At 37.9% G+C, this 72,089-nt stretch overlaps 1 long non-coding RNA gene across 2 annotated transcripts; it reads left to right on the top strand.

Moving 5' to 3' along the window:
* The first annotated feature begins 43,541 nt into the window (after nt 1-43,541).
* Nucleotides 43,542-56,373, top strand: LOC136173279 (uncharacterized). Of its 2 annotated transcripts, XR_010664200.1 has the most exons (7): nt 43,542-43,742; nt 44,260-44,488; nt 44,632-44,774; nt 48,411-48,594; nt 50,802-51,002; nt 53,413-53,607; nt 56,070-56,373. It is a non-coding gene; the product is annotated as an uncharacterized lncRNA (long non-coding RNA). The 2 variants fall into 2 exon arrangements; XR_010664199.1 differs by lacking the exon at nt 44,632-44,774 and having other exon boundaries at nt 43,550-43,742.
* Nucleotides 56,374-72,089: the final 15,716 nt, after the last annotated feature.

Below are 72,089 nucleotides of genomic sequence, written 5' to 3'. Positions count from 1 at the left end.
ACAGGGAAGCCTGGCATGCTGCAGTCCATGGGGCGGTGAAGATTTGGACATGATTGAACAACTGAGCTACTACTACTAGGTTCCAAAACTGTTGCTCTTTAGGTCTAATATATAGATTTATATCACATGAACCTCCTATCATCTATCAGGCACATTGACTTCAGTTGATTTATGTACCCTATTAAACTAGTTATTCTATTATCACTGCCCCCATTTTACAGAGAAGCAAATTAAGGTCAAGAGAGGTTTACTAATTTACTTGTGCCACATCACACGTGCTTACCCCACAAAGTGTATCAGGTACTATTACATTGGAATACAACTTCCTTTCAAAAGTTTCACCTACAGACTTACAATCCAGATCTTTAAAACTCAGTCTTACTTTCTTTCAAATGAAATAGAACTGTCTGTGATATATTTTATCCTATAGATGAGGAAATTATCTGCAGTCTTAATGACTCGCTTTGTCTTTCAAAGAGATGGTGTCAATGTTTTGTAATCTTGTCTCACAATGTCTCTTGTCTTGTCAGTGTGTTGTAATCTTCTATATTGTGGCGATATATTTTAGCAGTGTAAGTTTGTTCCTTATTGCCTTTTTGAAGGTTCAAGTTATGTCACTTCACTTTTACAAAAGACCAACATTAGCATTGCAATAGATACCTATAATGGAAAAAATCCAAAAAATTTTATATATATAAAATATATATATTTATGTATATACATATATATATATATATATATAAAATATATATATGTATATATATATATTATATATATATATATATATATATATATATATATATATACACACAGTTTGTTGTTTTTTAGTCACTCAGTCATGTCAGACCCCTTTGGGACCCCACAGACCATAGCCTGTGAGGTTCTTCTGTCCATGGGATTTCCCAGGCAAGATTACAGGAGAAGGTTGGCATTTTCTTCTTCAGAGGATCTTCCCAACTGAAGAACCCCTTTCTCCTGATACAGGCAGATTCTTTGCTACTGAGCCACCAGGGGTGCATACATATATATCTGAATCACTTTGTTTTACACTTAAATGAACACAAATTGTAAATTGATGTAATTCAATACAAAATGGAAAAACAATGCAAAAATCCATTAGCATTTATATGATAATGGATGCATGAATTTTGGGGGGGAAAGAGGGTAAAAGCAACTATACTTGAGATTTCTTTCCATTAGTGAAGTTAAGTGAAATCAATTTAGCTAAGATAAACTTTCAGAAAGTGGGAAATACCTTCAATATTTCTCCATGAATGTGGAGAATACCAGGTCAACCTACATTGTTACTAACACTGCTGAGAGCCGTTATGGGGGGGTCCCGCCCATAACGAGGTCATGAAGAAAATACCGGGCAGGCAAGGCCGTCTGGGACCCCATCCATGACGAGGTCATGAGGAAAAAACCCGACAGGCAAGGCCATCTAGGATAAGGGACCCTCTAGGTTGGCCTCAGCCTCTACCCCATCCTGTATCCTTCCCCCTTTTCTGCTGCTGGTCTTGTTTACCCTGCTTCAGATTCTTGTGTTGCCTGCCAAAAGCTCTCCTGCTCCTCTTTCACCGAATAAAGACCAACTTAAAACCCTAATTAATAAATCTCCTGGACGCTGGTACCCTATGAAGGGGCCAGGGATGAAGGAAATGCTTCAATTCAAACCCTTTTGCTGGCATTCTGGCTTATATGATAAATATGTGCTCTCACTGCAAAAAATGCTCTTGATTGTTCTAAACATCCTAAGCACAGTACGCTGACAAAAGAAACTATTAAGCATAGGCCCCTTCACGGGGTGAGAAAAAGCCCACAAATATGATAGCCACAAATGTGCCTAATAGAAAATACTTTAGATAGAGATTAGCTGGCGACTTCTTGCAGGTAGTTAACTTTTATACTAAGAGCCTGTTTTGTGTCATATCTGCTGTTTTTGCAGTCCTTTGCATTTCTGTTCCTTAAAAAATGTAATCCTATCTAGTTCCCATAGAGATGACGCTTATTAGAAAGAAAATAGATTAATTATAAGAAAAACAGGGTCGGCTACTAAAGTTGCATAAGTCACACCAGGTGCAAGCCATAAAATGTTAGCAAGCCTGAAGGCCAAATGATAAGAAAGACTCTTGTGAATGAAAAAGTATGTGGGTGACATCCTGTTTCTGTCAAAGGTCAAGTTGCTGTAATGTTTTGAGATGCCCTGTGTGTAAGCAATATGCACTCCCCCCAGAAGATGTTGTTAAGGGTATAAAGGGGCTGTGCAAAAATAAACTTCAGACTTAGCCCCGAGCTTTGTCTCACTCTCTCTCATTCGCTGTCACCGTTCATCCTGAGGGTTCCCCTGGATCCTGCTGGGGCTGGACCCCGGCATAACACATACATCAAAACTTTTCTGACTACAACACTCCAACTCATTGTACTTCTCACAAAAGTCACTTTCTAAAACCCAGTGATCAACTGGAGCTATTTCTTCTATAATTTGAACATACATTCTGAACACTGTATGGGGGTGACAGTGTTTTTAATAACTTTTACATGACTGTCTCAAATTCAAAAGAAACAGAACCTCTTCACACATGGTCTGGGCCTAAAAGATTATATTATCAGCACTTAATTCATTAGAATGGTCAAGTTTGCAATTGTTGGTGAGAACAAAACATTTCAACAATATCTGGTCGAAATTATATATGTTTCCTTTCTTTGTGACTGTTAGAGAGGATATGAAAGTAATCCAAGGGTAAGGATGGGGGAAGTCTTCAGTAAGTGTTGCTTCTATTCTAAGACCAAAGGGAAGATTTGAAGAGGGAAACTGAGGTCAATGGTTGTGTCTTTGGGGCTATACTAGAGGCTTAGTGGTGGCATGAGAAGATTAATGCAGTACACATTATAAACTGTCAGCAGAAAACTCAGAAGGTATCAGAACCAAAGAAGGAAGTGTAGGCTGTGTGACATTATCTTGCTGGTTTGTGAGTTTAAACCTTCTTCAGTTGTTCCTTCACACTCATCATCATAAATCTCTCCTGAGGACCAACTGTCTTCTGATTATATATGATTCTTATTAAAAATATAGGGAAATAGATATGCTTCTCCTAAAAGTCAATGAGATAAATAGTGTTTGAATCTGCTATGTAAAAATAATTTGATTTAAACTGTTGAAGGTAAACTGTGAGGAATACATTTTGACATTTTTTTCTTTGTAAAAGCAAAAATCCTCTTCATGTTTCCTGTGAGTGAAATTAAGTACTAATGTAGGTCATCATAAAAGTGAAGTGACTACGATAAACTTTCAGAAAGGTGGGGATACCTGCAACATACCTCAATGCAGGTAGAGAACATCATGCCATCCTACATTATTATATAACTCTTTATAAACGAAATCTTCTCTGGTTCCAAAACTGCAAATCTTGTTACTTCTCACAAATATCTTTTTGCCAAACACAGTGGCCAACTGGAGCTATTTTTTCCATAATTTGACCACACAGTGATGCATGGTACTAGGGTGATTCTGTTTACTAAGTTGTGCAAGGCTACCTCTAGGAGGCAAGAATATACGGTGGAGAAAAGAATTTCTCTTCAATAACTGGTTATGGGAAAAATGGACAGCTACATGCAAAGAATGAGATTAGAACTCTTTTAACACCATACACATAAACCAACTTAAAATGAATTAAAGACCTGAATATTATACGACACTATACAACTCCTAGAGCAAAACATAGGCAGGATATTCTTTGATAAAAATTGCAGCATTTTCTGGGATTCATCTTCTAGAGAAAGTTCAGTTCAGTTGCTCAGTCATGTCTGACTCTTTGTGACCCCATGAATCACAGCACGCCAGGCCTCTCTGTCCATCACCAACTCCTGGAGTCTACCCAAACCCATGTCCATTGAGTCAGTGATGCCATCCAGTCATCTCCTCCTCTGTTGTCCCCTCCTCCTCCCGTGCCAGTCCTTCCCAGCATTAGGGTCTTTTCCAATGAGTCAGATCTTCACATGGGGTGGCCAAAGTATTGGAGTTTCAGCTTCAACATCAGTCCTTCCAATGAACACCCAGGACTAATCTCCTTTAGGATGGACTGGTTGGATCTCCTTGCAGTCCAAGAGATTAAGAGTCTTCTCCACAGTTCAAAAGCATCAATTCTTCAGCACTCAGCTTTTTTCACAGTCCAACTCTCACATCTATACATGACCACTGGAAAAACCATAGCCTTGGCTAGGTGGACCTTTGTTGGCAAAGTAATGTCTCTGCTTTTAAACATGCTATCTAGGTTGGTCATAACTTTTCTTCTAGAAAAAGAGAAATTAACAAATGGGACCTAATTAAACTTAAAAAAAGATTTGGCACAACAAAATAAACCATAAACAAAACAAAAAGACAATCTACAGAATGGGAGAAAATATTTGCAATTGAAGTGAATGACAAGGGATTTATCTCCAAAATATACAAATAGTTTATGCAGGGCTCACATGGGGTTACAAAGAATTGGACACGACTGAGCGATTTTCACTTCACTGCACTTCACCAATGGCTCCCTGGTAAATAACAGGAAACACAGGAATTGCGGTTCCATCCCTGGATTGAGACATTACCCTGGAGAAGGGAATGACAACCCACTCCAGTATTCTTGCCTGGAGAATTCCATGTACAGAGGAGCCTGGTGAGCTATAGCCCATGGAGTAACAAAGAGTTAGATACGACTGAGCAGTTAACTAACACACACAAACACAGCACTTTGAAGATCTAAATAGGTGTTATTTCCACAGGGCTTTCTCCATTGTTATCCTATAGAGTTAACATTTACTATTGGAAAAAAAAAAATGGCTCTGTGGTTAATTCACCTTAGGAAATTTAGACTTATATAATTGATCTGGAAAGTTCGGTTTAGTGTCTACAGTGAATTAGAGAGTTATGGAAACTGAGTATATAAGGTTTAATAATACTAAGGTGGATTGTATCTATGTGGGACTAAAATTCCATGGTGCAGGAGTAGGTGGGTAACAATAAAGTAAATAAATAAATGAAAAGCATGATCTTGTTAGCAATGGGTAAGATGAAGAAAGCCCTGTCTACCTGTAGCTTCCATATCACAGTTGTTATCTTGTTCTCTGTGCCCTGTACTGTTATGCATCTGTAACTTGGAGCTACTTTTCCCACAGACAAAACCACAGCAGTATTCTATATTCTTGTTCAGTTCAGTTCAGTCACTCAGTCGTGTCTGACTCTCTGCAACCACAAGGACTGCAGATGGATTAATGTGATCTTAGTTTTTTGAATGTTGAGTTTTAAGCCAGCTTTTTTCACTCTCCTCTTTCACTTTCTTCAAGAAGCTCTTTAGTTTTTCTTCACTTTCTGCCATAAGGGTGGTGTCACCTTGCATATCTGAGGTTATTGATATTTCTCCCAGAAATCTTGATTCCAGCTTGTGCTTCATCCAGCCAAGCATTTGGCATGATATACTCTGCATATAAGTTAAATAAGCAGGGTGACAATATATAGCCTTGACCTACTCCTTTCTTAATTTGGAACCTGTCCATTGTTCCATGTCCAATTCTAACTGTTGCTTCTTACCTGCATAAGATTTCTCAGGATGCAGGTAAGGTGGTTTGGTATTTCCATTTCTTTAAGAATTTTCCAGTTAGTTGTGATCCACACAGTCAAAGGCTTTAGCATAGTCAATGAAGCAAGAGTAGATGTTTTTCTGGAATTCTTTGGAATGTAACCATATGCTTTTTTTTGTTGCAATTTATAAGAGGTGTTTACTCTTCTTGTTGCAAATGGTTCCTCAAATCTTGTTATGGAGATGAAAATATTTCTGTTATATTCAAGAAAAATGTGAACCAAGAGAATATTTAAGAAAATAAGAGACAATTAAGGTTAATTTAAAACTTCCTATATAATGTTTGTGCCAAAAAATAGTTGTAGATTGTGAATTATTCATTCCTCCTACTGTGAGTGTCTCTCTTTTGATTCTGATGATTTCATAGTGTAGAAAAAAAATCAGCTGTGATTTCCTCATTCAACTGCCCCTTACCTTGGTATCTATCAAACAATTTTTATCTCTTTGCTTTACCACAAGCTAAGCAAAAATAGAAAAAGTTCAGAGATCAATGGTCTATAGAAAAGTCAATTTTATCAAAGTAGGATATATGGAAAATTTAGTAAAGTAGCAGTGACAGTTGAGAATAATAAACTCTACAATCATCAAACTAATGGCTTACATTTTCTTTATTATTTATCTTGTGGCTATGAACATTAATATTGAAGTCTCTGTGTGTGTGTGTTAGTCTCTAGAAAGTTTATTACAACATAAAAATGCCTAAGATATTTCTAGCCTTTACTAAATTATCAACAAATATTAGTTTCAGAGCCTTTTTTTCTGTCAATGTTCTGCAAAGTGTTTTATTTTCTATCACAATTTATAATAGGTTCAAGGTTATCAATGCATATAAATCATCCTCTAATTGGCATCATGAACAGCAACACTACTCTCCTCTTCAACAAACTCCTCACAGCATTTTTCACCTCTGTGTTTCTCACTGTGTAAATGATAGGATTTAACATGGGAATGAGAATTGCAAAGAACACACTCACCAACTTGTCTTCAGGGTAACTGATCACTGGACAGGTATAGATGAAAATACAAGGGATAAAATAGAGCACTACCACTGTAAAGTGGGAGCCACATATAGAGAGGGCTTTGCGCCATCCTTCAGAATCTTGGGATTTCAGTGAGCTCAGGATGACTATGTAGGAGATGAGCAGCTTTAAAAAAAATAAGTAAACACATACCCCCACTGTTAGTGGCCACTACCATTTCCAGCCTGTAAGTATTGCTGCATGCAATTTCCAACAGTGAAAAGAAATCACTCATGAAGTGGTTACTAATATTGGGGCCACAGAAGGTCAAGTCCACAGTGAATAACATCTGCATGGTGGCATGTAAGATCCCTCCGATCCAGGCCACCACCACCAGGAGCTTGCTGAGCCCCTGTCTCACAATGGTGGTGTAGTGCAGAGGCTTGCAGATGGCCACGTAGCGGTCATAGGCCATGGATATGAGAACAATGACTTCTGATGCTGCCAGGAAGTGCTCCAGAAAGAGTTGAGTCAGGCAGCCACCCCAGGAGATGGTTCTCCTCTTGTACAGCAGGTCAGTGATCATTTTCGGGGTGGTGACAGAGCTGAAGATGCCATCTACGAAGGGCAGATGAGTGAGAAAGAAGTACACGGGGGCAGAAAGTGTGAGGCTGAGGGAGATGGTAATGATAATAAATAGATTGGCCAGCACAGTGAACAGGAAAATGAACAAAAAGACAATGAAGAGTGTTTTCTTCAAGTGTGGATTCTGTGTGAGTCCCAAAAGAACAAAATTCAGTCACATTGTTGGGAGCCATGAGATTCATTTATGAACTCCCACCTTCCTGGGGCCGGAATTGCCTACAAAGATAAAGAATGATACTTGTTAATCAGAAAAGAGTTATTGTCTGAATGCCTTAGAACAAAAACAGAGCAGTTATGGTGACTATGGAGCATGTCCTTGGTAGTTTTGCCCCGTAGTTGCTTTAATGTTATTCTTTTTTAATTCTTCCTCCATGATGCTTTCTACCTCTTCAGACATCTAGTCTCTCTCACCTGTAAACATCTATTGGTCAACTTTTAATTTACCAAGAAAACATTGGGCTATCTACATGGGATCTGGATTCTTCTCCTGGCTCCAATTCCATGTGAGTCTGATAAGGCATCTTAGTGCTCCATACTTCCGAGTCTTCCTTCTAGTCAATTTACAATTTTCAATTCTCAGATTAATCCTGTAAGCCTAGAGTTACCCCTCAGATGTAAGAGTTATTCCCTCTTCCATTAGAATTTGCGTTTGAACCTTCAGCTTAATGTGGAAAGACATCATCAATAAATATCTATCATAAGCAGGCATGTTAAGGATTATATATATACATACATATATAAAAGTCTTTGACAACACATCATTTCTGCTACCTATCAGAACACATATAGCATTCAACTGTGTTTCCTCACTTATCATAGTACCTGGCATAATATCTGTAGTGCTTGAAACCTATTAGATGATGACTAAATGCTTGGTGAATTGCCATTTTCCATGGATAAATATACAACTGTTTGTCCTAACTGTAAACTTAGGAGAAATTTAAGTGTTCTCATTCTCCAGCTCTGTTTATTATTACTTGATGAGAAACAAGCTTTTGAAAGGAAGCTGCATTCCAATTTAATAATTTCTGATACTCTTTCTGGGATAAATGTGAAAATGATTATAGCATTTATTAATTGATTTTTTATTCTTTAAAACTTTGATCCACATATAATTTAACATTGTTATATTGTAAAAATATAAAGTATATTACAGATTCAGTAGACATAGATAAAAAAACTCTTGCATAGGTGTTCAATACATAAGGATCTGTTAGGGAAAAGAAATCCTTATTTTCAAAGTTTTAAAATGAAAATTTCAATGTGGAGAAATAACTGAAATAGCTTACTGGGTAAGATAAAGAGACAGATAATGCACTATATGTATATACACAGACTAACATAAGTATATCAAATTTGTTGCATACTAATAAATACTTACTGTAAGTTAACTAGGTCAACAAATAGCATCTCAGCCACTAGAAAAGCCCTCAGCAGATATTTATGGGATACTTAATCTGCATTTTAGTGTATGTATGTTCACACAGAGTCATAAAAAGAATCCTTGTTAATTGCCTATAATGCCTGATATTTTATTACCAAACAACAGCAGCTCATCCTACCTTGATAGGAATGACCTTCCCACTCCTTTATGTTTTTGCCAAATGCATTCTTATGCCTTCTTCTCCAGTCTATCCATACTAGCTATCATTCCTGGTTCAAGGATACTGCATTACTAACAATGAAAAATTGGGGATATACATTTCCCAAAGAAAAGAGAAGAGAAACCATAAATATAATACAATGTATTCTGAAAAAAAATTCTTTTCCTTTCAAGGATAAAGAATTTTATTTTTAAATTATCCAAAATGAAAAATTTATGCTTAAGTGGAAACAAAGTGCTGAAACTTCATTATATTCCCTTATTTTGAATTGGGATCCCAGAAATGATCAAAAAAGAAAAGAGTATATCAATACATAAAGCAGAATTAGACATAGTTATGTCTAATTGTTTTAGAAATAACTCTGAAGAAATAGAAATTACTTTTCCATTTTTCTTTGGCACCACAATATTCTTCCTAAAAATAAATTCTAATGGAAAATATTTGTGAAAGGGAAAATCCATTATTTACATTTATTAAGAGCTGTGAAAAATTTAGCTGTGTTAATGGAATGATTATCATTGGAGAAATGGTGTTTTAAAAAGTTGTGCAATATATTTGGAAAATTCTGATGTATCATTAAGTGGGGAAATTTTGGATGCAAAGTTGAAATATAAAATTATTCTAACTAATTATTCTTTTAAGTAATATAAATATGCATCACTGAGACTAAATACACATTTTTACTTCTAAGTTGGTAGCATTGTAGTTGAGCCTAATGTTCTGGATGTTTACTGAAGGAAAGATTTAAATCTCACATCAGTGAGGATGAGGGATGATTATATAATGTGTAAGATCATTTTTAAACCTGAGGGTCTATGATTATACGATTTCATGTAAAAAAAAAAATCTCAGCTATGAACGTGTCAGACATACGTCCATGACCAGGGCTTCAGGCAACTGTTAGTTTACCAAAAATGAGGTAAGTTGTAAAGTTAAAATATCAACTAGCTCAGCTACAGAAAGTGTCTTTGTTGATTTATAAACGGTATCTTTGCATAAGATCTTCCTTTTGAGTCTTAAAGGTGCCATAGGTATCCTGTTTGTAGGCAAAATCTGTAAAGTTTCTTAACTGTGGCTAATTGGACCCCAAGGGTATTTCACCATCATTAACAAATTTTGCCAGCAACCCAAATATTTCATTTAAATGAACTTTAGAAGATAACTTTTATAGCACTCATCTTTAATTTTAATCTCCTCCTTAGGTTTACATAAAGACAAAGTGCTATGACAAAAAGTCAAGTAGAGCACTTCAGAATGCAGGCATTTAATTTAAAAATCAGTGAAATGTGGAGTCTACATATTGACTATTATTTATCTTAAACGTTTAGGTGGGTAACTATCTGATTATTTTTTATTGCATTTTATTTTGAATTTATCTATCATTTGTTCTAATCATATTTCTTAAAATTATTTTCAGATGTACTTTAAGTGATATTATGAACCCTGTATATTACTAATATTGGCACTTTATACTTGATAAAGTTTACAGTAGTTTTTCAAAGTAGTTATAACTTGTGTCAATTCTGGATTTAACATAAAAAACCATGAAAATAATTCCACTCCAGTTATATTCAAAGATGGAAAAATGAATTTATTTATCATTTTAAATTAATCTCTATTTAATAAAAAAGTAGGCAATAATATTCACAGTTAACAACAAGAGACTGTGACAGGAAATGAAAATGTCATTTGCCAAGGGAAAATATGAAGCTCAGTCACTAAATCCTGGACCAAGACTCTGATCTCCAAATTATTATTTATAACTAATATGTAATGATACTCTTATGCTGTCACCAGCTATAAAACCTATTGCAGTTAACTACTAAAAGAAATAAATAACATTATTTGAAATTATACTGTAAATCAATTTCATTCAATTCAACTCAGGAATGTAGAACCACACTCACTCAACATATACAAATATTAATAAGAAAAAATTTGCACATAACTCTGGATTAGCTCCAGAGAATATGTCACTGTGAGCATGATGTGTCATGAAAGAAAAGATTTAAGAAAACTGAAACCACATGACTGAACCTAGTTTGACTGGATGCATAGTGCAGTGATTGTGATGACAGATGCCAAAGACAGTCTGAATGAGGATTAGAACTGTGTAAAGAACTATAAAGGATACTGTTGAAGTGTCATCATGAAAATGTCTTTAACATTTTTTCAACTCTGGAATGAAAGAGTGTCAGCAGTCATCAAGACAGTATGGTACTGGCACAAAGACAGAAATACAGATCAATGGAACAGAATAGAAAGCCCAGAGATAAAACCACGAACCTATGGACACCTTATCTTTGACAAAGAAGGCAAGGATATACAATGGTAAAAGGACAACCTCTTTAACAAGTGGTGCTGGGAAAACTGGTCAACCACTTGTAAAAGAATGAAACTAGAACACTTTGTAACACCATACACAAAAATAAACTCAAAATGGATTAAAGATCTAAGTGTAAGACCAGAAACTATAAACTCCTAGAGGAGAACATAGGAAAAACACTCTCTGACATAAATCTCAGCAGGATCCTCTATGACCCACCTCCCAGAATACTGGAAATAAAAGCAAAAATAAACAAATGTGACCTAATGAAACTTAAAAGCTTTTGCACAACAAAGGAAACTATAAGCAAGGTGAAAAGACAGCCCTCAGATTGAGAGAAAATAATAGCAAAAGAAGCAATGGACAAAGGATTAATCTCAAAAATATACAAGCAACTCCTGAAGCTCAATTCCAGAAAGATAAATGACCCAATCAAAAAATGGGCCAAAGAACTAAACAGACATTTCTCCAAAGAAGACATACAGATGGCTAACAAACACATGAAAAGATGCTCCACATCACTCATTATCAGAGAAATGCAAATCAAAACCACAATGAGGTACCATTACACGCCAGTCAGGATGGCTGCTATCCAAAAGTCTACAAGCAATAAATGCTGGAGAGGGTGTGGAGAAAAGGGAACCCTCTTACACTGTTGGTGGGAAGGCAAACTAGTACAGCCACTATGGAGAACAGTGTGGAGATTTCTTAAAAAACTGGAACTAGAACTGCTATATGACCCAGCAATCCCACTTCTGGGCATACACACCGAGGAAACCAGATCTGAAAGAGACATGTGCACCCCAATGTTCTTTGCAGCACTGTTTATAATAGCCAGAACTTGGAAGTAACCTAAATGCCCATCAGCAGAAAAATTGATAAGGAAGCTGTGGTACAGATACACCATGGAATATTACTCAACCATTAAAAAGAATTCATCTGAATCAGTTCTAATGAGATGAATGAAACTGGAGCCCATTATACAGAGTGAAGTAAGCCAGAAAGATAAACAACATTACAGCATACTAACACCTATATATGGAATCTAGAAAGATGGTAATGATAATCCTATATGCAAAACAGAAAAAGAGACACAGATGTACAGAACAGACTTTTGGACTCTGTGGGAGAAGGCAAGGGTGGGATGTTTTGAGAGAACAGCATCGAAACATGTATATTATCTATGGTGAAACAGATCAGCAACCCAGGTTGGATGCATGAGACAAGTGTTCGGGGCTGGTGGGAAGACCTAGAGGGATTGGGTAGAGGGGGAGGTGGGAGGGGGGATCGGGATGGGGAATACATGTAAATCCATGGCTGATTCATGTCAATGTATGACAAAAACCACTACAATATTGTAAAGTAATTAGCCTCAAACTACTAAAAATAAATGAAAAAAAAATTCAAGACAAAAAAAAAAAAAAAAAAGAGTGTCAGATCAGAGAATCATCCTTCGTGTATTGACAAAGTCATCATTCCAAACCTCATGAAAGATTGAAATCCATTCAAAATGGCTCATAAAGCTTCTAGTTAAGATTCTACCATGCTGGATAGAGATTACTTTAGAATCCATACACCGGTCTAGTACATCACCCAAATCCCTAGAGTAGCACCGAATGGGAAGAAAATAAACTTAGATCTAAATAAGTGAAGGTTACCATGAACATAACTTTTCAAAAGAGGAGTTCCTGAAGTTATAGGAAATTCCAGTTCCAGGAAAGCCTGTATCCAGGATACCGATCCAAAGACAGAGTGGTTTAAAACCCGGAAGGACAGCAACATAGAATCTCAAGCTTGAACAGTAAATCTGAATGAAAACAGGAGAAATTATATATGGATCTCTTCATAGTCCATCAGGAACTAATCAATAGTTGAGGTGTGGTCTGACCTACGATAGTTTCAGGAACCGATTTCACAAAACCTGGTACTGCCAAAGTGTTCTGATGGTAGCTTCGTGAGCTTCAATAGGTAGAGGGACATGGTCTCAAGATAACAAAGCACACACGCACCCATATTGTCTTAGTCCAGTCCAAGTAAATTTCGTCCCAGGAACACATCTTCTAAGTTGTTTACCAGATACGGAAAAATTCTGATAAGTGGGTTGTGTTTTCATAGCTCTTCCAGTTTTACTTTTAATAGAAGTAGAAGCAAATCTAATAATATTTATGGCAATAAACATTTTATCTTGAGCCAGAATCTCAGAACTTGTAAACATCTTCTAATTTGCCTAAGCAAGCTACTTGTGGAACTAGGGTAAAATGCTTAAGGTTATAAAAGAAGATGATGGCATGGTGTGGAATAAAAATCACATCTCCTCAAAGACATAGAGAAGAGACTTGTGGACACTCTGGGGGAAGGAGAAGGTGGAATGAATTGAAAGAATAGTATTGAAATATATACATTACCATGTGTAGAATAGATAGCTAGTAGGAAGTTGCTGTATATAACACAGGGAGTTCAGCCTGGTACTCTATGATGACTTATAGGGGTAAGATGGGAGTAAAGCAGGAGAGAGGCTCAAGAGGGAGAGAATATATGTTTATTTATGATTGATTCACATTATTGTACAACAGAAACCAATGTAACATTGCAAAACAATTATCTTCCAAGTTAAAAAAAAAAATAACAAAACCTGAAGGACCTTCTCTATATAACACAGAGATCTATACTCAATATATTATAATAACTTATAAGGGAAAAAATCTGGAAAAGGATGTATATGTGTGTGTGTGTGTGTGTGTGTACTTTGCTGTACATCTGAAACTGATGTGACATTGTAAATCAACTATATTACAATAACATAAACAAATAAATAATATCTGAAGAATCAAACTTAAAAGCCAAAAAAAATATTAAAAAATCATATCTCCTGATCCTGAAGCTTTCCATCATGTTTTCCTTACCATAATATGCTTTCTAAATATTTTTACATCACAAAATCCATTGTTTTATTCAACAGGCCAACATATGGTACCCCTGAAGAGGGAAGTTGGCTCCTTCAAAAGAGGGAAGTACAAACCCATCTATGACATATAGACACATTTGTATTTTGATAGAAGACTTCATTTTTTAAAATATCCAAATTTAATTGATAGCAATCTTACAAGTGAGGTAAGTTTCTTTGGTGAGAAATACTTTGATCAACTATGAACTAATGACTTTGGCTTTGTTTCTATATACACCTTATGAATGATCTACTAAACCAGTTTTCAAAGAGAATTCCAGATTCAAGGAACTTAAGTATAAAGCCAACTTTATGGTAGGGAAATTGTTCTACAAATATGTTTTACGGTGTGCTTTTGAGAAAAAAAAAAACTGCATTTATGTTAACATAATAATGTTTCATTTCATATGGCATACAATCACAACAGTTTTTATATATCATGCAGTAATCAAATATTCAGTTCAGTTCAGTTCAGTCACTTTGCAACCCCATGAATCGCAACATGCCAGGCCTCCCTGTCCATCACCAACTCCCGGAGTTTACTCAAACTCATTCCCATCGAGTCAGTGATGCCATCCAGCCATCTCATCCTCTGTCGTCCCCTTCTCCTCCTGCCCCCAATCCCTCCCAGCATCAGGGTCTTTTCCAGTGAGTCAACTCTTCACATGAGGTGGCCAAAGCATTGGAGTTTCAGATTCAGCATCAGTCCTTTCAATGAACACCCAGGACTGATCTTTTGGATGGACTGGTTGGATCTCCTTGCAGCCCAAGGGACTCTCAAGAGTCTTCTCCAACACTATAGTTCAAAAACATCAATTTTTTTGGTGCTCAGCTTTCCTCAGAGCCCAAATCTCACATCCACACATGACCACGGGAAAAACCATAGCCTTGACCAGACGCAACTTTGTTGGCAAATATTAGCCCTACGGAATTCTTTGTAATGTAAAGATCACAGGATGTGAAATAAAAGTATTTGGATTAAAAGCTGATTTATGTATTCTATGATCTAATGATTTAAGCTTTCAGATCCTCAATTTTTTTTCTTCAAGTGAGAGCACTAAATTTCAATTTTATATTTCTGCCAAGACTATTTGAGAACAGTTTAAAATTTTCACATCACATTAGTTTAAATAAATACTAAATTAAATTTTTATAATCACTGAAAACTTTTATTAGAAAGAACAAGAAATCAAATATAATTTTAAATATTAGATATATTAAGTGTATGCCAAAGGAGCATTGGAAAGTATCTTCTTTCTATTTTATATTCTAGATACCCGTAGGCCAAACAAGAAAACTTGGCCAAACCAAGTTTTCTGAGTACCAATCACTTATACATGCAGGAAGATTATATAAGAGTGTAATTAGAAAGGAAAATTTTCAATCACTACAAATCAAGACACTTGGTTCTGATGAAATTCTATCTTTTCTCTGATACCTTTTTAAAATAGTTGAAATACTATCAAATTTGAATATAAAAGTATTCAGGTCTGAATACTAGTTCTATCTCTGATATTGGATGGTTTATTTAACTTTCTTGAAGTTCATTGTTCTTCATCTATGAAATGGGAATAATTGTAATAATACCTTGCACAGGTGTATAAGTGTCAAGTTAAAGGTATGGGAATAGCTTTATAGTAATAATATATGAAAATGTAAAAGTCAAGATAGAAATAAAATATTCATGTTGAGTCATTTATTTTCTGAAATTGTATTCCTTAATAGCATTCTAATGGCATTTCTGACCTCTGTATTCCTTGCTGTGTAGATAAAAGGGCTTAACATGGGAGTAATAAGAGTATAGAATACTGCTATGGCTTTATCCATGGGAAAAATAGCTACTGATCACAGATACATAAATATACAAGGCACAAAGAAGAAGACAACTGTGATGTGGGAGCTACAGGTAGACAGGGCTCTTTTCCTCCCTGCAGAGCTGTGAGTCCTCATGGAGCAAAGAATGAACACACAGGATACCAACAATATTACAAAAGTGATCACAGGGATTACCCCACCACTGACAGCAACCAAGAGACCAGCAAGGAAAGTGTCAGTGCAGGCAAGTTGTATCAAGTTGAATATATCACACATGAAGTGACCCATTATGTTGGGAGCACAGAATGGGAGCCTGAAAACGACTAGGATCTGTCCAAATGAGTGGAGAAAACCCACTGCCCAACACACCCCCACCAGGAGGCAGCATGTGCGGTGGCCCATGACAGTCACATAGTGCAGAGGCCTGCAGATGGCCACGTAGCCGCCAAAGGCCATGACCACAAGGAGGACAATCTCTGAAGCTCCCAAGGAATGTTCAATGAAGAGCTGTATCACGCAGGCACTGAAGGAGACAGACTTTGAATCAGAGAGCAAATGGCTAGCATTTTAGGGATTATGGAAGAGAATAGCAGGCATCTATGAAGGAGAAGAAGGCCAGGAAGAAATATGTCAGGGAGTCCAAAGTCTGGCTGCAGATTATAGTAACCACAATAAACAGGTAACAGTGACAATGTAAGTGATAAGTAACACCAAAAATAGGATTCTCTGCCTCTGAGGATTCTGTGTAAGTCCCATTAGAATGAATTCAGTCACATTCATCTTGTTTTCTTTTGTTGTAATTCTGAAGATAAATTTAGAAGTGGAGAATTAACCTGCAAAAACAACATTATCAATAGCAATGTGATGAGAAGTTAACATTTGGGCTTTCAGGTAAGCCCAAAGTGTTTTAATAGTAGAAGCTATTTTTTTTCCCATAGTGCAAGACAAGAAACATGCTATATTTGCTATTTTATAAAGAAAGTGAAATTTTGAAGCTGTTTAATTCAGTTTATTACAAGGATGCTCAAAACCTTGCACATCTTCTGACAAGTGGTCCTTGAGTCTTTGTTGGAGGACATCCAGGCACAGGGAGCTCACCAGGCATTAAATCTTATTGCTTCTCAGCCAGTAAGAAAAGTTAAAAATATTGCTAAATATTAAAAAGATACTCATACAATTATTGGTTCTGGTTCTGCACATTGATGATACATAGATTAAATCTAATCTACCCCCCTCTTTCACTTAAAAACCACTTCAATTAATCTAAGATAAAATGTCTGTATTTGTCTTCTTCACTTCTTTATCACCATTATTTGGTTCAGTGTCTGACATACTGGTGTTCAATAAAATCAAGTGAATAAATGCATTGGAAGACTCTCATCTGGCTTTTGTTTTGTGTTTTCTTTTGTTCAAGCCAACTGCAAAAATAGTACTTACTGTCTTAACAAAAACAACAACAAAAACCTGAAAAACAGTTGGAATGATAAACTCCTTTCACCCAGTGAGATCTCTCACTCTTTCCACCCTGGGCGGTTTTCTTCCCTTGTCTGCACCAACCATCTCCCTTACCTTCTGGCCAAGGAGCACAGGGGAGAATAAAAGAAGAAATGTCATGGTGCTCACTGACTGGGTTTGTTATTATGGTCTGTCAATGGTTGGATGACTTTAACTGAGGCTGCATCCATTTGGATGGATCTTCTGGGTTTCTGAGTGCTCTGTCTTCCATGCTCTCCAGGTCCTATTATGGTGATGCTTCCTGCTCTTATTAGTCCAGGTGGTGCTATATCATCTCATTAATTTTCCTCAACTCCCTCCATACCTTGAAAAGTCAATATTTTCAACTTGCTTTAATCTCCCACTTTGTATATGCTGTTTCTTGTTAAACTCCAAAGGATGTGGAAATTTTATGTTTTTTTAAGTGCAAAAATATAAGTGTGAAAACACTTTTCTCTGTATAAATCTGTTTTATTCATAAGGCATCAGTCCCTGTTTTATATAAAGCTGATAAATAAATTTAACTTTTTCAGAAAAATATATTGTGAAAGACTAAAATGCAGCAAAAATAAAGATGTATGTGTTATCAGTAGCATTTCCTTTGGAATCATAGTTATATGGGATTTATATCTTTTACTGACAGTAAGCTATTTTGCAGCTATTGAGGTAACAGAGAACTGACAAGAATGGATGTAATTATTTTCCATAGATATACTAATATTGTCAGATGCAAGTTTGATTGATTTCCCTGATCATTAGAGATAAAACAAACCTTACATTTATTTATAAAATCATTACATACCTCTGATTGAACAATGTTAAAAATGGTACACTGAATTTGCCTTTTGACTGTGATTATATCCTACTAATTCTCTCATTAATCAATCAGCTAAGTAAAATTTCTGTTATGTGTTTGGTGTTCTTTTCATGTTTTATGAAAATCCAATTTCACTTTTCAGAAAAGTCTTTTTCCTTTGGATATTATAATGAGAAATGGAAAATTTTCTGCCATAACAGGAAACAAAGGTGTCACAGCCCTCAGCAATTGCAGCCCTCCAATGTGAGATGGAAAAGGTCAGTTTTCAACCCAATCCCAAAGAAAGGCAATGGCAAATAGTGTTCAAGGTACCATACAGTTGTCCTCATTTCACATGCTAGCAAGGTAATGCTCAAAATCCTTCAAGCTGGCTTCAGAAGTACGTGAGCTGAGAACTTCCAGGTATACAAGCTGGATTTAGAAAAGACAGAGGAACCAGAGATCAAATTGCCAACATCAGTTGGATCATACAGAAAGCACGGGAATGTCAGAAAAGCATCTACTTCTGTTTCATGGATTACATGAAAGCCTTTGACTGGATCACAACAAACTGTGGAAAATTCTTAAAGAGATGGGAATACCAGACCATGTGACCTGCCTCTTTAGAAACTTGCATGCAGGTCAAGAAGCAACAGTTAGAACCAGATATGGAAAGATAGACTGGTTCAAAATTGGGAAAGGAATATGAAAAGGCTGTATATTGTTACCCTGCTTATTTAAATTCTATGCAAAGTACATCATATGAAATGCCAGATTGGATGAATCATAAGCTGAAATAAAGATTGGCCAGGAGAAACATCAACAACCTCAGATATGCAGATGATAACACTCTAATGGGAGAAAGCAAAGCAAAGAGGAACTAAAGAGCCTCTTGATGAAGGTGAAAGAGGAGAGTGATAAAGTTGGCTTAAAACTCAGTCTTCCAAAAACTAAGATCACGTCATCCAGTCCCATCACTTCATGGCGAATAGATGGGGAGAACTGTAAACAGTTGCAGTCTTTATTTTCTTTGGCTCCAAAATCACTGCAGTCATTGACTACAGTCACAAAATTAGAAGATGGTTGCTCCTTAAAGAAAAGCTGAGACCAACCTAGACAGTGTATTCAAAAGCAGATATATCACTTTGCTGACAATGATCCATATAGTCAAAGCCATGTTTTTTCCAGTAGTCATGTACAGATGTGAGAGTTGGGCCATTAAGGAGGCTAAGCAGTGAAGAATTAATGTTTTTGCACAGTGGTATTGGAGAAGACTCTTGGGAATCTCTTGGGCTGCAAGGAGATCAACCTATCAACCCTAAAGGAAGTCAACCCTGAATATTCATCGTAAAGTCTAATGCTTAAGCTGAAGCTCTAATACTTTGACCACCTGGTGTGAAGAGCTGACTCACTGGAAAAGAACCTGATGCTGGGAAAGATTGAGGGCAGAAGGAGAAGGGGATGACAGAGAATGAGATGGTTGGATGGCATCACCAACTCAGTGGATATGAGTCTGATCAAACACCAGAAGATAGTGAAGGACAGGGAGGCTAGGCATGCTGCAGTCCATGGGGTCACAAAGAATCAGACAGGACTGAGAGGCTGAACAATGAGAATGTGAGCTCATGAGCCCTGAAGAAATTCTGGAAGAAAAGAGTACATACCGTTTTGGGATCCTCAGAGGACAGCCATTTCCTAAGGTAAAGGAAGTTTATGATGTGAAAACACAGGTAACTGGACCCAGATAGCTGAGGTGCATATCAAATGAGAGATTTCAGTGAATCAAGCCTCTTGCATCTTCCCATACATAGGACAGTGGTAAATTCCTTAATGCATCTGGTTTCTTTAAGTAACAGTAATCTTTTGATGATCCCAACTACCTGCCCTTTGTTGCAAAGCTCCTATAGAGCCTAGCTCCTCCCTTGCTTCCTCAGAGCAGTATCTCAGGGCTCTCTGAAACAATGTCTCCTGGGCTACAGTCCTCATTTAGGCCCAAGTAAAACCTTACTAGCAACACTTATTTGCAAATTTTTTTTGGCAATAATAATGACATTTTAGAGAAATAAGCTAAAATACTCAAAAAGTCTATGTGTTTTTGCCTTGTGGATTATTTCATCATATATTTTCTGGTTTATTTTCTTTTTGATTCATTTCTACCTAGTCAATTTGTAGAAATCTTCAAAGTTTGCTGTGAAGTAAAATGGTCCAACAACTCTTTCTCATCTCTGTATATTTCTGTGGTATCCAAAATATTACAAGTTCTGAGATGATAAAGGACTAAGGAAATGAAGCCTATTTTCCTCTTGAGAGATGTTATTACTGGGCAAATTACAAAGTTCTTCCTGAAGGTTAGCAATTATTAATATAGGTAATGATCAAAACCTAATATTGCTTCATATATGCTAGGCATTGTGTGAAGAATTTTATAAATTATGTCATTTAAGAATTGTTTTGAAAACATTATATGTGGTTGGAAGATAGAGAAACTGAAAAATGGAGAAGTTCAGCATTGTACTCTAGGACATGTAATTACTGAGGAGCAACCCTGAAAATACATTTCAAAACTCTCTGATCTCAAGTCTTGATCTTGATCCTGAGCCCACATTATCTCCCATGTAAGAACTCACCAAATATTTAGCAGGAGACTTCTTTAACATCCATCTTTCAACAAAGGCTTTCAGAAGACTATTTCTTACTCTAATTTGTGGAAACATTAAAAAATAAATTTAAAAAATCCTTAGGAATTTCAAAGATGTCAACTTCTTTCCACTGAGAATTGTCCATCTCCTCTCTCAGGAAACTTTCTAATTATACAGGCATTTTATTTATTTATTTAGTCAGTTAAATAACATATAATCAACCCTGCCCATATATCATCTGCCCTAAATTTCTTATTTAGAAAACTATCCTACATTGAGCATTTATTTTTTGTAATCATAATTCATACTTAATTTGAAAGTAACTCAAAGATAAATATATAATTCCTAACTCATAGATAGAAAAGCTGAGAATTAGAGCATTTATTTCACTTGTCCAGGATGAGGTAATCAGTATGTAATAGAATTAAAAGCCTGCTTCTGCTGTTTCAGTTACAAGCTGAATTTAAGAGCTTTCCAAAATCAGAAGCTTCTGGAAAAGGTTGGACATGTTTCACCATAAACTGAATAATTATCTTGGATTTCATATTATATTATAAATGAGGTTTTTGAGAAGTCAAGTGTATAGAGGCCAGCATTAGGTCCACAAATAAATAAACAATTAATAAAATATTAGTCATTGAGAATTAGGGGTTTATTAGAAAGTATATAATTCACTCTTTTCATTGTGCTTACAAAGAATCTGAAACCGATGGTAGGAAAGGGGCATTTCTAAAAGTGCATATTTGGATACTGTCAGATTCAAGACAAGAATTCAGATTTTCTAAATGCAAACTTGTTTTATCTTTTCCCTGTGGGATTAGACACTATTCTCACTTGAAATAAGGTAATTTCAACAAAAGACATTGTTTTCTTTGTGTAATTGTTCATGTAAATATTTCAATGAGCTTCATTGTTTCCCAAGTGAGAACTGCCTAAGGAAATAAGAATGTTGAGAGCTCATAACCAAATACATCCTTTGACTCAGTTCTATAGGATTTTCTCATGTAAATAGAAAATACACAAAGTAAAGACTTATTATACAGGGTTTCTTTAAGCTTCCATTTTCCATACCGGTTTAGCCTGTGTCTCCACTTTATTCTTAACCCACAAAAGTAAATTAAGTTGTAATAGTAAGGCTAGAGAACTTCCTGCATCTGTCAAATCTCCTTGGTAGCACAAAAATGTGGTGCTTTTTGCTCATTACTTTGGAAAGATAGATTCGTTTCAAATATGTCTGTTCAGTTCTCTAAACCATCAGGGAACAGATATGGAAATGCTTGCCCTCTGTAGAATACACATAGTTCACTAGATATGTAGAACTGGCCACTAGGAGAGCACTGAGTAACTATTCTCTCACTTTGCAGAAATTAATAAACAGAAACCCAGTGAAATAGAGTTGGGAGACCAGAAGACATAGCAGCATAGCAGAGCCCAACAGGAAGAAGAAAGACTCTTTTTCTTCCTGGAAACATCTCAGCCAACGAAAAGTCATGTGTTCTTTATTTACTAGTGCCCCCTCAACTTTCTTTTCCCTTCTACAAAAACATTTACCTTTCCTTGCCTGTGGGGGTAATTGCACATGGTTCATCATGGTTACAGGCTCTAAATTGCAATTCTTGCTGATCCTGAATTAATTCATGCTTGCTGGAGAAATATTTGGCATCCTATATGTTTCAGGTCAACAACTATCAATCAGCTTTCTGACCAGTGAAGGATGTGGCAATATGCCACCTAGGACTGAGGGTTGGAATCCATCTCAGGTAATCTCCAGAAAGATTTGAGCATTTCTCTTTACTTGAGTATAGTTACCTTAGTAAATAGCCACAGATCTCTCAGAGAAAGGTTAGGTTGAAGATTTGCACCACCTATATGTGCTGACAGCTGTAACTCAAAAATATCTGATATCTTCTTTAGTCAAATAATCTCTGGATTTGGAAATTATCTAATTCTGACAATTGGATGAAGAAATATGCTTTTTCTTTTATGACTTGAAACTTGGTCTTTCAATTCAGACCTCTATTGAGCATAGTCAATCTGTATTTTATCATCATCACCATCCATTATCAATACCACCATATATTAATTGCTTGGGTTTCCATGACAAAATACTGCAGACTGCATAGCTTAAATACAAGTCATTCATTTTTTTCACAGTTCTGGAGACTGGATGTCCAAGATTAAAGTAACAGCAGGATGGGTTTCTGGTGAGGCCTCTCTTCCTGCTTACAGATGGCCTCCTTCTCACTCCATTCTCTCAGGGCCTTTCCTCTGAGCAAACATGTGAATTCTGGTTTACATTCCATTTCTCACTAGGACACCAGTTCTATTGGATGAGGCTTCACCCTATGATCTCACGGAGTACTGCCTGTTTCAATTGCCACTGCTCAAGGCTTCCCAGCCTATATGGGCATATGAGTGAGGAAACTGATTACATGGCTTCAGCCTCAGCCGGTTTCTGACTGCAAGCTAATGAGAGATGTTGAACTTAAAGTACCCAACTGAACTAATCAAATTCTTGATTATAATTACCTGAAACAGTAAAGTGAGAGTTTTTTAAACTGCTAAATTTGGGAGTGATTTTTTTTTTTTTTTTTTTTTTGTGGCAATGGTATCTGAAACACTGCAGTAATTTTAACACTATACTATTGGTTCATGGATAAATATGTTAATTGAACAAAATAAAGACTTAAGAAATAAAATAGTAGATAAATAGATTTTATATATTAACATTATAATAGTGATATAGAAGGGTAGTCAGTAACAGAATATCATTCCCAAATCAGATCAAACTGTTTGTCACTTGAAAATAAAATCAATACCCATAAAACTTGGTAAATAGGAGAGCTGCCTTAAACCACAAGGCCAGCAATCTACAGAAATGATGGATTTAGTGTTGGCAAAAACAACCTAAAAAGATTCTGCTGAGTCATGAACAGTTTGAATGGAAGAAGGGAAGAAATCTCAGTTAGTCATTGAGGTAGAGAGCCAGATTCTTCAACACCCCCCACTGCATGCAGGCTTGTTGACTTCTTTTAGATGTTACCTTGTTCACACAGTTTGGTCATACAGTTTGACTGTGAAATGATTGAAAGGGAACCTAGGACAGAAATCTGATAATCTGTTACTTATTTTTCATTTCTAACTTTTTTAATCTAGAGAAAGAACCAACCAGTTAGGCAAGCTGCTGTTATAAGCTGAAATATTTGAAAGATGTGCATGGGCTGAAAATGAGTAGAACATGGGGTGTCTGGTTAAAGGATACTATGCTGTAACTTTGATAAAGTGACAAGGAAAAGGCTTCCTGCTGAGAAGAGTTTCCTGTAAAGAGATGCTTAAAATTGCATATATGTATAATCAAATATCTGCACTCACAATAAGGAAGACACATGTGCATTTGTAATGAAAAATAAATAATCACAGTTCATAGTTGTTGTCTGAACATTCAAGAGATAACTTCCAATAGAAAGATTTTAACCTTTGGATCTGTTGACCACTTACAACACTTAGGTATTTATAGCTGGTTTTACACTATTTTCATTGCTATTTTTTGGGTCTGTCAGAACAGTAGACCTATTTAATAATAATTATTATAACTTTTGAAATTCCCTTTGTAAAAAGGAGATTAGTTAAATATAAGTATTAGTTAAATATAAGTATGCTCTTGGTATTTTATACACAAAAGAATAGAAGCAGATCTCTAACAGATATTTATGTACCAATGTTAATAGCAGCATTACTCACAACAGCCAACAGGTGAAAATCTCCCAAATTTCTTTCACATGTTTGGAAAGATCGTTGTTACTATCTCTCCAAACATTTTCTCAGGTCGTTTCTCTCTTTCTCTTCTTCTGAGACTCTTATAATGCAAATGTTGGTGCACTTAATGTTGTCCCAGATGTTTCTTAGACTGTCTTCAACTCCTTTTCAGTCTTTTTTCTTTATTTCATGGCACTGATTTCCACTATTCTGTCTTCCAGGTCATTTATCTATTCTTCTGCCCCAATTATTCTGCTATTGATCCCTTCTAAGATATTTGTCATTTCCGTTATTGTATCACTTGTCTCTGTTTGTTCTTTAGTTCTTGTATGTCTTTATTAAATATTTCTTGCACTTCTCAATTTTTGCCTCCATTCTTTTTCTGAGATCTTGGATCAGTTTCATTACCATTACTATGATTTACTTTTTCAGTAAGTTGCCTATTTCCACTGCATTTTGTGGCAAAATGGCTGTCTGAGGAGGCCTTACAAATAGCTGTGAAAAGAAGAGAAGTGAAAAGCAAAGGAAAAAAGGAAAGATATACCCATTTGAATGCAGAGTTCCAAAAAATAGCAAGGAGATATAAGAAAGCCTTTCTCAGTGATCAGTGCAAAGAAGTAGAAGAAAACAATAGAATGGGAAAGACTAGAGATCTCTTCAAGAAAATTAGAGATACCAAGGGAACATTTCATGCAAGGATGGGCTCAATAAAGGACAGAAATGGTATGGACCTAATAGAAGCAGACAATATTAAGAAGAGGTGGCAAGAATACACAGAAGAACTGTACAAAAAAATCTTCACGGCCCAGATAATCACAATGGTGTGATCACTCACATTCACCTAGAGCCAGATATCCTGGAATGCGAAGTCAAGTGGGCCTTAGGAAGGATCACTATGAACAAAGCTAGCAGAGGTGATGGAATTCCAGTTGAGCTATTTCAAATCCGGAAAGATGATGCTGTGAAAGTGTTTCACTCAATATATCAGCAAATTTGGAAAACTCAGCAGTGCCCACCAGACTGGAAAACGTCCGTTTTTATTCCAAACCCAAAGAAAGGCAATGCCAAAGAATGCTCAAACTACCACACAATTGCACTCATCTCACACGCTAGTAAAGTAATGCTCAAAATTATCCAAGGCAGGCTTCAATGATACATAAACTGTGAACTTCCACATTTTCAAGATGGTTTTAGAAAAGGCAGAGGAACCAGAGATCAAATATCCAACATCTGCTGGATCATGGAAAAAGCAAGAGAGTTCCAGAAATACATCTATTTCTGCTTTATTGACTATGCAAAAGCTTTTGACTATGTAGATCACAATAAACTGTGGGAAATTCTGAAAGAGATGGGAATACCAGACCATCTGTCCTGCCTCTTGAGAAACCTGTATGCAGGTCAGGAAGCAATAGTTAAAACTGAACATGGAACAACAGACTGGTTCCAAATAGGAAAAGTAGTATGTCAAGGCTGTGTATTGTCACCCTGCTTATTTAACTTATATGCAGAGTACATCATGAGAAACTCTGGGCTGGATGAAGCACACGCTGGAATCAAAATTGCCAGGAGAAATATCAATAACCCCAGATATGCAGATGACACCATCATTATGGCAGAAAGTGAAGACGAACTAAAAAGCCTCTTGATGAAATTGAAAGAAGAGAGTGAAAAAGTTGGCTTAAAGCTCAACATTCAGAAAAGTAAGATCATGGCATCCAGTCCCATCACTTCATGGCAAATAGATGGAGAAACAGTGGAAACAGTGGCTATCTTTATTTTGGGGGGTTCCAAAATCACTGCAGATGTTGACTACAGCCATGAAATTAAAGACACTTACTGTCTAGGTATGATCCACCTAGACAGCATATTAAAAAACACAGACATTGCTTTGTCAACAAAGGTCTGTCTAGTCAAGGCTATGGTTTTTCCAGTGGTCATGTATGGATGTGAGACTTGGACTATAAAGAAAGCTGAGTGCCAAAGAATTGGTGCTTTTGAACTGTGGTGTTGGAGAAGACTCTTGAGAATCCCTTGGACTGCAAGGAGATCCAACCAGTCTATCCTAAAAGAGGTCAGTCCTGGGTGTTCATTGGAAGGACTGATGTTGAAGCTGAAACTGCAATACTTTGGCCACCTGATGCGAAGAGCTGACTCATTTGAAAAGACTCTGATGCTGGGAAAGATTGAGGGCAGGAGGAGAAGGGGACGACAGCTGATGAGATGGTTGGATGGCATCACTGACTCAATGGACATGGATTTGGTTGGACACCGGGAGTTGATGATGGACAGGGAGGCCTGGCATGCTGTGGTTCATGGGATTGGACACAAATGAGTGACTGAACTGAACTGAACTAGTTGTTATTCTGGAGTTTTATCTTGTCTTTTCATCTGGGCCATATGCCCTCATGCTCTCTAACTTTCTGTGAATTTGGTTTCAGTCCCACAGGCTGCAGATTGTAGTTCTTTTTTTTTTTTTTTTTTTCTTTTTACCCAGATTGTAGTTCTTATTTCTGCTGTCTGCCTTATCTTCTGCTGTCTGCTGAGACAGCCTTGAGTCTGTCTCAAGTGGCTTATGTAGGCTTCCTGATGGGAGGGACTGGTTCTTGTATACTGATGGGTGAGCTGGGTCTGATCACTCTAGTGGGCAGGGTTGTGCTGTGGACTTCTATGAGAAGCTTGTCTGATGTTGGGTGGATCTGTATTCCCATCCTGTTGGTTGCTTTCTTGAGGTATCCAGCAAAGGAGCCTATAGGTGGAGAGTGGGTCTAATGGTGGCTTCCAGAAAGGCTCATACCAATGAGTGGTCTCCAGACTTGCCACTGCCATTGTCTTTGTCCCTACCATGAGCCGAAGACATGCCCCACTTCTGCAGTCTCCAATACTAGAAAGTAGGTCTGGCCCTGTCTCTTGGAATGTCATTGATTCTTTTTCTCCCCAAATCCTAATATGTACACAACTGTGTGTATACCCTCCAAGAGTGTAGTTTCTGTTACCTTCGTCACTGTGAAATTTCTGTGATTAAACACTGCTTGCCTTCAAAGCCAGATCCTCAGGGGCTCCTACTCCTGTGCTGGATATCCAGCCTAGTGAGCCTGACAGGGCTTAAGACTTTCACTCCTGTGGCAGAAATTATGTAGTAAAATTGCTTTCCAATATGTGGGTTGCCCACCAGGTGGGTATAGGATTTGATTTATCCATAACTGTGCCTCTCCTACAATATTATTGTGGCTTCTTCTTTGTCTTTGGATGTAGGGTATCTATTTTGGTAGGTTCCAACTTTTTTTTTTTTTTTTTTGGTATATGGCTGTTCAGCTGCTGGTTGTGATTTTAGTGTTTATATGAGAAGGGGTGAACTCACATTCACTGTTCCACAATCTTGAGCTAATCCCTGTTCTGTGCACTAAATTACAACTCATTGATAGACAACTAACGTGCTTATAGGTAAAAGTCTCTATAACCCTTCCAGCTAAATGCAAGGAACAACTAATTTTTTCTGCTTATCTGACTGAAGTAAAATAAGTTGCTAGATTTGTAGTATCTTCAAAAGCCCAGGAACAAAATTTATATGTTCCAATAAGAATAAGACATTGAAAACATAGCTGACATAGGGCCTAAAAATATGTAATAATTCATAGTAATTCCATATAAGCCACAACTATTCTCAAACTTGAAGTGATAGTATTTGTGACCTAGAGAAGAAAAAATGGTGGTTTTGCAATATATATTTCAAAGTGATCCACCAGAAGAGCAAAGAAGATATAAAATGTATGTGTTTTAAAGCATTAGAGAAATATCAAATGCTCAGTGTTTTCTGGAACCAATATTTTGAAAAGCCAGGCACTAAACCCTGAATTTTAGGTGCTCTTTTCACTAACGATATGGGTCAATTCTGAAAACCACACAGGAAAGACTGAAAAGACTTAGTGGAAGTTCCTACAAATGCTTTTCTCTTGGAAAAATAAATGGGATTAAAATCCTACCAAAAAGAAGAGAACCTGGAAACAACCAGGCTTGCATTTGAGATTACAAAAAGCTTTCTATTCTTTATAGCCATAAAACAAAGTCAGATTTAAGAGATGGTTCCAAAAATGTGTTGCTGCTGTTTGTGTCAGAGTATTCAACCTGAGCTTTCCTCCAGGAGTTTTGCAGTATCCATTCTTTCATTTAGGTCTTTAATCCATTTAGAGTTTATTTTTGTACATGGTGTAAGAGATGCTCTTTAAGAGACAATCTTTCTTCATGGTATATTCTCTTGGAGACAGCCTTGCACAATTTACTAAACATGGTCACACTAGTACCATGCTTGGACATTGCTGTGTGGTCAAATTATGAAAGAAATAGCTCCGGTTGACCACTGAGTCTGAGAATAACCACAGCATTGTAAGTCAACTATACTCCAATAAAAATTGATTTCGAAACTGGAAATTATAGTTATGAGGAAACAAAGTGCAACAGCTTCATTGCATTTTCTTATTCTGAGATATGATATACCAACAGATCAGAAAAGGGTATGGTGTACATAAGGTAAGAGTTAGGCATAAGTAATATAATAGCATTATTTTATAAATACCTGTGAAGAAATAGAAATTCCTAGCTAAGTTACAGTGAATGTCTTCGTTGACTTTTAAGTGGTACTTTTGGAGGAACCTTAAAATAATCACATGTCCTTTTTGTGGGCACATTCTCTAAAGCTTCTCAGTTGTGGCTAATAGAACCTCAGGGGTATTTTACCACGTTAACAGACTTTGCCAGCAAATCAGTTGTTTCCTGAAATTACTTGAACAGCAGAGAACTTTCCTTATCATGCATCTTTAATTTTGACCTCCTTCTTGAAGACAAAACACTATGAAAAGAGGGGGGAAAAAAAGAAACATTGATTTCTTATGAATTCAGGTTTTTGAAAACATATGAATTTATTATGATGTCTGAGTATTTAGTATTGTGTAAACTAAATATTTAGGTGGATAGCTAATTGATATTTAAACTTGATTATAGTTATTTGTGGTTTAACTTACATATGCAAATCATGATTTTAACACATTGCTTTCATATACATTAAGTGGTAACTATGAGTCTTATTATAATAATGTCACTTCAAACAAGATGATATTCACAGTACTTCTTAAAGTAGTTGCTTATTATGCCAGTTCTAGAATTAGATAAACATGATAATTATGAAAGCAATTACATTATTTACCTGTACATAGAGATGGCAAAATGCACTTATTTCAGCCACTTTCATTGAATAATATTCATATGGCATTAAAAAAAAGACAATATTATTCACAATTTATAACAAGAAAATTTAAAAAATGGAATAAGAATGTCATTTGCTAAGGAGAAGAAGCCAGGCCACTAAATCCTAGGCTAGGAACTGATCTTTAAGTTATTGTTTTGCAACTAAAGAAGAATGACACATATATTGTCACCAACTGTAAAGCCCATTACAATTATCTACTAAAATAAATAAATATCAATATTGAAGTTGCTTGATTAATAAATGTAATTCAATTCAACTCAGAAATATTCCTATACAGAAGCACACTCACACATCATGTTCAGATAGTGTGAATGAAAAATTGAAACTATCTAAGGCTTCCCAGGTGGCTTAGTCATAAAGAATCTGCCTGCAATGCAGGATGCAGAGCTTTTCTATCCCTGGGTCAGGAAGATGCCCTGGAGGAGGAAATGCCTACCCATGCCAGTATTCCTGCTGGGATAATCCCATGGACAGAGAAGCCTGACAGGCTATAGTCTATGGAGTCTCAAAACTGCAGACACGACTGAGCAACTGAACACACACACAAAGAATTATAAGAGATACAAATTTCGTTGAAGTATCATTGTAGAAATGTCTTGAACTTTTCTTTCAACTCTGGAATGAAATCTAGTGTCAGATCAGAGAATTAGCGTGGACTGACAAAGTCATAATTCTCAACTTCTTAAAAGATGGAAATCCATTTACAATGACTCATTGAGTGGTCATCCAATATCTATCTAATTAACTACTGTGCTCAGTGGAGAGGTTGCTTTAGAACCCTTCAGTTCAGTTCAGTAGCTCAGTCGTGTTTAACTCTTTGTGACCCCATGGACTACAGCACACCAGGCCTCCCTGTCCATCACTAACTCCCGGAGATTACTCAAACTCATGTCCATTGAGTCAGTGATGCCATCCAACCATCTCATCCTTTGTCGTCCCCTTCTCCTCCTGCCCTCAATCTTTCCCAGTACCTTTCCCCTATACCTATCCCCTACACCTTTCCCCTACACCATTCCCTATCCTAAACACCTTTCCCCTACACCTATCTAGTCCAACTCCCCAAGCACTAGAGAAGCATACAATGGAAAGAGAATGGAGTTAGGCCTAACTCAATGAAAGCTGTCCATAAAAATAATTTTTCAATCAAGGAGTTCCTGGAACTATACTGGTAAAATGTGTTTCCAGAATAGAACTCCAAGGACAGAGTGGTTTAAAACATTGGAGAGATAGTAACACAGATTCTCAAACTTGAAGGGTAAATCAGAGCTGATTTACATATTATATGATCTTTCTGTTCCATCTTTTCAGTATGCTAAGAAAGCTAAAATTTAATTTTATGTCATTGTGACCATTTGATATCACTTCAAATTGTTCATAACAGCTTAAATACTGTACAATTAATTTTCATAATCGCTGATAATTTTTTTCCCATGAGAACAAGAAATTTAATATAATTTTAAATATTAGTTTCTTCTTCCTAATTTATATTCCACTAGTAAGGCATATCGGAGAAGGCAATGGCACCCCACTCCTGTACTCTTGCCTGGAAAATCGTATGGACGGAGGAGCCTGGTAGGCTCCAGTCCATGAGGTCGCTAAGAGTTGGACATGACTGAGCGACTTCACCTTCACTTTTCACTTTCATGCACTGGAGAAAGAAATGGCAACCCACTCCAGTGTTCTTGTCTGGAGAATCCCAGGGACGGAGGAGCCTGGTGGGGGCCCGTCTATGGGGTCGCACAGAGTCAGACTCGACTGAAGTGACTTAGCAGCAGCAGCAGCAGCAGTAAGGCATATAGCTTTCTGAGAACCAACTGCTTCTATATGTAGGCACACTATATGAAAGTGAAGTCACTCAGTCATGTCCAACTCTTTGCGACCCCATGGACTGTAGCCCGCCAGGCTCGTCTGTCCATGGGTTTCTCCAGGCAAGAATACTGGAGTGGGTTGCCATTTCCTTCTCCAGGGGGTCTTCCCAATCCAGGGATCGAACCCAGGTCTCCCACAGTGCAGGCAGACGCTTTATCCTCTGAGCCACCAGGGAAGCCCTTCTAAATACTATGGAATGTTTTCCAATTACTAGAAAACAAGAGAGATTCCAATGACATACTCTCTTTTCTCTGAGATTATTTGAAATGATTGAGGAAGAAAAAAATTTGAATTTAGAAGAATGATGATCTGAATACAAGCTCTGTCTCTGATAATATGTAGATTATTTAGCTCTTTTGAACTTTATTCCACCTCATCAATGAAATGGAATGATCATAATTATACCTACCTTGGAGAATTGCTGTTAGTGTCAGTAAGAAGTACAGGAAGGGCTTTATAGTAATAAAATATGGAAAAGTAAAGATATGATGTGAAGAATGTGAAGAACTGGCTCACTGGAAAAGACTCTGATGCTGGGCAAGATTGAAGGCAGGAGGAGAAGGGGATAACAGAGGATGAGATGGTTGGATGGCATCACTGATTTGATGGACATGAGTTTGAATACGCTCCAGGAGCTGGTGATGGACAGGGGTGCCTGCCAGGCTGCAGTTCATGGGGTCACAAAAAATCAGACATGACTGAACAGCTGGACAATAACAACAAATAAATTCATTACACATTCCTAATTAGGCAATGTTAAAAATGGTACATCAGAGTTTCCTTTTGACTGATTACTAATATCTTATTAGTTCTCCCATTAATCAGTAAATTAAACAAAATCTTTTTCTTATATTTAATTTATATTTTGTGAAGCTCCTGATTTAAATTTATTTTTTTCCCCTGGATAATACAATCCTGCTGTTTTTAGAGAGAAAAACTAAGACTCAAAAAAGTATAGATATTCTTACCCTGTGTGGCTTATTTATTTATGTATTTTCAACTGCCCTGGGTTTTTCTTGCTGCACTCAGGCTTTCTGTAGCCATGGCAAGCAGGGGCTACTCTTCTTTGTGGTGTGACGGGGTCTCCTTTTTTTGGCTTCTCCTGTTGTGGAGCACGGACTTAAGTGCTTGTGGCTTCAGTGGTTGAGAAACTGGGCTCAGTGGTTGTGGTCTGCAGGCTTAGTTGCTTCAGGACATGTGGAATCCTCCCCGACCTGGGATTGAACCTGTGTCCCCTACTTTGTTAGTCAAACTCTTAACCATTAAATGTCCGGGGAAGTCCCCCTGTGTATTATTTAACTAAAAATTTTCTGTTTTATTTTGCCTGGTATTTATCTGTATATAACCTGTTTGTAGGAATCCCCTTTACAACCTGTTTAGAAGTGAAATAAAATGGTCCAATAGCTCTTTCTCATCTGTGCCCATTTTCACATTGTCAAAACTGTTATAAGTTCTGAGATGACAAAATACTAAAGAAATTAAGCCCAAGAAGATAAGGACTTTGAAAAGAGAGAAGCTTACATTTGAGACGACAAAGAGCTTTTTAGTCTTTTATTTCCATAATACAAAACAGAGACATATCTAGCAGACAATTCCAAAACAATATCGCTGCAATTTATATCAAAGAGTGTTTTTCCTAGGTTTTTCTCTAGGAGTATTATAGTGGCTGGTCTTAATTTAGGTCTTTAATCTACTTTAGGTGTGTTTTATATATGATGTAAGGGAATGCAGCTGAAGAGGGAATCTTTTTTCCACTGTATATTCCTGTCTCCTGGAGACAGCCTTGAACAGTTTAGTAAATACAGTCACCCAGTACCATGCTCTGGCATTGCTGTGTGGTCAAATCATGAAAGAAATAATTCCAGTTGACCACTGAGTTTGACCAAGCAACAAGCAACATTTGTGAAAAGAAACATGGCATGTTGTAGTCAGAGAAGTCGACTCAGCATGTAAAGAATCCTCCTGCAATTCAGGAGACATGATAGAGTCAAGTTTGATCCCTGGGTCAAGAAGATTCCCTGAAGAAGGAAATGGCAACCCACTCCAGCATTCTTGCCTGGAAAAGTACATGGGCAGAGGAGTCTGGCACGCTACCATCCATAGGGTCGCAGAATCAGACACGACTGAGCACATGGCACTTCGGTCTGCTTAGACAGTCAGAGAAGCCCTGATTAATAAAGGGCGATGTAATAATGTAAGATGACCTGATGTCCTCTAGGTGCAGCGAAGAGCATTGCAAATATCCCCAACTATCCAGAAAGTTCACATTAACCACTTCACTTTTATGAATAAGAAAAAAGAAGGAGATTTTTACTTAAAAAACAAAAAAACAAAAACAAAAAAACTCTGTTACCGTACTATTGTGCTTTTGTAAAAGTGAAGTGACATAACTGAAAATTTAAAAAAGCTGGTAATGCTGAAATATAGTGCTACAAGTGAGACAAGACTACAACACATTTGATACCATCTTTTCAAGGGACAGATTGAATCATTAAGACTGCAGATAATTTTCTTATCTATAGACCTACACATGCCACAGACAACTAAGGCTATTTAAGAACATAAAAGGCCATCATAAAAAAGTCTGCAAGCAATAAATGCTGGAGAATGTGTAGAGAAAAGGGAACCCTCTTACACACTTTTGTTGGGAATGCAAATTGATACAGCCACTATGGAGAAGAGTATGAAGATTCCTTTAAAAACTAGGAACAAAACTACCAAATGACACAACAATCCCACTACCGGGCATATACCCTAAGAAAACCATAACTGCAAAAGACACATGTACTCCAGTGTTCACTGAAGCACTATGTACATAGTGCTAGCACATAGAAGCAACCTAGATGTCCATTGATAGATGAATGGATAAGGAAGTTGTTGTACATACACACAGTGGAACTTTACTTAGCTTTAAAAAGAAATGCATTTGAGTCAGTTTCAACGAGGTGGATAAACATAGAGCCTATTGCACAAAGTTAAGTTAGTCAGAAAAAGAAACTCAAATATACTATAATAACAGATATATATGGAATCTAGAAAGATAACATTGATGATCCTATTTGCAAGGCAGCAAAGGAGACACAGACATAAACAACAGACTTGTGGATACAGTGGGGGAAGGGGAGGGTGGGACGATTTGAGAGAGTAGCATGGAAAGGTGCACATTACCATATGTAAAATGGATAGACAGTGGGAGTTTGCTATATGACCCAGGGAACCCAAAGCCAGTGCTCTGTGCCAACCTAGAGGGGTGGGATGGGGACTGAGGTGGGAGGGGGGTTCAGGAGGGAGGATTTCGTGTCGTTGTATGGCAAAAACCATCACAATATTATAGATTAATTATTCTTTAATTAAAAATAAAATTCTGAAAAGATAGAGCAAATGAATAACTCTAAAATTTCTGGCTTATTTTTAGTGGCAAGGAAACAATTGGATTTTGAATTTTTCCTTCCTCATTTTGTTGGTGACTTGCTTTTGACTTCTGATTAAAAAAAAAAAAAAATCAGCTGCAATTCCTTCACTCAACTGCCCCATCCCAATGGATCTATTGAAAAAATTTCTATCCCTTATTTGCTTTACCACAGGCTATGGAAAAATAGAAGATTTGAGTCAATGTCCTATGAAAAAACTGATTTCTCCCAAGTAACATGTATGCAGAGTTTAGTAAAGTAAATGCAAGACGCTGGAGTAAAACATACTCTAAAATCATGAAACTAGGAGATTTTAGTTCTTTCCTTTGCCTAATCTGAAGCTATGAACATGAACATTGAAGACTCTAGAAAGTATATTAAAACTTATCAAAATGCCTAAAATGTGCCAACGTTAAATAATCAGCAAGTAGTTTCTGGGCTTTTTTTTTTTTTTTTCTTTCCTGTCAATGATGCTCAAAACTTTTACTCTCACAATTTAAAACAGGTACAATTCTACATATGTATATAAATCGTCACTTTCTTGGCATTGTGACAAGCCTAAATTACTCCCCTCTTCAACAAACTCCTTATGACAGTTTTCACCTCTATGTTTCTCACTGTATAAATGATAGGATTAAACATAGGAGTGAGGATTGCAAAGAACACAGTCACCCACTTGTCTGCAGGGCAAACAGCCACAGGACGCATGTAAGTGCATGTACAAGGGACAAAAGACATTACCACTACTGTGAAGTGGGCACCACACTTAGAGAGGGCTTTGTGTCGTCCTTCAGAGCCATGGGATTTCAGGGAGCTCAGGATGACTATGTAGTAGATGAGCAGCATGGAAAAAATAAGCAAGAACATCCCCCTTGTGTTAGCTGCCACCACCATACCAAGCCTGTAGGTATCATTGCAGGCAAGCTCCAACAGTGAGAAGAAATCACACATGAAGTGATCAATGACACTGGGACCAGAGAAGATCAAGTCCATGGGAAAAAGAATCTGCACAGTGGCATGCAGGATCCCCCCAGTCCAGACCACCACCAGGAGCTGGCAGAGCCCCTGTCGCATGATGGTCATGTAGTGCAGAGGCTTGCAGATGGCCACACAGTGATCATAGGCCATGACCCACGGGGATGGTGACCTCTGATCCCACCAGGAAATGTTGCATAAAGAGCTGAGTCAGGCGGGCAGCACAGGAGATGGTTGTCCTCTGGTACAGCAAATCAGCTATCGATGTGGGAGTGGTGACAGAGGTCAAGGAGTCATCTAGGAAGGACACGTGAGTGAGTAAGACGCACATAGGGGCAGAAAATGTGGGGCTGAGGGAGATGGTGATGACCATGAGCAGGTTGGCCAGCACTGTGAATAGCAAAATGATCTCTGATGCTCCAAAGAATTGTTTGAGGTAAGACCTGTTTGCGGCAGCTGTATAGCACAGGAGTTCACTGGTGCTCTGTGATGACCTAGAGCAGTGGGATGAGGCAGGGGGTGAGAGGGAGGCTCAAGGGTGAGGGGATATATCTATACGTATAGCTGATTCACTTTGTTGTGCTGCAGAAACCAGCACATGGTAAGGCAATTATACACAAAAACAACAACCAAAGAAGAAGCCACTGAATTATACAGCTTTTTTTTTTTTTTTTCTGTTTTTGGCCATGGCACATGACCTGTGGGATCTTAGATCCCAGAACCCTTGCAGTGGAAGTGAATAATCTTAAGACCTGGACCTCAAGTGAATTCCCTGAATTAGATGGCTTTTTTAATCATAGAGCAAATCAGTTAGCATTTTAAGGTTGTGTTTTTTTTCTAAGTTTTTCTCTAGGAGTATTATAGTGACCAATCCTACATATAGGTCTTTAATCTACTTTAAGTTTATTTTGTATATAGGGTAAGGGAATGTGTTGAAGAGGCACTCTTTTTTTACATTGGATATTCATCCATCTTGGAGACAGTCTTGTATATCTTAGTAAACACAGTCACCCCAGTACAAAGCTCTATCATTTTTGTGCACTCAAATTATGGAAGAAACAGCTCCAGTTGAACACTGAGTTTGACACAGCAACATTTGTGAGAAAAAACATGAGTTGGTGTGCTGTAGTAAGAGAAGCTCTGATTTATAAAGAACGATGTGAAAATGTAAGATGGCCTGATGTCTTCTAGATGCAGAGAGGAGCATTGCAGGCATCCCCACCTTTCCTGAAAGTTCACCTTAGCCACTTTGCTTCTGTGAAGATCAACACTAATTCTCTTTTTCAATAACAGCAAGGAAAACTTAAAGAGATTTTGCTTTAAAAAATTCTGTTACCATGCTAATGCCGTTCTTTTGTAAAAGCAAAGTGGCATAATTTGAACTTTCAAAAAGGAAAAGTTGCGATGCTGAAATATACTGCTATTATTACATATTAGACAAGGCTGCAACCTATTGATACCATCTACTTGAAGGACAGTGACTCATTAAGATTGCAGATAATTTTCTTATCTATACACCTAAACGTAGCACAGACACCTAAGGATATTCAAGAATAGAGAGCAAATGAAGACTAATCTCAAAACTTCTGGCTTATTTTTTTGTTTCTGCCAATAAAACAGATGGTGAATTATTCTTTCATCCTTTTGTGATGGGGCTCTCTTTTTTCCTTTTGGTAAAATCATAGTAAAAAAGAAAATTTCAATTGTGAGTCATTCGCTAATTGTCACTTCTCCGTGTATCTACCTAGGAATTTCTATCCCTTATTTGCCTTACTACAGCCTAGGCAAAAATAGAAATTCTGAGATCAATGTCCTGTGGAAAAGCCAATTTTGTCCAAGTAATAAATATGAATTTAGTACAGTAGGTGTCAGGCTCTTGAGAAAAACATTCTACAGTTCTCAAACCAGGGATTTATTGTTGCTCATTTCATTTCCTAACGTGAATCTTTGGACAAGAACATTGAAACATCCTAGAAAGTATATTGGGGTTCCCCAGTGACTCAGTTGTAAACAATCTGCCTGTAAGGCGGGAGACTTAAGAGACCTGGGTTCTATCACTGGATCAAGAAGATCCTCTGGAGGAAGGCATGGCAACCCACTCCAGTATTCTTGCCTGGAGAGTCCCACGGACAGAGAAGTCTAGTGGACTATAGTCTCCAGAGGATCCCAAAGAGTCAAACATGAGTGAAGCAACTGAGAACTCAGAAAGTATATTAAAACTTATAAAAATGCCTAAAATATATCCAGACAATATTAAATAATCAAGAAATATTAGTTTCTGGCCCTTTCTTTCTGTCAATGATCTACAATTTTATTTTTACTTTCTATCACAATTCATAACAGGTATAATCTTACCTATGTATATAAATCATTCTCTTCTTGTCATTGTGAACAGCTTAAGTCGTTATCATTTTTAACAAACTCCTCATGGCATTTTTCACCTCTGTGTTTCTCACTGTGTAAATGATAGGATTTAACATGAAGTGAAGACTGCAAAAAATATAGTCAGCCACTTGTCCTCTGGGTAAGTGGTCACAGGACACATGTAGGTGAATATACAAGGGACAAAATAGAGCACCACTACTGTAAAGTGGGAGCTACATGTAGAGAGGGTTTTGTGCCTTCCTTCAGAGCCATAAAGGAAGCTCCAAGGATTTCAGGGAGCTCAGGATGACTATGTAGGAGATGAGGAGCATGAAAAAATGAGCAAGCACATGACCCTGATGTTAGGTGCTGCCACCATTCCAAGCCTGTAGGTACTGCGGCAAGCAAGATGCAGCAGTGAGAAGAAACCACACATGAAATGGTCAATGGTGTTGAGACCACAGAAGGTCAAGTCTACTGTGAAAAGAATCTGCACAGTGGCATGTAAGATCCCCCCGATTCAGACCACCACCACCAGGAGTAGGCAGAGTCCCCATCACATGATGGTCCTGTGGTGCAGAGGTTTGCAGATGGCCACATAGCAGTCACAGGCCATGACGATGAGGATGATAACCTCTGATCCTCCCAGGAATTGTTCCAAAAAGAGTTGAGTCAGGCAGCCACCCCAGGAGATGGTTCTCCTCTGGTAGAGTGGGTCAGTGATCAATTTAGGGGTGGTGACGGATGTGTAGGAGGCATCTATGAAGGCCAAGTGAGTGAGAAAGAAGTACATGGGAGTAGAAAGTGTGGGACTGAGGGAGATGATGATGACCATGAGTAGACTGGCCAACACAGTAAATAGGAAAATGAACAAAAAGACAACAAAAAGTATTTTCTTTAAGTGTGGATTCTGTGTGAGTCCCAAGAGAGCAAATTTAGTCACGTTGCTTAGAGATGTCAAGAGATCCATTTAGCAGCATAGCTACCTACAAAGGAACAAAGAATGATACCTATTAATCATGAAAGTGTTAAAGTCTGAATTCTTTAGAACCTAAACACAGCAGTCCTTGGAACTGTGGAATGTGTCCTTGCCACTGAGCCTGGCACGTGCTTCAGTTCTTGCTTACTTCCTCTGTGATGTGTTTCCCCTCTTCTAACATCTAGAGCTTGTCACCTATAAAATATCTCTTGGGCAACATTTGATGTGTCATTAAGTGAAAAAACACTAGGATTTTCCCCTGCTTTCCAACTCCATATGACTCTGCTAAGTCATCTCAGTGTCTCATGTTTCCAAGCCTTTCTCTCTGTGTGTGAGGTTACAGATTTTAATTCTCAGATGCACCTTGTAAGCTGGGATGTGCCACACACAAGCAAGAGTTATTCCCTTTTCCATGATAATTTATATTTGAACACTCTGCTCTAACTTTGGAAATAAAGACACGGTCAAAAGATATTCATCATAAACAGTGGGTTTAGGGAAATACATATAAATCACTGCTCACACACTGTAACTAGCACCAACCAGAATACAAGCTATTCAGCTGTGTTTCCTCACTCACTATAGTGCTTGGCATGATCTGTAGTGTGTGAAACCTATTAGGTGATAAGTAGATGCTTGATGAATTGTTGTACACCATGGGTAAGTATATGCCTGATTCCCCAGAATAGGTAAGTATATGCCTATTTCCTCCATAAACCTAGGAGGAATTCAAGTCTTCTTTTTTCTCCTATTCTGCTTATCATTACTCTCTACTTTAAGAGAAACAAAAATAAACATTTGAAAAGAAGCTGCCCTCCAGCTCAATAGTTTTGGCACATCTTATGGGGTAAATATTAAAATATTTAATTGCCTCTAGGAATAAGTATGCTATGGGGCCTTTTTACTTTCAAGATAGTTATAGTGTTTGTTAGTCAATTTTTTTTAATTCTTTAAAATTCTGTTTCATATTGAATTTAATGTAATCGTGCTCAGTAAATGTAAAGCTTCTATAACCTTGGGTAAAAAAAGAAATAAAAACTCTCGCAAAGTTTTTCAGTATATAAGGATTTTTCAAGTAGTGGAAAGTATATCTTCAAAGTTCTTAAAGTAAAAATTTAATGTGAAGAGCAGAAAAGTCTGAAAGATGCAGAGATAGACAATGTACTATATATTCATGCATATCAATATATACTCAGACTAACACAAGCACAGATAAAATCTTCTACTCAAGTATCTATTACAAGTTCCCACACTCAAGAAATATTTGTTGGACGCTTATTGTCTATGAATGTGCCTCTGTTAACACAAAGTCATGAACAGTGTTCCTGCTCAGTGCCCTTAAAACTTAAATTTCATTCCCAAACAGCAGCAAGGTGTCCACCCACAATAGAAGCGGTCTTTCCACCTCTTCCTATTTCTACTACATACATTCTCATGTCTTCTTCTCCCACATTATCAAAAGACATCTGCGCAAATTAACTCAAGAAACCCATAGCTTTAATGAGGGCTCGAACTGCCCCCAAAAAGGAGGGACTGTCCCCCTTTGAATGTATTTATTGAAGGCCTTTCTTACGCACAGACATTGTTATAGATCCTGAAGCCTTAGAGCTAACTAATTATGTGACTCAGCTCTCACCTTTTCAACAGGCATTAACAGAACTCCGGGAGACGACTCCTGACCCAGCCTCTGAATCCAACAAGCCAGGAACCGAGGTCCTCACAAAAACATTGGGATCTGGGGGCTCATCCCTCGAGCCCCTCCGGGAAGGCCCTTACCAGGTTATTCTTTCTTCTCCCACAGCTGTCAAAGTGCCAGGAATTGATTCTTGGGTACATCACACTCGAGTCAAGAGGTGGCACCCTGACCAGAACTAAGTGATGTCATTTTATGTTTTTACTTTCTTTGCTCTGAATTTGTATGTTTCAGATGGACCTGATAATCTATGTGAGCCTACTTCTGCTGACTCCAGAAATCCTGAGTCTGCCCTTTGATCCTCAAGACAGTGCCTTCCTGTCCTGGGCTCGCTCCTATGCTGCATTCCACAATCGGTCTAACTGTTGGGTCTGCGGAGCACTCCCCTCTTCATCAGTGGAAGGCTTCCCATGGTGGACATCTCCACTTCAAGGAAAAGACTTTCTCCAAGTCTGCGAATACCTTCGACAACAATCACATGTGATGCCTCTTCTTCGTCTGATGACATCTAACAACCCTAGAATGGACTGGTGTAATACTCTGTACCTTAACTATGGACATAATGTGACTTTTAATTTTGATTATACACTGTCTCAGTTTAATCACTATTTTGCTGCACAAGGAGGAACTTGTGCCATCATTCATACTCAATGCTGTACATATATACCTGATATGAGCACTAATGTTACTCATTTTACTAAACACATGAACAAGATGATTGGGGCCATGGATACTCCTGAAGCCTCAATCGCCTCACTTTGGGAGACATTAACTAGTTCCCCATGGTGGAAAACTATCTTAATTACAATAATTCTGATTGTTTTGTTTTTGCTCTTTGCTCCCTGCATCTGTAACTGTGTAACTGGATTTGTTTCTAGTCGCATGAAAGCTTTTAAGTTACAAATGGTTGCTCAAACTCCTGCTATCACTGCAGCTTCTTCCGATTACTATTTGGGGCCCCTGGATCAGACATCCTCACTATGAGGATTAGGAGAATATGTTGCCTCACCAATTTAGGGACAACGCCCCTTGTCAGCTCGGAAGCAGCTATGGAATGAAAACGATGCCCCTTTTCCCTAGGCAACATAATTCTCCTAAAAGAAAAGGGGGGAATGAGAGAGTAACAGGCAGGAAGGGTCTCCAAATGGAGGAATGAGACTGTAAGTGCCAGACATTTTTATCTCTCTTAACCGGCAGAAAAGAACAAACCAGCGATCTGTTTTTCCTTCTCTATACAAAATTAAAAGGAGGTTTCTCCTAACATTCTGTGTGGCCATGACACCTGGTCTCACCTAAAGCTAACTACTCCCAAACCTTGAGTTAACCAATACATTTCTTTTTCGTATGGAAATGTTGTCTTAAGCTATGTTAATGAACCCCAGACTCCATCTTCAAGTTGGTTCCGCCAAAGGGCCTAACTTACTTGTTCAGGTATTGTTCCCCTAATCTATGTAAACGAAACTATTTGTTGGTACAAGATGCAAATCAATAGTTTTATGGCCTGGGATGAATTATCTGGTGCCATTCTAGATTTTATGACATTCCTTTCTTTTCATTAACAGACTGTGAGTGACTATATACCATACAGCTAAAGACTAGGAGGGGGGTACTCTTTTGCCCCCTTCTGATGCCTATGTCAGAAGCTTTCTCTATCTCCTTTATACTTTAATAAAACTTTATTACACAAAAGCTCTGAGCGATCCAGCCTCGTCTCTGGCCCCGGATTGAATTCGTCTCCTCCGGAGGCCAAGAATCCCGCGTCTTATCGTTCAGCAACAACCTTTCAAGACCATAAACTAATTATTTAATCCCTACTTTTCCTCATCTATGTAATGGGTATAATAATGCCTATTGAACATGGCTCTCTGGTGGCATAAATGTAAGAAAATAAAATGAGCCATTTGCTAGAGTATTTTAAACAACTTAAAAACACAATGCAAATCGAGTGATTTTTTTAAAATTAAGATGATCTTTAAAAGAACTAACATATAAAAACAGTGCTCAAAATTAAGTCTTTCAGATGGTTAGGGGGTTTGTTCTTGTAGATGGTAATTGCTAGTAAATTTGTTAGTTTCTGTAAGAACTTCTGACAGCATTTTTTATGCTCAAGTTTTATTAGAATGATTAATTTTATTAGAATGATTTTAATTTTCAAAATTCTCCCTTGAACATGTCCCTAGATATTTTCAGCTTTTTATTAAATTGTCCCCTCGTTCCTGCACTCCCTCTGAGTCTCCTCTACCTTTCTCTCCCGCCCCCCCCCCCCCAAATGTGCTCACAAGCAAACACAGCTTCTCATTCTCAGATAAAATCTGAAAACAAAGCTTCTCCTGAACATTCTGAAGCAACATGTTAAATTATATAATTTCATTGATAATACTACCTTTAGAAATCATTATTTCTCATCATACATTCTCTCCTAAGAATTTGAAGACTGAGCAGGCTATTGCTATATAAACTAAACTCTTCAATTTGTTAGCCTTTTATTATGTAAAGTATCTGAATAATTTTTGCAGACTGAAGCAGAGGACACAGATGGAGGAACTTTGTCACGGCAACATAATGCTGGCACACCGCTGCCTGTTTCATCTGAGTATGTGTTTGTTACTATCTGTTGTTTATTGTGAAAAAAAAGTAAACTTTCAATTGAGCAGGAAGGAATGCTGCCCAGTGAGGAGTCCAGATTACTGTCCATAGCTGACAACACTCAGAGCACCGATCTGTGTGCCCAGTGTGTTACAGAGCTTCTCAATGAAGTAAACTTGGTCCCCTTTATGGCTCTTTGGCTTTTCTTTGCTCTTGTAATCACACAAATGCAGTCAATTTTGATGTTTGCTGGTAGGAAGTTGCATTTGAATTGTAGTGTATTTCTCAGAAATCACAAAGCACATTTCAGGACCCAGTTCTACAAAGGACGTTATTTTGAGTGACAAAAATGCAACCTCAAAAAAATATGTTTATGTTGGAAACCACTCTAGAATAATTAACTATTTGGACAGTGTTAGTTGATATATCAAATTTTAGTCATTTGTGTATACCGAGTGGATTAAAGTTAAAGGTAAATACACCTGAAGCTTGTACTAACTATTCTGTTTTGTATTTCTGAACAGGAAAGATATGATCCGCCAGATGATGATTAAAATATTTCGCTGCATTGAGCCGGAACTGAACAACTTGATTGCATTAGGAGACAAAATCGATAGTTTTAACTCCCTTGACATGCTAGTCAAAATGAGTCGCCATGTGTGGACTGCACAGAACGTGGACCCCGCTTCTTTTCTGAGCACTACACTGGGAAATGTTTTGGTGACTGTCAAAAGGAACTTTGACAAATGTATTGTAAGTTGGGTATTTTTTTTTTCTGTAACTTAGAACTCTTAACCATTGCAGAGTATCTGTGTGTGTGTGTGTGTGTGTGTGTGTTTCAAAGACTTCTGGCTTCCCACCAGGGGACCTACTGTTCCTATCCCCACGCCTTGCAGCAGGGTATTGGCTGCAGTGTCCAGGAGCAGGCTAGTGCCAAGTTGTGTCCCGTCTACACTGTGAACCATGGCCAGTCCTGGAGTGGCTGACACAGAGGCAGCAGCGATTACACCCGAGATCCACTAAGTAACTGAAATCCCAGGTGACCAATTAGTGACCATAGATTTAATGAAGCAACTGAAACTTGAATTTATTGTTTTTCTTCTTTTAATATATCACAATAGGATAATTAATATTTGGGTTATTTTAATTGATTAAAGTATTTTTTTCAGGTTAATAGCTTTAATCATATTGCTTTAAGAATAAATTGTTCTTATGGCAACTTTTGGTGAAAGAATCTGAAAAACACCATGAAATTCCCTGGCCTGTGTAAATTTTCCACTTGCGCAGAATTTTCCGTTTGCAAAATAAGGATAGAGAAATGTAAACGGAACGTCTATAGGTTTCCCAATAACTGCACAAACAAGCCTGCTGTTTTCCGGAACCAACTGACGTCAAGCACCTGTACTCACAGATAAGATGACCCCATATGATACACATTATGTTACTTTTATGTTACTCATTCACTGTACTGGATGTGCTAACGGTATACATTATGTTATTCATTCACTGTACTGGATGTGCTGACAATGTGACTTCTTCCTATAAAAGTCAGCTTACACTGCTATACGGTGCGACTCTGCCTCCGAGGAGACTAGAGTCGCCCGGCTTGCGCAAACCGACAATAAAGCCTCTTGCATATTGCATCTGCTGGACTGTTTATTGAGTCGCGGGAGCTCCTCTCTGGAACAGAGACCTGACGTTTGGGTCTTACATTGGTAGTTATCATTTTTCTCCTAATAGGGAAAAAAATCAATAACTTTATTTTTTCTGTTAGGTTTTGGTAAGCTCATAGATATGAACAGGATTGGGCCAGGTTCTAAAAAGAGTTTCATTTTATGAATATATTTAGTATTAATATGTAAAAATAGGTATTTATCATCTGAATTATTCTACTATGTAACCTCTAAGTTAAATCCAGTGCTTGAATAGCCATAGAATAATGAGTGAGTGAAAGTCACTCAGTCATGTTTGAGTCTTTGTGACCCCATGGTCTGTAGTTTGCCAGACTCCTCTCGCTTTGCAGGCAGATTCTTTACCGGCTGAGCCACCAGGGAAGCCCATAGAATAATGAGAGAATAATAAAAATATTAAGGGTGATTAAAATCCACTTCATCTTTTATACTTTTTAAAAATAATGCTTACTGATTTCTGAAAGTTTAAAAGCCATCCGTAGAAACGTAAATGTCACCTCAACAGACTTGTTAACCCTCCTTCCCCACCAAATGATTGCACTGGCATTTGAAATATTATGAAATTTGGCCACTTATCCTCTTCCCTGCCCAGCTTTCTTCAGAAGTGATGATAAACCTGTAAGGTCTGATTGTAAGCTGATTGCCAAAAAGAAAATAAAGAATTACTAAAGTCTAAGATAATGAGTCCCATGTGACATAGAATAAGAAGAGCTAGAACATAAACCATGAGAACACTGTACATTTTTAGAATATGAAGATTTTCTTGCTCTTATCAGTGAATAAAACTAGTATATAAAACTTTAATATAATACCTCTCAATCCAGTTGAATGTAATTGTTAGAAGTGTAAGATATAATAGTGTCAGGGAGATGTAGACATGGGTTCAAATGAAGTGCTTAGCACATTGCCTGGTACAGAATAAGAGCTTGTAACTAATTGCTTGTAATGGTGATGATGATGATGATGATGATGACAGTAATGAAAGTGAAAGTAAAGTCGCTTAGTCGTGACCGACTCTCTGCGACCCCATGGACTGTAGCCTACCATGCTCCTCCGTCCATGGGATTTTCCAGGCAAGAGTACTGGACTGGGTTGCCATTTCCTTCTCCAGGGGATCATCCCGACCCAGGGATCGAACCCAGGTTTCCCACATTGTAGGCATATGCTTTACCATCTGAGTCACCAGGGAACAATAGTGGTAATTAGTAATAGTTTGCTGAAGAATGCTCGTGTTCCTCTCAAAACTGGGAAGTGAAGAAATTTAGTAAAATTAACCTAGAAAAAGGTATAAAGTCGTGTTTTTTCCCTAAATTGCATGTATTTCTAAAAGATGGACCTTGTCACTAAAGGGAAGAGGATGGTTCCTTCTGTTGGTTATCATCAATCTGTTTCTTAATTTAAATCAAGTCTTTTCACAGTGTCGTCAGTTGTGTGTGCTCAGTAAGTGTTACATGTTTTTGGTACTTGGGACAAGATCTGGACCTAAAGCATACCTTGAAAAAGTAGTGAATGGTTCTCTGTGTATTGAGCCAAAGAATGAATGTCAGACAACTGCAGAAAGTGGAATAGATGGTATCTGAGTTTAGTACTTTCATCTGGTGGCCAAGCCCAAAGTGTTCTTCAAGGAACAGGGCTAAAAAGGTTAGCCTGCCAAGAACTAGGGATAAAATTAGAAACATATCAAGTACTACCAAGCTGGACACTGCACTCCAGTACATTTCTTACCTGCATTTACTTTGCTTTTCAGGATTCCTCACACTACAGTGATGTGGTTTTATACCCTTTAACCTTTGAAAATGGTATGATCTGGGTGTCTCTGCCTCATTGTATATTCTTGCCTTCTTTGTCATAGATTAATTAACCGTATAAGGATGGGTTTATTCCTGGGCGCTCTGTTCTGTTAATGTACATGTCTGTTTTTGTACCAGTACCATATTGTTTGATGACTGTAACTTTGTAGTATAGTTTGAAATCAGGGAGCATAATACCTCTGATTTTGTTCTTCTTTCTTGAGCTTGCTTTGGCATTACGATCTTTTGTGTTTCCATACAGGTTTTAGAATGATTTGTCCAATTTGGATTCCTTTTATTTATTTTTCCTGTCTGATTGCTATGTCTAGGACTTCCAATACCATATTGAACAAAAGAACTGTTACTTTTCTAATCTCTACATGTCATATGGTTTTCAGGTTATACCCCCAGAATCTCAGCACAATGAAATTTTAGGTAGGAGTTGAAAATGATTCAACACTTTGGCAGTGTACTTCTTACTGGGAATAGAACTAGACCCCCTGGAAGTACACAGAATCATAATCGATTATTTTGAACCAAAGTGTCTATATTCTGTCTATATGTCTATTTGTTACTTTGTATCCATCTTACACTAGTACTTTGCTATACTGATTTAGAGTGAATGACTAATAGGTACATGGAAAACTATATAATGCAAATCCACATTAGAAGTACCTGTTCTCCTCTGTGCTCATACCCCGAAAACATAGAACTTCTCTATCCAAACAAATTTTAGGCTGATGAGATTTGGAAATGGTTGTGGTTCTCAACTTGACTATATAGACACCAACCAGAAATAATCTTGAGAGATCCTGTGTGTGCTCTGGTATCTGCTCTGCCCCAAAGTGGGCAGTCATTATATACTTACCTTTTATAAATGATAGACGTGTTCATTGGTTGTTTTTACTTGAAACAAAGACCTGAGGTTCACAAGCTTTGAGTGCATTTTGTTTTGAATAATTTGGATTTTTTCTCTTGATTTTAGTTTCTTCAATGATATCTATGTACTTTTTAATCTCTAGAAATAGTTTTTCATAGTTATCCATATTGTGTTAATCTTTGATTAGTAAATGTCCGAAATGTTCTAGGTATTAAATTACATCATGCCTTTGTGGTATATATATTTACTTTTAATTGTACGTTGTTTCTAAGTTGCTTAGCTATTTTTCTCCCTTGCTTTCTGCCTAACTTTAGAGTAACCAAATAAGGCAAATGGAAGAAGTAAAGATCTCAAAGAAGAGTAAAGTAGGAATTCTCCCATTTGTTGCTGAATTTGAAGAATTTGCTGGACTCGCAGAATCAATCTTTAAAAATGCTGAGTGTCGTGGAGATCTAGATAAAGCATATACTAAACTTATCAGAGGAGTATTTGTTAATGGTAAACTTTTGTTACATTATGAAGAAGTTTTTGGTGGTGGTTTTCCTTATTTCTGGTGTTTTTGGTCAGTTGTTTTCATTATTTCTGATTAAGTTAGAAGTTGGGAGACAGATGTGTTCATTATTTTCCATAGTCTATAGTCTTTTTTAAATTTTCTGAAATTAAAGATTTCTTAAATTTGGGACTTCTCTGGTGGTCCAGTGGCTAAGACTCCACACTCCCAATGTGGAGAACTTGGGTTCAATCCCTGGTCAGGGAACTAGATCCCACATGCAGCAATGAAGACCTGGCACAAGTAAATAAAAAAATATATATATATATTAAAAATAATAATAATAATAAAGATTTCTTAAATTTGAAAAACAGTGTGTAAAACCCTTTTGTATTTACCAGGAACTACTTATATTTTAGGGTTCATATGGGCTCTCAGTATGCAAAGTTGAAATTCATTTTTTAAACACAAAAATGACCTTGTGGATTACATTCACATTTTAGCAAGAGTCTTCTTGAGCTGATCAACAGTGATGTCTGTATGTGTGTGTGCTTAGTCAGTCAGTCATGTCCGACTCTTTGCAACACCATGGACTGTAGCCCACCAGGCTCCTCTGTCCATGGGATTCTCCAGGCAAGAATACTGGCACGGGTTGCCATGCAATCAGCCAGGGGATCTTCCCAACCCCGGGATCAAACCCAGGCCTCCCACATTGCAGGTGGTTTCTTTACCATCTGAGCCACCAGGGAAGGTCAAGAATACTGCAGCGGGTAGCCTATCCCTTCTCCAGGGGATCTTCCCGAGCCAGTTACTGAATCTGGGTCTCCTGCATTGCAGTCCGATTCTTTACCAGCTGAGCTACCAGGGAAGCCCAAATTAGTGCTAAAATAGTGTAATTCATCATCTAGCTATGTCAGATCACACAGTTAAGTTACAGAAACAGTGTGGATGTGTTTAATTTGAAATAAATGATCTGACTGCATCAATTCAGGAATTTTTAAAACTAAAAAAAATGACCAAAGTAGAATTATCTCAACAGTTACAGATAATACATTTTTGGTGGAAACAGGTTTAGGGGAAAGATGATAAATTACATGATTGAATGTTTATATGGTTGATATTTCTTTTAAAATTCAAAGTAGCTTTGCTTTGTCTGATTTTAAAGTAGTATATGCTCATTACATACCCCCCAAAATCAGCAAACTGACTTTAAAAATCAAGAAGAAATTAAAGGTAATTTGTAATCTCATCATACAAAGGTTAACATTTAATTTTTACCTGTGTGAACTTTTCAGTATATCTCTCTCCCTGACATACCTGCACATATTGTGTGTTCTGTAATTTGAAATGTTTCTCACACCTTACACCCTGTTTGGAACCTGCTAGACTCTGTGATTCTAGTGTCTGTCCTTGTCTCCTGATACAGATAACTGTAGTCACTTCTGATGATTACATAGAGTTCCATCTGTCATTGTTTACTTAGCAGATCTTCTGTTAACAGGCATTTGGTTTGTTTCCAGTTTTCTGTATATTTCTGTATATTGTCCAATAATTTCCCTAGGATCAGTTATTAGAAATAATTCCTGGGTCAGAAGTTTTGTGTCTGTTGAGTTTCTGCCAAATAACCACACAGAAAGATTATACCTGTTTGGTCCTTTGAGTGTTTGGTGAAAGTTTCTGTCACATCTGCCTCGAGACCCAGTATTTCTCAGTATTATCAGTCTTGTTATCCTTTGTTAACCTAGAAGGATATAAATCAGTTTTGCTTATGGTATGTTTTACTGTGTAAGAGCTTCCAAATTATATGTTAAGTTTATTCATCTTTCTCTTTATGAATTCTCAGTTTTGGGCCATTCTTAGAAAGTTCGTACTACCACAGAATTATTTCTTTAATTAGGTTTATTTTTCTTAGTACTTACAATTGCATTCATTTATTTGCCTTTGACATTTTAAGCACTTGAACAATTTAGAATTTGGTTGGCTAAAAGATGTGAAATAGGAATCCAAATTTAGCCATATATATATAACTGTTTTAGAATGATTTTTTATTTAGGTTTAGGTCGATCCTTCAATACAGTATGTTTTATTTGATTAAGTCCAGAAATGTGCTTACTTCTTAAAGTTATAAATGAAAAAAATCATGTAATTTTTCCATAGCTAAATGTGGTCATAGTCATACCAGGTCATCGTTACATTTTTTCCATTTTTGTTTTAGTGGAGAAAGTAGTGAACGAAAGCCAGAAGACCCCCAGGGATGTCCTCATGATGGAAAACTTCCACCATATTTTTGCAACACTTTCTCGTTTGAAAATCTCATGTCTAGAAGCTGAAAAAAAAAGAAGCCAAACAAAAAAACACAGATCACCTTCAGTCTTATGTCATATACTCTTTAGGACAACCTCTTGAAAAGCTAAATGTAAGCATATTTTCATTCAGTATATTTTTCTTGGTTTTGAACCTGTGTTTAGATGTTAGTAACACAACAGACATTTAAATTTGCTCATTCATTGGTGGGTGCAGGAGGATAAGGAAGGATGGACTGAGATATTGAAGCTGCTCAGACACTGCTAGATGTTTTATATACATTATTTCTTTTAATTCTTGTAAACGATGATGTGGGGTAAGATAGCATTATCCTTGTTTTACAAATGAAGAAACTGGAAGTAAATAAAAAGTTATAGTAATTGACAGGTAGCAAAGCAGGGGGATTAACCAAAGATTTAGCCTTTTCCATTATACCAGTCTTCCATTTCTTACCTCGTAAATGGCTAACCTTTATCCCTAGCTCAGATGAAGATTTTGAAAATTCTATCAAGATAAAAAGAAAATAAAAATTTGTTTTATTCATTGCCTTTTCTTTATACTTCCTTTCTTGACTTGTCATTCCCCAGAGCAAATCTGATCTTTAAACATGAGAAATGGTAGTTTTAGAGAACTTTGCAACATAGTAGAAGCTTAAATGGACCCTTCTAACAAATTAGGTCCACAGTGTGATTCGTCATCTTTGTTTTGAAGTTAGAGTCAAATAAAAATTGTCTATCTGTTGTCAGCAATTCAAATGCAGAACCAGTGCCTTGTAAACTGAAGAACAGGCAGATATTCCTTTAGGGTAAAGGGTCTGTCTCAGACCTAAAGCCTGCATGATGCGTAACTGCAACATAAAGGAACTTCCTTTGAAATCAAATTTAGAGCAGACACATTGATAAATCCTTTATTATGTAACATTGTTAGAGAAGCTCTAGCCAGTGCAGTAAGACCGAAACATAAAGATATATGGAAAGAGAATCATACTGGAATGGACTGCCATTTCCTTCTCCACGGAATCCTACCACCCAGGGGTCAGATCCGGGCCTCTTGTGTCTCCTGCTGGCAGGTGGAGTCTGTGACTGCACCACCTGGGAGGCCCTCGGGGTTACAATCACCTGTGTGTGACATGTGGGAGTTATTTCATCTGGTAAAGTAAAGTAGGTTTTTTAACCTAGTCAAGGTATATATATATATCAAAAAACAATTTGTTTCCTATATGTTATAATAACCAATTAAAAATCTGTGTAGAAAAATAAATACATTAATTAAAATCTGTGTAGAAAAAAATTTTAAATATCTGGAACAGATTTGTCTAGAAAATTATTATTAAAAATGTAGTAATTTAATGAAGAATAAATAAATAATTGCTAAGAAAATTTTAGAGAATAGTAGAGAGGGGATTTGACTTGTCAGTATTAAATCATGTTGTGCTCAAGTAAAGACTTGCCAATATACATGTTAAAAAACCACTTACACTTAAAAGGCAGCCTGAGAAGAATATTTATAACAGTACAAGAGTCAGTATGCTAAATATAAAAGATCTTTTTAAAATCAATCAGGAAAGCACTAGGATCCCAATATATAAATGGGTATGGGTTCTGAATGTACTTACTGAGCATATGAAAAGCAGATAAACTTCATTTCTAGCTGAAGAATATTGAAATAAAATGACAAATAAACCTTTCTTACCTTTTTTTTTTGGCTACACCACTTGGCATGTGGGATCTTAGTTCCACATCCCCGTCCGTCCACCGGGGATCCAATCCATGCCGTCTGCATTGGAAGGGCAGAGTCTTAACCACTGGACTGCCAGGAAAGTCCCCCTTTTTCACTTTTCAAAATGACAAAGATTTTTCTTTAATTATGATAATGCTTATGATAGTATGATAAGATTAAATAGTGTCATATACTGCTGACAGAAATATAAAGTAACTGAACTTTTCTGGGAAGCAATTTGTGTATATGAAGAGTCTTCAGAATGCTTAACAATTACACTCCTCAACTGAAGAATTATAGTCCTAGAAATTTATGCTGGACAGTCATCAAAAATGTGGGTAAATACCTATGTATGAAAGTTATTTATAGCTGTATTTATAATAGATTTTGCTTTTGATGAGTAGATTTTGCCAACTTCAAGAGAAAAAGTAAAAAATATTAAATACTTAATACTGAAGGAGTGAATAAACATAGTATAGTCATGGGATGGAACATGATGCAGCCATTAAAATTTATACTTTGGGAAAAACATATAAAATATTAAATGAAAAATATAGCATACAAAATTAATCTCATTTTCATACTCACACATCAAAAGACTAGAGGGAATTCTAGTCTTTTGACAGTGCTTATCTCTGAGTAGTGTGATAATAGCTGATTATTATTTTATCCTTTATATTTTCACACACTGTCTGATTTTTACACAGTGGATATATACTAGTTTATAATCAGATTTTTTTTCTTTTAATTTAAGTGGTAGTGAGAGCCGTTCTTAGCCATTGTTTCTTTTCATTTCCTTGAAGCATTTCTTTGAAGGTGTGGAAGCTCGGGTGGCACAGGGTATAAGAGAGGAGGAAGTGAGCTATCAACTTGCGTTTAACAAGCAAGAACTCCGAAAAGTTAGGAAAGAGTATCCTGGAAAAGAAGTGAAAAAAGGTCTCGATAACCTCTACAAGAAGGTTGATAAACATTTATGTGAAGAGGAGAACTTACTTCAGGTATGCTTTAGTTCTCTTAACCTACCTAGATTGCACATCCTTTTATATATCTATTTTCCCCTAAATATTCCTCTAGAAATGCTATACATTTTCTAATTTTAGTGCAGGAGGAAAGCGCCATATAAAATGCAGACAAGATTAGTAAATTGTGAGGAAAAAAGGAATATTTATACAAGTTTATATGGCTCTCTCTGTGTATTTTATATTTCTGTGGTATCATTTTGAGACATTAAGTTGTTTTGCTTTTGTTTGGGGATGGGTTTTTCATGACTTTCTGTGTTTTGTTTTAGTTTGGAAGGTAGTAAGAGAATGGAATGTGGAGTGATTGTGAGCATGGGAGCCTGGATATGGGTTCATAATCTGCCTCCAGGTAAAACTGCCTGGTTTGGAGCAAGTTAGTTCACCTCTCTGAGCCTCAGTTTCCTTATTTGAAAAGCAGAAATAATACCTGTACTCTGTAGGTGGGCACTAATATTATTGCCATTGCCATTTTATACATGTGAAAATCAGAGCTTGGAGAGGTAGAGTAATGTGACCACGATCTCATAGCTAATGTATGATAGAGTCAGGTTTAAACCTCAGTTAGAGATGAGTAAGAATTACTCTTGATTTTAGCATCATGGAAGGCTCCATGAAGGAAAGCATTTATGTTAGTCTCTGGAAGTCAGATACTAACTTAACAGATAAAATAGAAGTGGCATTCCCAGTGGAAGAAATACTGTGAGCTAAAAGATGAGAAGCAAAAAGTGTAAGTAAAGCTGTTTAGTAAAATAGTCTTAAGCTGACTATTAGGAATTTAAGGTTTGTGACATTTAGGATTTACAAGGAAAAATCCTCGAAGAAGGCACTCTTTGAACTGGCAGATAGAAGTGGTGTTCGTTCATAGTACCCACCCTCACCAGGTTGTCATGAGACTTAAATAGAATAATACATACATAAAGCCCTTTGCACTGTGCTGATGTGAAACAAGTCGAGTAAGTGTAGCCTATTGACAGTGCTGCCGTGTCAGTGTGTGTGTGTGTCAGGTTCTGCCTTGATAGTTGTCTAAGATTTATTTTCTGATGGGACTGTTCATTTGTTTACTTTTTCTTGACTGAAGTACAGTTGATTTACAGTGTCGTATTGATTTCTGCTTATATCTGTCAGCAATTTAGTTTCCACTTCTAGATTATAGATCCCTTTGACTGCTCATGATTAGTCTGACTCATCTTGGTGTTCTCCATGTCATCAAGAAGTGTTTTGCATCCTTAATTTTAGATAAATTAAACTTTCATCTGCTGTGAAGTTTCATTTAATCCTTAGTCTTATTTCATACATAGTAGTGCATAGCCACATCTGTGTTGGCTATTGGAACAGATACAATAACAGCTGAAATGTAATAAACATTACTGTGTTGTCAAACACTGTTCTGAGCACTTTACATACATTCACTCATTTAATCTCATTTGAACCTGTGGGGAAGGTATTATTATCACGACCCAGTTTACAGATAAGGAGGGCCTTGAGGCACAGAAGAGTGGTGTAACATACTCAAGGTCACTCGAGGAGTTACGAATCTTCCTTCAGGATGTACATTCTTAACTGTTGTTGTTCAGTCGTTCAGACGTGACTCTGTGACCCTGTGGACTGCAGCACGCCAGGCTTCCCTGTCCTTCACTCTCTCCCAGTTCAGCTCCGTCGCTCAGTCGTGTCCGACTCTTTGCGACCCCATGGACTGCCCAGAGTTTGCTCAGATTCATGTCCATTGAGTCGATGATGTTACCTAACCATCTCATCCTCTGCCACCTTCTTCTCTTCCCACCTTTAATCTTTCCCAGCATCAGGGTCTTTTCCAGTGAGTCGGCTCTTCACATCAGGTGTCCAAAATATTGGAGCTTTAACTTCAGCATCAATCCTTCCAATGAATATTCAGGGTTGATTTCCTTTAGGACTGACTGGTTGGATCTCCTTGCAGTCCAAGGGACTCAAGAATCTTCCCCAGCACAGTTCGAAAGCATCAGTTTTTTGGCACTCAGCCCTCTTTATGGTCCAAGTCTCATATCTCTACATGACTACTGGAAAAACCATAGTTTTGACTCTACAGACCTTTGTCAGCAAAGTGAAGTTTTTGCTATTTAATATGTTGTCTAGGTTTGTCATAGCTTTTCTTCCAAGGAGCAAGCATCTTTTAATTTCATGGCTGCAGTCACCATCCACAGTGATTAACTATTATGCTATCCTGCTGCTAAGTCACTTCAGTCCTGTCCGACCCTGTGCGACCCCATAGACGGCGGCCCACCAGGCTCCCCCGTCCCTGGGATCTCAAGGCAAGAACACTGGAGTGGGTTGCCATTGCCTTCTCCAATGTGTGAAAGTGAATTATGCTATCCTAAATGCTTAGAATATGTCTTGACAGTATTTCTACATTCTTGTTATGTATTGTTTCCTCTTGCAGTTTAGCGACTCTCATTTTCATTTTGTAGGTGGTGTGGCACTCCATGCAGGATGAATTCATTCGCCAGTACAAGCATTTTGAAGGTTTGATAGCTCGCTGTTATCCTGGATCTGGTGTTACAATGGAATTCACTATTCAGGACATTCTGGACTATTGCTCCAGCATTGCACAGTCCCACTAAACCTTATAAAAGAAGAAAAGATAAATGAAAAGAAACACTCTGAGTACACCAGACACTATTCAAAAATACCATGCAACCATTTTGAGAACTCAGACTTGAAATTTTACGTATTACTTAATGTCAGATAATTGGGTAATGTGTGCATGCTCAGTTGTGTCTGACTCTTTGCAACCCCATGGACTGTAGCCCACCGGGTTCCTCTGTCCATGGAATTTTCCACGCAAGAATACTGGAGTGGGTTGCCGTTTTCTTCTCCAAAATGGATGATGCCATACCACATATATTCAAGAGGAAAACTACCAATGAGTGTGGCAGTTTTATTCGCCCAGTAGGTTGTGTACTAACTTAAAGCATTTATCTCATCATAAATGCCTTTATCATTTTCTTACGACTGAACAGAAAATTTTCCTTTATTGTCTCGCTTCTTGTATTTGAGAATGGTTATCCTATATGTAATTCGTTGAGAGTTCTTCAGCTTTCAGTAATTCAGTATTGGTTACAAATCATGTAACTACTAAAATACTGTATCGAATTTTTCCTTCTGAATAACTATTGTGTATATGGATAAGGGTCTTGTGAAGATCAGTTGTAAACTTGAATTTTGAGGATCATGTGATTCTGTGTAACAGTCTGAAATACATTTTCCAAAAAGTTGAAATGTGGTAATATTATTCTTAAATTTATCATGTGCTGTCATTTATATGAAAGCAAGTCCTTATAAAATCAATATAGAAGAATTATTACATGTCATTTATCGTAAAACATAGTCAGTCAGTGGTACTCAGTGAGGACTGAATCACTGCCATAAAGAGACTCGTGTCCTTAATGCATAAACACAAAGACCCTGTCAGTGCAGCGGGTTCACTTTTTTGACATTTATTTTACTTTTGGTTACGTCAGGATCCTCACTGCAGCCTGTGGGCTTCTCTCTAGTTGTGGCGCTCAGGCTCAGGTCCCATGGCCTATGGGATCCCAGTTCCTGGGCTAGGGATCAGCCCACATTTCCTGCATTGGAAGGCGGATTCTTAGCCACTAGGCTGCTAGGAAAGTCCCTCTACAGTTTTAATAGCAAAAAATTGCAAATAATCCAACTTTCCATTAGTAGTAGATGGATAAATTAAGGTGTATTCAGTATTTGCCAACAGAGTAGTGAGAATTAGTGAATTTTATCTACAAAAAATACTGCAGATGAATACCAGGAAAATAATGTCAGGTTTAAAAAAAAAAAAGTCACAGAATATATATCATATGATTCTATTAATATAAAAGTTCAAAATAAACAGTATTTAGAGTTACAAGTGTTGTATAACTGAGAAAAAGCAAGGAAATGATCATAAAATTCTAGAGTGATTAGGGAGCAGGAAGGGAAGATTATGGTATCTAGCAGGGGCAGGATTTGAAAGGTATGTTATGTCACTTAAACTGGGCAGTGGCTACATGGATTTCATTGTACTATGATACTTGATACCTTACACATACCTTATAAATCTTATTTTATATTAGTTCAATGTTTAATTTAAAAACAAAATCAAACTCATATGTGTGTGTATATTCTTTATTGACATAGGAAAAAACCTTAATATTTGTAGATGATCTGGAGACAAAGAAGATCCAAGGTTGGTTGGATTGCTCGAGGTTCAAGCCAAGTATTTTCAGAGCTGATATTCCACACAACAGTGACCTCCCTCTCCAGAATGTTACAGATATAAATATATTTAAACATCTAAAGACCAAACACTGTCTAATGTTTCTGTTAACAGACCAAGGTTAATTTTACCTGAGGTGGTATGGCTCTTATTTAAAGAAAAGGCAGATAGCAAAATACTTCTTAGAAAAGAATCTAGAAAAGTAAGCACGTCACATAACAAAATTATCTAAATAACTGGATAGAAATTTTGAGAAAGTAAGATGTACATGATTCCTATTAAAGATAAACATTGGTTAATTAATATGTCTCAGTTTATATTTGTGTTAGTATCTGTTTATTCTAAGGAATTAGAAACTAAGTTTAATACAGCTTTTCAAAATTAAATAAGATATTTTGAACGAAGAAAGAAAAGCAGTGGATGACTCTGATCAGCTACAATTTTCTAGATCTTAGAGATATGTAATATTTTGTGCTACAGATAGAATGAGAAAAGAGCAACATATGATAACTTAGAGAATATAAAGAAATGAAAAAGTGCTGAGAAAGCAAAAATGGCTATGCCAGGAAGGTTAAATATACAATGGTGTCTAAGAAGTAAGATTATTAATTCTCATAACTCTATGTTCTAGGATCCTCTGCATCTGCAAGTCCCCAATTTTAATGTACATATGAAACAACCAGGAATCTTGTTGAAATGCAGGTTTTGTATGATCTAAAACTCTGCATTTCTAGCAAGATCCCAGGTAATATCAATGCTACAGGCCTATAACCCACAGCTGAAATTGCAAAGTTTTACAGTGGTGTCAGTTCAATTCAGTCGCTCAGTCATGTCTGACTCTGCGACCCCATGGACTGCAGCACACCAGGCCTCCCTGTCCATCTCTTTTGTTTCTTTAGGTAGATATACTCCTAAGTATTTTATTCTTTTTGTTGCAATGGTAAATGGTATTGTTTCCTTAATTTCTCTTTCTATCTTTTCATTGTTAGTATATAGGAATGCAAGAGATTTCTGTTGTTAATTTTATATCCTGCAACTTTACTATATTCATTGATTAGCTCTAGTAATTTTCTGGAAGAGTCTTCAGGGTTTTCTGTGTAGAGGATCATGTCATCTGCAAACAGTGAGAGTTTCACTTCTTCTTTTCCAATCTGGATCCCTTTTACTTCTTTTTCTGCTCTGATTGCTGTGGCCAAAACTTCCAACACTATGTTGAATAGTAGTGGTGAGAGTGGGCACCCTTGTCTTGTTCCTGATTTTAGAGGAAATGCTTTCAATTTTTCACCATTGAGGGTGATGCTTGCTATGGGTTTGTCATATATAGCTTTTATTATGTTGAGGTATGTTCCTTCTATTCCTGCTTTCTGGAGAGTTTTAATCATAAATGAGTGTTGAATTTTGTCAAAGGCTTTCTCTGCATCTATTGAGATAATCATATGGTTTTTATCTTTCAATTTGTTAATGTGGTGTATTACATTGATTGATTTGTGGATATTAAAGAATCCTTGCATTCCTGGGATAAAACCCACTTGGTAATGGTGTATGATTTTTTAAATATGTTGTTGGATTCTGCTTGCTAAAATTTTGTTAAGGATTTTTGCATCTATGTTCATCAGTGATATTGGCCTGTAGTTTTCTTTTTTTGTGGCATCTTTGTCTGGTTTTGGAATTAGGGTGATGGTGGCCTCATAGAATGAGTTTGGAAGTTTACCTTCTTCTGCAATTTTCTGGAAGAGTTTGAGTAAGATGGGTGTTAGCTCTTCTCTAAATTTTTGGTAGAATTCAGCTGTGAAGCCATCTGGTCCTGGGCTTTTGTTTGCTGGAAGTTTTCTGATTACAGTTTCGATTTCCGTGCTTGTGATGGGTCTGTTAAGATCTTCTATTTCTTCCTGGTTCAGTTTTGGAAAGTTATACTTTTCTAAGAATTTGTCCATTTCTTCCAAGTTGTCCATTTTATTGGCATAGAGCTGCTGGTACTAGTCTCTTATGATCCTTTGTATTTCAGTGTTGTCTGTTGTGATCTCTCCATTTTCTTTTTTTTTTTTTCTCTCTCCATTTTCATTTCTAATTTTGTTGATTTGGTTCTTCTCCCTTTGTTTCTTGATGAGTCTGGCTAACAGTTTGTCAATTTTGTTTACCTTTTCAAAAAACCAGCTTTTAGCTTTGTTGATTTTTTCTATGGTCTCTTTTGTTTCTTTTGCATTTATTTCTGCCCTAAGTTTTAAGATTTCTTTCCTTCTAGTAACCCTGGGGTTCTTCATTTCTTCCTTCTCTAGTTGCTTTAGGTGTAGAGTTAGGTTACTTATTTGACTTTTTTCTTGTTTCTTGAGGTAATCTTGTATTGCTATGAACCTTCCCCTTAGCACTGCTTTTACAGTGTCCCATAAGTTTTGGGTTGTTGTGTTTTCATTTTCATTTGTTTCTATATCAAGAGGCCTTTTAGTTCCTCCCTGCTTTCTTCCATAAGGGTGGTGTCATCTGCATATCTGAGGTTATTGATATTTCTCCCAGCAATCTTGATTCCAGCTTGTGCTTCATCCACCCCAGCAATTCTCATGATGTACTCTGCATATAAGTTAATAAGCACAGTGACAAAATACAGCCTTGATGTAGTCCTTTCCCTATTTGGAACCAGTCTGTTGTTCCATGTGTAGTTCTAACTGTTTCTTCCTGATCTGCATACAGATTTCTCAAGAGGCAGGTCAGGTGGTCTGGTATTCCCATCTCTTTCAGAATTTTCCACAGTTTATTGTTATCCACACAGTCAAAGGCTTTGGCATAGTCAATTACAATGGTGTAGGCTACATCATTCATACCTCTGAACAAATTAACATAATTTGGGGGTTTTTGTTGTTGTTTTGTCTTTTGGAAGACAGCTCACATGTGTGCTTGTGGCTTTAAGAGTTCTCAGCTTTTAATATTTGGCAGCACCATGATATGGTATGCTGGTATGCATAGGTGCTGAGTTGGTGTCCATCTCTTTGCAACCCCATGGGCTGTAGCCTACCAGGCTTCTCTGTCCAAGGGATTTTCCAGGCAAGAATACTGGAGTGGGTTGCCATTTCCTTCTCCCGTGCGTGAAAGTGAAAAGTGAAAGTGAAGTAACTCAGTCGTGTCCGGCTCAGCGACCCCATGGACTGCAGCCTACCAGGCTCCTCTGTCCATGGGATTTTCCAGGCAAGAGTATTGGAGTGGGGTGCCATTGCCTTCTCCGAGTACTAAGTACATTTAGGAGCAATTCATATTTTGAAAAGAGGAAGAAAAAAGACAGTGGGGCGGATGAAAAGGGGGAGAGGAATATATGAAAAAAAGGGAAATCAGGTGATAAGAAACAATGGAGAATATAGCAAGCAAGACAAACATGAGTCTATGAGCACATGTCTTGCCCAAAAAATCTTGAGAAAGCAGCTTCTCTGAGATAACATCTCGATCAATTTCACTGGCAAGATGGTGAGTCTTTCAAGAAGTTCCAGGTAGTCAGCTAGAAGAGAAGGTAGTAAAAAAGAAATTAAGAAATGGAAGGAATGTGCTTTAATCTGAATTTAAATTTGTCTCCATCTCACTTTAAACAGTTAGCCTTTCTGGATCTCCTTTCATTTCAATTATGTTGCCCTGTAACTCTCTCATAAGAGCCTATTCTTTTCCTTCATGGCACTTAACTATAATATGAAATATGTTTGTCTTTCTACTTCTTTAGTATATCTCCCCTATATCTAAGCCTGCAGTCTTTATGACTAGGATTATTTTGTGTAACAGTGTCTGTCTAGAACATGTACGTACTTAAATATTGAGTTTAAACAGTAGAAAGTGAACAGGCAGCCTTGAATTGTTAACTCATGGAAGGAGGAAACCATTGCATGAATTTCTTTACAATTCTCTTCAATGTTTAGAGCACAACTGTATTCTTGAAAGTAACTTGCATTAGGGCAGAATCTCTGTTCTCTGCTTGAACCTAGCACCTAATGTAACTAGATGTGGATCTCATTCTAGGTGCTGAGTGAAGGTTGTTATTAGGAAATTGGACTTACAAGATAAAGTATACTCTACTCCCAGTTTTTACCTTAAACATATACAGGGTCTCCACAGTGGTATACATTCTATAAAGACTGATAAATTAAATTCATGAAGGGCCTAAATGAACAATGTCTTCTGTAGATTTCAGATATGCTCTCTTAGGGAGGCCGTTTACCTGATCTACTGTCAGCTCCTCTGGTAGACACTGTGAGCTGTGGGGTCTGCCTGCTTCTCCTGCTAACAGAGCTCTGCTTTTTACAGAGTAGGAACAGGCCAGACAAAAGTGAAAAACCAAAGCTGGCATAGACTCTTGGATCCCGACCTGCTGCATATTAGAGTTGTGGAAATGTTTAAAACTCCTGATATCTGCACCCTACTCTAGCCAAATAAATATGAATCTCTGAAGATGGGGCCCAGGTTCTTACAAGCCTCCCAAACCATAATGGGCAGCATGCTTGGCCTGGTCTCAGCAGGCCATGACAGTCCAGCTCTCCTTTGCCTATGTTTGATTGAGGAGTACATATTTGTGTAAACCCAGCTCTAGTCAGTGAGATCTAGGAGGACGTCTGCTAAGAGATCTCGAGAGAGATTGTCCATCCTGAAAAAAAAAGAAAGTTCATAAGACATACAGGGTCTTTAGCCTCTATATCTTCTTCCTTCTTGGTATGTTGTGATAGGAGATGAGAGCCATGGCTGCTGTGATCATGATGTAGGATTACCAGAGCCATCAAAGAAAAAGGTAAAACATGGAATGATATATGTGTATTAAAACAAGCAAGCATGTCAAAAAATATGTATATAAACAGTAGGTGCAATTGTTTGAAAATTTAGGGTATTGAATGTAATTTCTTTAATGATTATCCATATGTTACTATTAATCTTTAGAGGTTTCTATTGAATTTTCATTACACAACCATGATCCTTATGGTTTTGCAGATGATTTTAAAATATGTGCAGAAAGATCTGAGAGTTGTTTGGAAGAAATTTTGTATTGTTTTGTTAGAATATATGCATTTGCTATAGTTTAAAAGAACGCTTTATCGTGGGTTGTTTTTCTGGACCAACAGCTCTTATCTTACCTCCCAGTCTTTGCCAAGCTGTAGCTAAGCCAACATTGATCCTCTGCAACTACTTTGAGGTCAGGTTGACCAGTCAATACTGTACTGTAGCACTTAGGGAAAGAGAACTTTCTAAAAGGATTTCTACGTAGTGGAATAATACAAAATTTAATCCAAAACACCACCTGCTTTCCTAAGGCAGTTTGTAGGCCCAACCTAAATTTAAATTTGAAAAAAAAAAAAAAAAATCTTGAAGTGGTTTGTATTAAAATTCACTCATTATAATTTTACTTAGCTTTTTTAAAGCCAAGTTTATTTAGCTACAGCTATAAATGAAATGAACTACATCTAACTTGTGTTCATAGAAATTCATTTGCTTATTTGTTTATTCAGGAGGAATAATCTGCTGTAAGATTGCTCAAACCATAAAATTTTATCACAGGGAACAGTTCTGAAAGTAGAAGAGAGCAGAGGAACAGCTAAAAGAGTATAATAGATGAATACTTTAACTTTTACTGATGGAGGCTGAAATTATGTGCCTCTTCCTAGGGCATCATCATTCTAAGAATTGTGATTTCTCTGCTTATTCTCTGGGTCCTTTGTCTTAATAATTTCCTGCCTCTTAGTCTTGTCTTTGTACCATAGATTGTCTTTTCTGCCTGAAAAATTATAATATTGCATCAGGGGATATAAAATTAATCACAATAATCTAGACATGGATTGTGTCTCTTCCCATATCACAGGAGGATCATTTGGATCCTGAAAGATTATCCATCACAGTCCCCATGCTCTGCAAAGATTAGGCAGATGATTGGTCTAACTGGGCCAATCAGACTCTCCATCTCTGCCAGGAATGTGAATCTTGGGCAGGCGACACTGCTTGAATGAAGGTACTTAGAGTTAAATCATCCCTGTTTCACACCAAAAGAGAACACCCATAAATGTCTTCTATAAAGATCTCCAAAGTTGCCCTTGTTTGTGATCTTCCCAAGATCAAGTGGTTCTCTTTTCTTCTGATTTTGTGACTCACCCGATATTCTTCCCATATTGCCGTCGGGGAGTAGTAGGGAGCCCTTAAGTTAGTTGAAGTTAGTTTCTGTAGCTTGCAACCGAAGGTCCCCAATTAATGCAAACTAAAATATGTTTATACACAGAATCAAATAAACTGTATAAGACAATAAATGGTATTTGCCAAATGAATGATACAGACAGTGTTGTAATAGCTCAGAGGAGTTAGATGTATCTGTAGTCTGATAAAGTCAAGGAATTGAGACATGCATCATTGAGTTGCTGCCACCCACCCATTGGGCAGCACCCGTGAAGATCAGTTAACAGTGTAACCTGAGCTGAGAGTTCAGACTCTGAAGTTAGCACAGGCCTCACACCCTGCCTCTCTTGGACTGTCTGATCTTGTGCAGGTAAGTTAGTTCTGGGCCTCAGGATCCTAATTTGTAAAAGGGAAAGAGTAGTGCTTCCCTCATAGGTTCATTGTAAGGATTAAATCAGATGATGTTTGTAAAATGTTTAGTACGGTGCTAATAAGCATTCAATTTTAAGAAGAAATGGATCAACGACGCATTTCTGAGCAACGGTTGAGCAATCAGACTCTGCTCTCCAGGGTGAGTGGATGAAATGGAGCAACATCCTTGGGCCGAAAGATGACAACACCTTACTGGGGTCCATTCCTCACCCTGACCCAGTCATCCACCAGGCAGGCGCACCTGCGTTTTCCCAGGACAGAGGAAGTCTCTCAAGGCCTTTGTCTGCGAAGCCATTACCCACAAAGTCCTTAGAAACTTGCTAATGTTGTTTCATTAGCCTTTCCAAATCCTGTGAGGCAAAGCAGAGAAGAAGGCTTCAAGCCTCAACCAGCCTTCTAAGAAATGTTAATAAGGTTAATATCTTAGACATCTTCAACAAATTCTGCTAAATGACCTGGGAAAGAACCTCATTCACTGAACCTGAAAACTAGATATGAACTGGGTCCTGTTTCTTACTCATAACACCAGTAATCTATTCACTAGGTTGGTTTGTCTCGTCCTTCATTTTAATCAGACTGCCAACGTTATGTCTTTTTTAATTTAGAATTATGTTACTAATTTTTAAAACATTGACAAATCCAAATGATCAATCAGCGCAGTTCATTTCACTTGAGCACATTAGATAGCAGAGTATGTATTGACTATGCTTTATAACATATCAAAAGTAAAGTAAGCCATGAAAATTCTGGGCATTACTGCTACGAGATCAGATAGTCATGTAAAAACACAAAAGCCTTGATGAATTGCCTTGTCATCATCCAAACTTCTCATTCTGTTACTCAGTAGAAGGTTCCTGAAGTATCATGGGAAGCATTTAAAAGAAAACTGTAGACAAAGCATCATAATTAAATCGCTATTATATTTGAATCACATGTAATCCTATGAAGAAAGTCCGAAAAGTAACTAAGGTAGCCTCTTAACAAGTTTACATAACAATATATTTTAAAGATATTTCATTTACTTATATCATTTGGTAATTCATTATTCAATCATTTATTCATTCATCAAATGCTAATCACCTGTGGGGCTACAAAGACAAGATCAAAAACTTATTGTGTAATGGTAGATATGGGCAAGTAAAAATATCCAGCCAAAATGCTTACAGTCATTGTTTTTAGAGAAAAGTATAAAATAGCAGAACAGAACAAATGAAATTTTAAAATTTTTATTGGGACTTTTCTATTTGTAATCTCCTATACATTTTGAATTCCTCTACAAGCAAACGCTAGTTGATAACTTTGAAAAATGATAAAATGAAATGTTAATAAGGTTAATATCTTAGACATTATCAGCATAATTTTTCTCTTTTGCTTTTCCTAGCACATATTCTTCTATGTGTTGGCCAAAGACATCAACCAGTCTCAGGATAATAAAAGATCTATTACAGAATGAGAATATTGATTGCTTACCGGGCACCAGGCACTGCTCTAGGCAATTTACATGGAATGCAAAGAGAAAGACATAATTAACACTCAGTTTCTGACCTTAAGGGGAGTCCCAGGTGGCACTGGTGATGAAGAACCCACCAGCCAGCGCAGGAGACGTAAGAGACGCCTGTTCGATCCCTGCATCGGGAAGATCCCCTGAAGAAGGAAATGGCAACCCACTCCAATATTCTTGCCTGGAGAATCCCACGGACGGAAGAGCACAGGGTCGCAAAGAGTCAGACACAACTGAAGTGGCTTAGCGTGCGTGCACAACCTTCAAAATAAGATTGTGTAGCTAAACAATAGTTTAAAAGCCAGGCTATTATATTGGGAGGGGATTTTCTAAATTATTTTATCTGCTTTCATCCTCCATTCATTCGATACTATGCCTAGATGACATGGCTCAGTCATTTCTCTCCTGGAGTGGAAGTGAGGTGTGTTACAGAAGAACAGAGAGGAAAGCCATTAATCTTCAGCCCCAGGACTGTGGGAAGGAAAGAGCAACAGAGGAACAGAGCTGCCAGACACAGCCTGGGCACGTGATATGAAATTGGGGAAGACATCTAAGGTGGAAGGAAGTTCTTATCTCCACTCCCCATTTGAGACTCTGAGAAGAGGCCTCATTCTAGGCTGCTTCATATCAACCCTAGAGGGTCCAGCATGACCAGAGAGAGGGAGGTCATAAGGTTTAACTTTAGAATCGCCTATACTCTCTTCACTGGGTCCAGTGACCGAGACTCTGAGAATCTGGTGGGGATCCCCTGTGCCAGTGAGGTGGGTGAGGGCCTGTAGGAAGGGCTGGGATGAGGTGGGAGTCACAGCCAGAAGTCAGAGGAACAGGTTGCTTTGGGAGAAGCCCTGAGGAGGCAGAGAGAGTCAGAGAGGGCCCACTAGGAACAGAAAAAGACCCAGACATCACACCAGACCCAGGCGTCAGCTGCAGTGCCAGAGACACCAGGAACAGCCAGGCAGGCCTAGAAGAGGCTCCCGTGGAGCACAGTCTTCCCTCAGCTACGAGGCCAGGCGGCCTTCCACCCCCACATGCACACATCCTGTTCCCATCGCAGAGCCCCGGGTGAGAAGTCTGACAGACTGTGCTCTTATCTTCCGAGACATTCTAACACCCCTCATGAAATGTATTTCAATCACTCGGTTAGACTTAGTTATTTGTTTTTACTTCTTACCAGCAGGTAGGGATGGGGGAAGAAGGCTGGACTAGTTAACAATGGACCACACTTGCTCCAAACTTCTGAGGTGTGATGTGAGTTAAATTCGCAGTCCTGCTAAGTAAGTCTAAAAATCAATTATAATTCAGCTCCCTATGGGAGCTCTGTGCACAGAAATAATTAATGTATCAGATCAGACCCACAGAGTAGCCCCCCAGGACTTGGTCCTCCCAGTGAAATCAACGCATGTGTGCTGAGGGGCTTAGAGAGAGAGCATGGTTGATTTTGACTGGGCATTTCATCAACTGGAGACTTAAGGGTATTCCTTAAAATATCACTGGTTTGGCTTCCATTGATTTATAAGACTCTCCTTGAGCAGTTTTTCCCTTGAACATTTTTATACATCAAAAGAAATCTGAGCACTGAAGAATTGATGCTTTCAATCTGTGGTGCTAAAGAAGACTCTTGCGAGTCCCTTGGACAGCAAAGAGATTCAATCAGTCAATCCTAAAGGAAATCAACCCTGAATGTTCATTGGAAAGACTGATGCTGAAGCTGAAACTCCAATACTTTGGCCACTTAATGCGAAGAACCAACTCATTGGAAAAGACTTTGATATTGGAAAGAATGAGGATAGGAGGAAAAGGAGAAGGGGACAGAGGAGAAGGGGGCGAAGAGGGTGAGATGGTTGGATGGCATCATTAACTCAATGAACATGTACGTGAAAGTTGCTCGTGGTGTTTGACTCTTTGCAACCCCATGGACTATATATAGAGAACCCCATGGGGTTCTCCAGGTCAGAATACTGGAGTGGGTAGCCATTCCCCTCTCCTGGGAATCTTCCCAACCCAGGGATCAAACCCAGATCTCCAGCATTGCAGGTGGATTCTTTTCCATCTGAGCCACCAAGGAAGCCCAGGATTACTGGAGTGGGTACCTTATCCCTCTCCAGAGGATCTTCCCCACCCAAGAATTGAACTGCAGTCTCCTGCATTGCAAGTGGATTCTTTATCATCTGAGCTACCAGGGAAGCCATGAGTTTGAGTAAACTCCAAGAGACAGTGAAGGACAGGAAAGCCTGGCATGCTGCAGTCCATGGGGCTGCAAAGCGTTGGACAGGACTTAGCAACTGAACAACAACAGTAACGCTTCTTTGAGGCCCTAAATCTCTGTCGAGGATATTCCTGAAAGTTCTGTTCACTATCACCCAATTTTGGTGAGTTAGGAAGAGTGAGGTAAGGCAGGTTCTCTGTGAATGAGAAACTTCCTCTTCACATGATTTTTCCTGGCTTTGAGGAAAAAAAAGCCAAAAGAAGTCGCCATGCTTATTTATATCAGAGGTTTAGATAAGAAGTATATAGTTTGCTCCAAGGGCTCAAAATATGTGTTATTTCCTCACATCCAGTTCTTCTTCTTGCCCCTGGATAATACCTGAGGCAGAACCCATGACTTTTTTGCTGTCTGTGAAGTGGAATAAGTCCTTGGGCAGCCACTGAAATGCTTCTGGCCGTTCCCTGTCATAAGCTGAGCCCGGAACATGGCTCAGAAGTCAGTGTTCTCACTCTTTCCAGCGTGGGCTCAATGTGGGCAGAGAAAGAAGGAGAAGTGACCCTTGCTTTCTCTTTTTCCAGGCCCACTTCAACTCCTCCTCTTCCCAAACTGCTAAGGAGGGAGAGGAGGGAAGAGGCTGGGACGTTCTTATCTGATCAGCATTTCTGGGCGCCAGCGTCTGCTCTCAGGTATTTAGACCTGACTCTTTGTTGGAGACACTCCTCCCTTCCCTGAGTGTCTGTCACCTGCAGCTCGCCTGCCAGGAGTCAATGCATCTTACCGGTCTGAGCCACCAGGGAAGCCCTGTGTGGAAAAGTTTCCACAACGTCTGAGAGGGAACCCTTAACTGAGGGTTCTCTCCTTTGTTCAGGGGACACAAATTTATGTCTTTGCTCTCTTGATTTGAGATGGAGCGAGTTCTCCAAAAATTGATGGATCACTTCTAACACCTGTTCATAGAACCCTAGCTTGGTGTGAGACCACGTCACAACCGACTCACGCTTCTTTGCCAGAGACTGCTCTAGGTTGGGCCTGGAGCCCGGTTCTGGGCCATAAAGGAAACCCCACCAGTCGCTGCTGGGAGACATTTCTCTGTGGTGAGAAACAGGCCTCTGAGGAAAAAGCCTTGTCGTGAAACCCCTGTCGCTGCCCTCACTTCTGGCTTTGGGCGCTGATACACGCAGACCTGTTTCTTAGACTTGCAGCAGCCATCTTGTGACCACGGGGCAAAAGGTCCCGGATGAAAGTCACCTCCGGAGAAGCAAGAATGGGAGCATGACAGCCGTCGGGTTCTGGATGGCTCCGTTGAACTGCAAACCACACCAGGACTGGCTGCTCTGTTAAACTATCCTCGCCACTGTACAAAATACTGTAGGTGTTTTGTTAAGTGGGCTTCCCTGGTGTCTCAGACGGTAAAGCGTCTGTATGCAGTGCGGGAGACCCGGGCTCAATCCCTAGGTCTGGAAGATCCCCTGGAGAAGGAAATGGCAACCCACTCCAGTATTCTTGCCTGGAGAATTCCATGGACAGAGGAGCCTTGTAGGCTACAGTCCATGTAGCAAAGAGTCAGACACGACTGAGCGACTTCACTTCACTTCACTTCATTTTGTCAAGCAAGACCACTTGTGGTTATTACCTAACTACTTCTTAGTCAGGCATTCTGACCCTTAGTCAAATGCATGTTGACTGGTGAAAAGTGAAAGTGTTAGTCACTCAGTCATGTTTGACTCTTTGTGACCCCACAAACTAATAGCCCACCAGTCTCCCCTGTCCATGGAATTTCCCAGGCAAGAATCCGAGAGTGGGTTGCCGTTCCATTCTCCAGGAGATCTTCCTAACCCAGGGGCTAAACCCTGGTCCCCTGCACTGAAGGCAGATTCTTTACTTTCTGAGCCTCCAGGGAAGCCCATATTGATTGGTACTCAGGCTGAATCCCTGGAAGCCATGAGAGGTGACAGAGTGACAAAGAGACAGAGAGAAAGAGAGACAGATTTGGAGTCCAAGTCAGCAAGTGAGTATTTCACGTTTCTGCACAGTTAGGACTTTCCAAGCAAGTTTTACCAGAACCTGGGCTTAAGAAGCATTGGAAGTTAAGTAATGACTATGACAGAATAGTTAGTGAGACGACTCTGGAAAGATTTACCTCCCTGGAGATAAGTGTTTACATTTCAAATGGGGGAAAAATCTGGAGTCAGGACCTGTAGACCAGAGAGGCTTCACTTGTCTTCCTTCCCCCAGAGACATCTATTTATATTCCAGAAGGTAAGAGCACCAGACCTTTCCCTTATCTTCCCAAGGAAATTAGTGTTAATTAGGCAGAAGAGCTTTCCCTCCCTTTCTCATGAGATGAAGAAGGGAGCTCTTCCTCTCATATATAAATTCTGAGGTTCTTATTGGGATAGAGACTCTGTACTCTCCTGCAGTACAGAGTCGGGAACATACAGGGGAGCATCTGACTCCATTCAGCTTACCCTGGGCAAAGAGAGCAACTGATGCAATAAAAACTGATCTCCGCTCCAGAAACCCCATATTTGCATTCAGGATAATATAAATAAATATAGATATTAAAAACCAACCAGCTGTAGAAAGAGGCTCATGCATGGTTCTTCACTGGAGACTGTGACTCAGTGATACTAGGACACATTGTAATAGCTTGAAAGTACTGTGCAGATATAGCAAAGGAGACAGATATATCCCTGGCCTCAGTCCTAATCTGATTCAATCATTTCTGGGTACATTTCAATAAGAAAACTGAGAAACTAGAGTATTTCTAATCTAAAGGAGATAGCTGGAGAAGTGATGGACTTGGAAACCATATCATGTGAGCAAAGGTGGAAGAATCTGAGTACGCTGGTAGGTCATCCCACAGATAACCGGAGATTCACTTCCTTTTGACTGCTCACATACAAGAAGAGGCATATTTTAGCATCATATAAAGAAGACTTTTTCTAACAGAGATTTCAGCAACACAATGAGCTGCTTTGAAAAGTCGTGAGTCCTCTTGTCATTGGAAATAGTCAGGTGGCAGCTGCGATGGCCATCTGTTGAAGGATTTGCAGAAGAAATTTGCATTTGATTTAGAAAGTTGGTCTGTTTGAGATTTTAGGACCCTGACAATTTTATATATCCACCAAGTTTAACTGATCATCATCTGAATATTCTTTCTCTAGCCATTATCCTGTAGAGTTCTCTTCCTTGATAGTCTGCCAAATTCAGAGTTGTTTTAACTTCTGGAGTTGAAGTCAAGACTTTATCACTTACATTGTGATTTCTAGTAAATTATTTAATCTTGTCTGTAAAAGGTGGATATCAATATTTCCTATTTTATTGGGTCATTATGGTGATTAAATTAAACAATGCCTGTAAAACATGCATAGCACTTGGAACAGAACCTAGCAAGCACTCAATACCCAATGGTTACTAGTTTATTAGCCTCTTCACTTGTCTTACTCCATCTTTCATTTAGCTACCTACTCATCCTTCACATGTCTATTGGTTTAATTTATATCTCTTACTTTCAGTGAGTCTCTCTTGTTACATGATTAAAGAACCACTTGAGCAATTGAATTTTCATACCTTTCCCATTTAAAAATTGTTTTGCTGATATAGTCTATCATGTTAGTCATTTTGCTATCAATTTATGGGAGTTTTTTATATATTAGATCTATGGAAATAGTTGTAACATTTCCCCCAGCTTATCCTTTGTCTTTTGGCCATAGAACTATTGAAGATTCTTTTGAAAGTTAGAGCATGTAGAATATTTTCAAAATATATAATGTTTATCAATCTTTTTATTCATGCAGAGCCCCCACTTTTATCTTTACTCTTACTCCAAAAGAGAATTTTTAAGTATATATATATATTTTATATTGTAGTTGACTTACAATGTTTCAGGTTCACAGCGAGGTGATTCAGTTATACAAATACACATTTACTATTTTTTAAATTATTTTCCATCATAGGTT

Source organism: Muntiacus reevesi, chromosome 8 (assembly GCF_963930625.1).
Source record: "Muntiacus reevesi chromosome 8, mMunRee1.1, whole genome shotgun sequence".
Classification (NCBI taxonomy): domain Eukaryota; kingdom Metazoa; phylum Chordata; class Mammalia; order Artiodactyla; family Cervidae; genus Muntiacus; species Muntiacus reevesi.
Note: the sequence above shows the minus strand (reverse complement) of the source record. Positions and strands in the feature narration are given on the sequence as shown.